We start from the raw sequence: 72,089 nt of genomic DNA on the forward strand, positions 1-72,089 counted from the left end.
TCGTTTTAAGAACACAAGTTACAATAATGCTTATTCAGTTATAACATATTTTTTAATGTTTATTCAAGTATAACATATTTTGTAGTGTTCAACAAAATTTGATAGACTTGAAGCATTTCATCGTGGGCATGTGAATAAAAAAGAGGAATTTCTTGACCCTTTGGTTGAAGACCAATATGTAAGTTATTATTACTTAAAAATGAAGTAGATTGTTTTTATTTTTGTGTCAGTTGCAACGTATATTGACAATCTTTATGAAATACAGAATGCCTTAGTTGCTGAGGTTGCTCTACAGACTTATCACATAGCCGAATGTGGTGCTGATCCCGACATCATTGATTGGATCGCAATATTTGAGAAGGTGTTGGGTACTCAAAGGGGGCATGTGATAGGTATTGGGCCTAAACCTTCTTCGGGAGCGAGTACAAGTGTTCAATCCCAACGGTAGTCACAGTCACAAGCACCACAACCAACACAAGTACTTGTTAAATTGTTAAGGAATTTGGTAGCTTTGCTATATTGTTAAGAACTAGTTGCATTTATAGTAATTTTTGATAGTTTGGTAGTTTGTTAAATTGTTAAAAACTTAATTGATTTGGTGGTTTAATAGTTTTTTTAAATTGTTACTGACTTAATTCATTTGGTGGTTTGATGGTTTTCTAGTTTGTTAAAACGTTAATGACTTAATATGCTTGTGACTTAATTATAGGATGTTGGTGTGAATGTTTTTCTTCAAAACCCGGCATTTGTGACGGTCGTATGAGACATTATCCGCGCGTTTAAAAACAAAGTCAACAATGAGGAAAACAACGATGGTGAAGATGCACACACATAGTATTTCTTGTTTTATGTTATGGATGATGTTATTTTTGATTTATTAGATAGTTTATGGATGATATATTAGATGTTTATTTGGGATTTATTAGATAGTTTATACAATGTGGTATATTTGGTGTTTTATGTGATGTGATATGTATTTTTATTAAAGCTGCATTTTATAATATAGACAAACTAATATCATAAATAAATTATTTTTTCGAAAAAAAAACAATAGCAACGACACCTTTAAGGACAACATTGACCAATTGCGACGAAAACTGATTTTGGGAAGAGTAGCCAGAAAAACTCTGACTGGTGGCTAGAAAGGTAATAGAGACGATGACAATAGCGACGACGAGCATTAGAGACGATGCTATTTACGACGAAAAAGGGGGTATTAGCTATGTGGTAATAGCAAAGACCCTTTAGCTACGACTTTTCGTCGCTAAAGGTATTACCGACGACAGGTGGCATCAATTGCGACGATTTTTTTCGTCGCTAAAGGGTTTTTTTTGTGTTATTTTTAGGGGCCAAATAGAAAAGTTTTCTTTCATTAGCCTTTTAAGTTTATTCTCTGCATCTTGTAAGTCAAATTAGGTTTCTAACTATTTTAGTATAAGGAGTCTTTTATTAGATTAGAATAAATAAGGCATCGTTGGTTTATTGTAGGAATTCATAATGTTTATTAGTAAGGAAGAGTCTTGTATGTAATTAATTTGTGTCTCAAATCTCCAATGTATTGGGTTATTTATTTTGTTGTGTCAAATTTATTATGTACGTATTTAGTCTTTATTAACGGATTAGGCCTGTCCATCCGTCATTATGATGCTAGGGTTAGACTATTTATAGTGCATGCATGTATCATTCTAGGGTTAATCGATTGTATTGCCCTACATTGCTTTTACAGAAGAGTTCGGTTCGAACTCTTCTAAAGCTTTGATAATATTAAACATTCCACACATCTTTGATCATTGTTCTTGTAATTTGATTCACTTTACTGTTAAAGAATCTATCGATCTTAAGTTTATTGTTTTTATAATTTGTATCATAGTAGGAGATTGTGGAACTCATACGCAAATATTATGTCGAGTATTATTAGGGTTTTGAGTTTATGGTGGATCTGTTCTTGTGGTCTTCATCGCTTTCATCGATTGTGGACGTTAGATTTGGGTCCTTGTTTTGTCCTAAACTCAATTATTGCTTTACACATCTGATTCGATACAGGTTTTTCTGAATCAACATCATGCAGCATTAAGATCCCCATACTCTTTCCTTCAATATGTCCAGCAACATCGGATCTACTATCATAATCCCAATCCTTTTTCCGCAGGATTGTGAAGTCTGTGCACTGCACTTCGAAGACTACATCCTTGGCCTTGAAGATCGTGGTACCTTAATATGGGAAGCCATAACCCAGCAGACATTCGCTCACACTTCTACAAGGAGGATCATTAAGACTCAAGTTGGTTACAATACTCTCCTTGTTGATGTTAAAGATGTTCCTCAAGATGAAAAAGACAAGCTGTTAAGCAACGTCAAAGCGATGAGAATAATCAGGTTCGCTCTTCCTCCATAAACTCTTCGTCTGATGAGTGCATGTGATACTGCAAAGGAGATTTGGGAAAGGTTGAAAGAGCTTTACTCAAGTGATGTAGATTTGTAACACTTAGTTCAAACATTACTTCTATCCGAATTTGGTACTTTTTTTCAAAAGTTTGACGAAAAACTTGATCAAACCTTCAACTGTTTTAATCATGTATTAAGCAGGATGCTTAAACATAATCTTAAGCGTGAAAAGATTGAGCAAAAGGTTAAGTTTATGAATGGATTAAGGCTTGAATGGAAAGTAGTTGTATCCACAGTTAAAGCTCATGAATAGTTAAAGAGCTATTTCGAAGGTATCTTCTCCACTCACTACTTCTATGCCATTTTTTTATTCTTTCCAGATGAATACCCCACCTCCATCTCTGACCACCACTTCATCTCCTATCACCACAACTATTCCTATAACCATTGCCCCACTACCAAACATATATGTTGGTGTTTCTCAACCACAGATATCTGTTGCTCTTTCAAATCCATTCCACACCGATTCCACAACCACAACAACTTCTACTGCTAGTAGTCCGATGCCAACTGTCAATGTATCAGATATGGGGGCAGGTGCTACTTTTGATGTTACAGTTGGTCCAAACACCTCTCCAACTTCAATTTTGAGGGAAGATGATCTGGATTGATATTATGCATGGGGATGATCAAGACAATTTTCATAATTTTATCTTTAGTCCATTCACAGTCCATCCAATAAGTGATGATGATGAAGCCCCTATGATGAAAGGGCAGTTCAAAACACTCCACGAAAAATTGGATTCTCTTCTGGACTCTTCAAAAACTCATCAAATTTTGAGTGCTTTCCTCATACTCATAAAGCATTAATCGATACGTTAACAAAGGAGCATGATAAAAATCTAAAAGCAGTTTAGAATTCTAAGAAAACTATTAAGGAAACGATCGAAAAGATGAAAAACTATATGCTAAAGTCACAAAGTTCATGGCTGACTTCCGATGCTCTTCTGATAAGAACACTAAAGAAGCCAACAAAGTTATCACGAGTCTCAGAGCTACTTTACAAACTGAATGAGAATCCTTTTCTCGTGTTCGTGGTGAACTTCAAACAGATTCCTCCAAAATGGTTGATTTTGGTGTCTCCAAGATAGAGCAGCCTCAGAAAGATCTTGCTACTGAAAATACACTCATGGATACACTGGCTCAGAAAACCGAAAAAGTCAAGGTTCTCTCTGTCAAGCTCAGTTACACCAACAAGCATATGGATCACCTGGTATCCGAGACGGCAGTCTTCTGAAGTTGTGTTTCTTACATCAATCAATACTTGCACAATCTTATTGAAACTCGTGACTCAATGCTTACGGTCTCACTGCGCCAACACCTCTCATAAAAACTCAATCCTCTCTTCGTCATGCTCAATGAACTACATGGGGTTTCAGAATGCAATGATATTCCAAACCAATGGAGAAAACATGTTAAGAAGCCCATTGACGAACAAGATGAAGAAAAACCAAAAGTTGACCAGAAGGGTAATGAAGCTTTTGGATCAAAAAGTGATGGAAAGTTTATTGATGATGATGATGATGATGATGAATAGGTGTTATCTGAAGGAGAAATTTTTTTTCAAAAAGTAGAGGTCCAAAGACCTTAATAATATTGAGTGTGTTCGTAAAGAATTAGAAGTTAAAGACGCTGAAGCTGAGGTTGCGAAGGTCACTCTTGCAACTTAGATGACCCTCTTTCCTCCGTGGACCTTGGAGCAAATTCAGAAGGAGGCAATCGATGATCCAAGTACTCTTTTGTTAGATCCGTTAGTAACTTTTGAGTTAAATAATATCGATGACTCTCAGATCGACTTCCCACTAACTCTGAAAGCTTTCTTATTCAGAGGTTCTGAACATATTGAGAAAGTTCCACGTTTGGACTACGAAGTCAATAATAAGCTTTTTGCATTTTATCTCAAGTATGGCCAAGCTCAGTTTAAGACTTGGAGTTTGAAGAAGATGGTGAATTCAGTAATAAGCTTTTTGCACTTTCAGACTACGAAGTCAATAATAAGCTTTCTTTTTCCCTTGTTTGCCCATATCAACTTTGATAGATTGATGTTTTTTGATAGGACTCATCTTTTTTAGGAAGCTCAGCTGAAAAAATATAATTAAATATATTTGTCACGATAGCTTACAATAAATGGATAAAAATAGCTAACAAATATATATCATAATAAGATTTACCATCATGTTCGTGTTATCCACAACGAAAGCCTACCGGAGGTACTGGATCCTCGACTCCATCACCTCCATGTCCTAGGCCCATAACATCCGACATCACGTAAAAGAGTATCGTCCAACTAAAGCCTATATAGAGCCTGCTAGATTACGATATGAATAAAGTTACACATATTGCATATACAAAAATAATACACTTTCTGTTATAGCATCCTACTTTTTTTAACATTATAGCATCGTAGTGTCCAAATTGCATACAAATACATATACAAAAATAATACTTTCCATTATAGCAACCTAGTTTGTTTGTTTTTTCATTTTTTTCATGTATAATATTATAGCATCCAAATTACATACAAACACACAAACTACATACATAATATCTATACATATAATTACACATATAATAATATAAATACACATTCCATTATAGCATCCTACTTTGTTTTTTTTCATACATAAACAGACACATTTTACATACATATACAGTTAAACACACATTATACATACAAATACATATTATAGCATCATACTTTTTTTTCTTTTTTCCATTATTACATCCTACTTTTTTTTCAATTTTTTCCATACACATATACATTATACAAAAAAATTTCCATACACCAAACACACTACATACGTACATAATGCATACAATATGACGAACTAGATTAGAATACTTCATAAAATAGAATAGAACCTATGGTGGAATGAAATCAGAATGGTGGTGTGTTGTGGGGTGTTGTGGTGGAAAAAAATTTGGTGGCTTTGGTGGTGGTGATGACAACCAAAAATTAGAGGTCAAGAAAGCTTAATACACAATATCAAACACCCAAATCATTAGTTAATCACTTAGATAATCAGTGCACAAAAAAGAAATCGGGGAAAAAACACGAATTACCTATAAAATTCGGGAATCACCCGTCGCCGGTGATGAGGCTTTCGTCGTTGGTGATGGCGCTCTTGTCGTCACCGGTAATATAGGTTGCGTCGCCGGTGATTCTATTTCGTTATCAGTGGTCGACAATACCTATGGTGAAAGAAACAGATTACAAAAAGCGGTGGACGAAGATGGGGTTATCTATGATTACCTTTAGCGGCGACACTTATTAGCAGCGACGTGGAGGTATTAGCGGCAACTTTAGGGTTTTACTAGTGACGCCCTTATGAGTGAAAACATAGCGCCTTTTTTGGAGCATTAGCGGTGACGGTGATGCCGCCATTGAGGGTGTTGCTAATACGTTGAGCGAACATTGTTGTCAGCCGTTCGATTTGGTCCAAATCAACGAACACGGTTAACCAGATTATTTTGACGCGGATTGTGGTTTTCTACTATTAACGGCGCCGCCGTTAGCGGCAACGCATACTATTATCGGCGGCACGTAACTCGCAAATTACGTGTCGCCGCTAATAGTATGTGTTGCCGCTAATGGCTTCGCCGTTGTTGCCCTTATTTCTTGTAGTGTCACTTGATCAATATTCATTTTTAAATGGTAATATAATGTTATTTTATTATTTAATTTTATTTCACAAAATTTTACTTTTTACTAAAAATGGTTTAAACTAGGGGTGAGCAAAAACCACACCACAACAAAAATTAACCGCAAAAACCGCATAAACCGCAACCGATTAACCGCAACCGCAATAAAAACCGATGGTGAGGTTTTCTTTTTTCCAAAACCGCAAACTTGTGGTGCGGTGCGGTTATTGGTTTTCAAAAACCGCAAAAAAAAAACCGCAAAAAAAACCGCACCGCACCGTGTATATTATATACAATTTTTTTTATTAATTATTAACACATTAAATATTAAAAATACGACAGATTTCATGGATGAAAGATGGATAAATACTAGAAGACAAAAGTATTTTTGTGTTTAACTTTAAAAAATGGTGAAATTAGACAATTTTAAGATATTTATTGTTACTTACTATTGGTTTGATGTTTTTAAGTTATTATTTGTTTGTGATTTAAATTAATTTTCTTATACCTTAAGGTTTTTTATATTATTACAAATAATATGTTTGAACTCTTAAAACCGTCAAACTGTGGTTAAAAACCACACAAAATAATGATACCAAATTTATGCGGTTAATAACCGCAACACAAAAATAATAAAACCGCACCACAAAAATAACCGCCTAACCGCACCGCAAAAATAACCGCACCGCAAAAATAACCGCACCATGCGGTTTTGAAAATGGATTACCGCATTTGCGGTTAGTGGTGAGGTTTTAGCTAATAACCGTACCGAACCACACCGCGCTCACCTCTAGTTTAAACCTACTAGTCTTTAGATGCCGTTGTTATAGATTGGAACCGAGTTTGGTAGATGAAAATCTCAAAATTATGCGCACGTACAGTTTCCTTTCCTTTTTATCTTGATTCAGATTAGATTGTGTTCATCTATAAATCTGGAATGATTCTAAACCATTTCCATTACTTGAGGTTACATTCCATGTATTAATAAGTAAATAAAGCTTCATTCCATTATTCATAAATTTTATAATCTTAGAACAAACTTTTCACCAAATCTGGTAGTATAATTTTTGAAAAGATATCACATCCTTTTTCAGTTGGGTGGAGACTATCCCAAAAAAAGTATGTTGAGTCATTCTGGCATGTTGTGCTAAGTTCGTTGCACAAATAACTCATCTCTAACTTCCCTGTCCCACAACAGCCTTGATTTGCAACCTCAAACCCTAGACATGTAGAAGAAAAAAGACTAAAAGCTTACTGTGTGGATTAAAAAAAAATACAAAGTACAAGTTGAAAACTTAAATAATTTAACTTTGTACCATGACGGATATATGATACATAAAAAACTATCCTTCAAAAAGTTATCATCACAAAAATGACAAAAATAATACGATGTATTTAACCAAATAACAATTTATTACCAATTACACAGACCGACTATCAATTTTGTATGGGAATTTCAAAATTACTTTTCTAAATGGCCCCTTACAGAAAAATCATTCAAAAAATAATTCTGAAGAAAAGTTGTACATTTCGCAATAACAATTTCTAATTCATAATATATAAATCTTTTTTAGTACAATAACCTTTTTTTCAAATTAGTAAAAGGTTCTTTATGATGTGACCATTAACAAGTAATATTTAGCTATTCCGTCCATTACAAAATTGATTATCATTTTATCGGTTAAAGAGGTGGTAATTTTGTTAAATACATCATATAATATTTTTGGTCATTTTTGAGAATAACCCAAAAAACCATTATGTTAAATCTAGTGAATACCGTATTGGCGAGGATTTTCAATGATGCTTATGAGTGGATTGTAGAAATCTGAGAAGGCAATCTTTGATTGAGGAAGAGTGCTTTCAAGAAACCGGATATTTTCTTTTAGCTTGTTATTGAAAAACCTTGCTGCTTTATTGTACTTGTCTACACACTTTCTTTGTGATCCCCCAGCTAGTGTTCTCTCAATTGGTATACATCCAAGTGGGGGTGCGCTAAAGACCACTATTCTTCTTGCCCCCAGTTTGTGTAAATCCTTCAACAAATTCAAAAAATATCTTTTAATCCCTAAGATGACATTCTTGTATACTTGAAATTAAGGATAATTAAAAAAAATAACCTTGCATACACAAAATCACCACAATATTCCAGGTAGTTAATTATAATTGCGAAATTGGTTTTTCAACGGCTATATATGAGCACAAAAACCTTAAAAAAAAGATATCATAATCTCCGTATATCTAATAAATGTATAGTTTATTCTTCTATTGACAAATGTCATATTATTATATTTCATCATTAATATTATATGTCACCTATCATATCATTTGTTAACCTATTAATTATCAATTTCGAATTTCAAATTTTAAATTATTCACTCTAATTATATTAAATTAATAATTGATTCTCCATTTTAAGTTTCAAATTCAAAATTTTTCACTTTAATTTTATTAAATTAATAACATTCGATTAAAAAAGAAAATAAAATTAATACAAATTATAAAATAATATAACTTTACGTATTTATTTAAATCAACGATTATAATTTTATATAACTAAAAAAATATCTTTTAAATAATAATTTATTTAAAATAATTGATTAATAATTTTGATTTTTTAATACGAAAGTTTAATTAATTTTGTAACCGTAGTTCTCACGGGTTATAAATTAGTTCGAAATTAGTGAGATTGTTATATTTTGCGAAATGTTAGTTCACAAAAACCAAATTTTGAGCTTTTGCAAAAAATTGTAATAAAAATGTAATTTGGCAATTTTTTAAAATTCCAGAACCCGTTTGTTGTCAAAAGGCGAATGTATATGTTAAATCCTCACATAGCTTATTAAATTTCAGAATTGGTTTGTTATCTATTCTCATACCATTTATATATTTATTTTCATTGAAGTACATATTGCGATGGAAAGTCTCATTATGTTCTAATAGACTAATACCCTTTTTGACTCTTTTTGAAACTTTTGGATCCAGTGAATAATCTTAAAAAAAAAACTAACAGAAATTAGTTACCTGTACAAAACTTATGGCCCACTTCACAAGCTTATTACTATACGCAGGGATATCATATTGTAATCTTCTGATGGGGACAGAATAGTAATTTACAAGGAAATCGTTGCTGCTTGAGGAAACAAAAAATACACTGTTGGTGATTATATTCTTCATAGCTTCTTCCCCAACCTTCCTCTTTAGCCTCCAAATGTATTGTTTGAACATGTCTAATTGAATCTTTACGGGTATAACAGACTAATTCATATATACCAAAACAACTTAAACAAATAAGAACAAAATCAAAATACATACACTCACAATAGTTGGTTTCCTCTTGCAATGAAAATGGTAGGAATGAATGCTAGAAAGCGAAAGATATGAACACATACCGATAATGTAGCTGTTAGTGGATCATACCCGGTGCCACCAGAGGCAAAACTTACACCAGTTAAAAGATCTTTATCGGTTATGAAAGGGTTAAGATATGCTGGAACATACTCCTTCACTCCTAATGCCTTGGCTTATAAATTGATAAAAATAGTTTCAGTTGTCAGTTATAAATAAAATAAAGGGAAGTGATTCGTACACAACAGTTTTTTATCGTACACAACAATTCATGCATTATATAGCTGTAAAGTAGAACATTGTAAAGCACCAATTGTTATGTACGGAGAAAAATTGTTGTGTACGAATCAGCTCCCTAAAATAAATAGTTGTAAATGCATGCATTATTGGACTGCGTTATTGACTTAACTATTCACATCATATTTCTTTTCCAGATTGATGAATATACTGGGTAAAGATTTTTGCATTCATTACGGTATGTTCATGCTTCGATAACAAATACTAGGATTTGGTTCTTATGTCATAATATACAGGGTGTAGATTCTTTAGATCATTAATGGGGGCATTTAAGGTGTGTTTGGTTGGGGAAATTTACAAAAAATGAAAATTTTCTGTGTTCCAAATTATATGTAATTTAGAAAAATGATTTTTAATGTTTTATAAAGTTTTTTATAATTTAAAATTGAAAATGAAAATTTCACCATTTCAACGGAGTTTTCTAAACTTTTCATCAAAAACTCATGAAATTGAAAACTCAAGTGAAAATGTTTTCCAGAATAAAGAAATTTTCCATAACCGAATGGACCGTTAGTTTCTCTCAAATATTTTTACCAAAAGGAATATTTTTAAAATTTATAATTTGAGATAATTACTTTGTTACAGTCGGGTTTGGGTTCGATAACGATTACGGATTGTCTTTAGGATTGAATATTCTTAAGTTACTCTTACAATTTAAGTGGTTCGTTTTCATTTCGATGTTCTTGTACATACTTAGTTCTCGATGAAAAACATAAGGAAACCGATTGAAAGCAAAGAATATGCAATTAAATGTTGTGTGGTATCCTACTACATGTTTTTCATTTTAGAGTCGCAACTCATCTCATAGAGATAAGAGTCCCTTTGTACCAAATGGGTTTTTGGTGGATTATTTAGAATTAGCTTTATGTATGGTTTATTTAATTTTGTCCCAAATATGACTATAAAGCACGTACTTTCCAATTTTAGAAAGAAAAAAAAAACAGATAATGAAAATTAAGACGAACGAGTACTTGATTCCAAATTACAAAAGTGGATAATCTAAACAAGTCGATACAAAATAGTTTTTGGGACGATTTTGATGATTTAATTTAGTTGCTGATAATATATTCCGGGTATCAAATCTAGTTGTGATAAGATTGTCAAAAACAATAGACAAAGTAATAAAAAAAGTACCAAAAAAGTCCGCTAATGTTTTCCCATTGGAGAACCTTCCGGTTGGCTTTCCACCCACAAAGTCCTTCCCATAAGGAAGAAAATTGGACTTCGTCATAGTGTTGATATAATTGTTATTCCCCACATCCAATAAGGAGTCTCCGAATGCTATGATTGCAGCTACAGAGACATTTTTTGGAAGATATACTGTTCCTTTGTTACAGTGAAAGTAAAGAGAAGTGTATAGACAAAACAGAATGAAATTCATAAGTAGAAAATGGATTGAGAAAAAAATATGAAGAAAATACAAGAAAAGAAATAATAACACACAGGCTTTTGAAAAGCAATATAGTGATAGACTAACTATGAGCTACATATTCCATTTGACTATAATCAATTTGTTATAAAGAGAAGACATATGAACTTGTCTCTATCATGTATACTACTGTTGGTTACTAGTCATTTTCTCATTTTTATTTTACATATGGTTTGACTATCTTTGTAGTTTTTGAGCGTTCCTATGGTTCAGTTACACAATTTATAATGGGATATACTACCAAAATGACTATATGTCGAAAACGTTTTTAACAATTTGACCAACTATTTCATCAAATACGAAATTAACCACCATCCTCGCAACTACATTAGTTGTGAATTTCGAACATCCAAAATGACTAGTCCCAATACTTAAAGTCTAATATTGAAACTTTTTACAAAATTTATGAAACAAAGTTACGTAGACTATCAATGTCTTACGTCTCGTTGACTACCACTTTAAAACTACAAATCCAATAGAACAACTGGTTAATTTCCACCTTTTGAGGTTGTTGAGCCTTCTGTTAATGCCTCTCATGCAGTTGTTGGCGAGGTTGCGATCTCAACATCTATGGGGAGGGTCAACACGTTTTTAGTATTGAAGCATCACATGTTTGTCACATGCATTTTAAGCACGAAGGCTTGGTCTTTTATGCTTGAGTCAATAAAGGAGCCAGAGCCCCTGTTAGTAGTCTCACTTCCTCTTTAATAGTTGTCTTCTTTTATGGAGATTAGCCATGTCTGCTAACAAGACTTTATCCTTCGGTGCTTTTATATCTCTCACCATGCCTTCCAAAAATGAAAACAAAGTTGATGACCCACCATCCACAAATGAGCCACTCCAAGCCCTTCTCCAACTTACCACTGCCACCAACCACCGGCTTGAAAAACTCACAACAAACATGAACACCCTCCTCACCGATCAACAAAACAACCAACCCCTGCCGCCACCACCGCATCAACAACAACCAAGACCGCCAAAAAAAAAATCTTCCTAACTTTCATGGTACCGACTCACTTAACTGGTTGTTCCAAGCAACTAATTACTTTGAGTACTATGCGATTCCGCCAACACAATGACTCTCACTTTCAGTTTTTTTTTTTTTACTGGCGAACCTTTGAGTTGGTACAAACATTTGGCTAACAACCAAAAGTTTGGTACATGGCTAGAATTTTCTCGAGTATTAGAATTACGCTTTATCCCATCTACATATGTGAATCATCAAGTGATACTCTTTAAGCTTACACTAGCTTCCATTGTTTCTACATACAAAGCCGATTCGAAAAGACTAATAATTATGTAACAATTGATAAAAATTGGTCTGAGTTCGGCGGTCAAATCATCGGGAACTACTATGTGTTATGGACCAATTGTGTGTAAAATTGATGTTATAATGTATATTAAAAATATTATATACATAATTACCTTTAAAATATCTCAAACTACTCAAAACATCTATCGTTGAATATTGAATCGAAAGTCACATAAAAAATAAATTTATTTGTGACGTTAAAAATAAATTATTGCATTAAGTTTATTTGAGAGTTATGGATAAAAAATTTGAATAGATTACATTCTCCTGATTTTGTGGATATACAAAAAGTCCAAAACGGAGATTGTATGAAAAAGTTACGTCTATTTAAAGTTATAAAAATCAGTATTTATTTGATTTTTTCTGAAACGAAATGTGCACTGCTTCATTTGTGATAGCTTCAGATTTCGTAAACTGTTGTTGAACACCGTTCTGAACTCAAACTATGTTATATTATTTTATTTCATTTTTATGATATTTTTAATCTCAACCAAAATTAGATTTGTAAAATTTGTCGAATCCAAACCAATTAATTACGAAACTTTAAACACCGATTCTAGGAGTTTGATATATCGAAATTTAATTCTATCCGCATTTCTGGAATCACCACGACCGAGACAACAAACAGACACTTTGTAAAAATTATACGAAACGTTATGACGGTATGAAAATCGAGAAACAAGCGATTTATTTTGTAACACATGGAATCCACATGGTACGCTTGGCGTTCAAGCTACGAAGCGAATAGGCAGGGCGTCCTACATGGTATGGTTAGTGTACTCATGCGAGGCTTTTACGGGGTTACGGACACGTATGCAGGGCGTACATCCATGTACATGGGGTGTACGTGTGCTTTAATGAAAACCCTAATTTCGGGGTTGGACATTATATAATCATCTTTGTGGCTTATGAAACCCTTATTTCTCAGCCTCCTCTGACCCTTTAGCTTCATATTTGAAACCTTAAGCTTCTCCTTTGTGTTTTGAGCTCATTGTGTCCATTTTAGTGTGTTTTGGTTCATATTCAAGAAGTAAAAGCTTGGTGCAAGGTTGTGGATCAAGGAAGAGCTTGTTGATCTTGATTATTTGCCACATTTCCAGCTTGTTTGAGGTAAAAAGCTATGAACGTGTTCATTTATGCCTTAGATCTATTATATATGATTTTTGGTCCCTTTTTGGCCCCAAGAATGAGATCTAGTGGTTGATACCACTCTTGGATCTATAAGTTGCCCCACTTGGTGTTTCTGAGGTTCAAGGTCCATAATGTTGGGACCTTTAAGGTTCAAAATCCCCTATGCATGAGATTACGTCCATTTGGTGAAAGTATAATGTTATACCTTTAACTTGGGTTCTTTTGGGGCATGAAAAGTCAACAAGTCAGTGACTTTATGGTTCTAGACACTTATTAGTACTTAGATATGTGGTTTGGACTTCTAGAATTAAGCATTAAGAGCTTAATGTAGAGATTGGCTTAATGGGTGAGTACGTTAGGCGCACAAGTCTATACGCACAACGTACAAAGCAAATTGTAACACCCGGAATTCCAGGTATTATATTTTATCATTTTAGTTTTTAGAAAAAGAGAGGGACTCGACGAGATGAGTCGTAGACTCGTCGAGTAGGACCGCGATTGCTGACAGGATTAATGAACGGACTTGACGAGTCGAAAAGGGTAGACTCAGCGAGTCCGCGTTGTGGATTAAAACCCTAATTCTCGAGGTCTGTGTCCTATTTAAAGGCCTTTATGGCCTCCATTGCGGCTACCAGTCCTGAGAGAGAGATCCTAGAAAGCTTGAGCGAGTGGTGAGAGAGATTGAGCTATTTTGATCATTTTTGGTGTGATTTTGCAAAGGAGAAAGTGTTTCCAACAAAGGGAGGTCAAGAGGATTGCATTTCAGTGGGTTTTCAGCTTGGATCTTCAAGTTTGAGGTAGCTATTCGATCCTATCCTTCTGTTTTGCTTGAGAGCATTGAATTTAGGGTTTTTATACCCCTTTTATGGCTTGTTTAGTTGAGTATAATGTCCCATTGAGTGCTAAACTCTAGATCTGGACCTTTTAAGGTCTAGAGAGCCTGAACCATTATGCTTTTTGTGGTTCTATGGAGGAAATGGACATAGGTTTCCATGTTAGAAGGGATTTCACCAAAATAAGTCTTGGGAGCAATGCATGTGTAGCAAGATTCGACCTTTACGTGGTTATTGGTCATGGGGGGGGAGCCAGATTTATACATTAGTGAAACAGATCTGACCTCAGGAGGTCAGATGAGTGGTGTCATGGGAGCAACTCGCCGAGTTCACAAGTGGACTCGACGAGTCGAGTCGGGGTTGCCCCGCTATTCGTTGCTGAGTAACCCGACGAGTAGAGAGGGAACTCGTTGTGCCAAGTGGGGCTAGGAAGGATTCAGAGGACCGGTGTGGACTTGCCGAGTCGCTGGAGTGCACTCGACGAGTCTGCTCAAAGTTTGACCGTTGACTTCGTTGTATTATAAGGGTAGAATAGTCTTTTACGCTTGTTAGAGAACCTAGACGGGTTAGCCTAGCCTTTAGAAGTTGTATTAATTAGAGTAATTATTATGTGATTAAGCGGAGACTAGTGCAGTATTTCAGAGTTCGAGGTTTACTGAGTTATCCGAGGTGAGTCTTCTCACTATACTTTACCTAGAGTGGTAATTAGAGTTAGGTGACAGAGTATGTTGTATGCTATTACATGATGTGATATCTATGTGATTCTGTGCTATATGGGATTCAGAGTTTACAGAGTTAGGACCGAATGGTCCACAGAGTTAGGACCAGAGGGTCCACAGAGTTATGGGACTGGAGGGCCCCACTAAGACACTTTGACCAGAGTGTCATACTGAGTTATAGCCTCGAGCGGCTAATATGTGTTGCATGTGGTATTTTGGGGAGGTCACTAAGCATTTTTGCTTACAATGTTTGGTGTTATGTATTTCAGATACCAGTGAGGATCGCGAGAAGGCCTCGGCATGATCACTACACACATGAGGAGTTTTTATACATTATGATCTTGGGTTGTTTTATATGGATTGATATGTGAAACGATGAGATTTTATAATTTTTATGAATGAAAATATGTTTTTTTTTTACTGTGAAAAATTGTTTGAAAAATTACGGTGTTACACAAATAGCATGTACGCTTTGCGTACAGCGGAGTACGCCCCACCTACTCAATCCGATGGGTTGTCCACTTTAGGCTTCAAGTTTGGGGTTTCTTTTGGGCTTAACTGTGTGAGTTCTTTTTGGGCATTCACAATGCAAGTGTTTTGGACTAGGAAAAGTTGTTGGGCTTTAGGGTAAGGCACATGCTAGGATTTGGGCCCAATTTGGAAAATTGAGCCATATATGGGCCTTGGTTGATTATTTGGTTTTGGGTCTTTTAGATTGTGAATTTGGGCCTTAATCTTGGAGCAAACTAGGTGAAGGGTAAAATGGTTTTTTTACCCAAGTATAGATTTATGGTTATGGATTGGAACCCAAATGTTAATTAGGTGTTATTTTGATGTTAATTAGCTCGGGAATTCATTGGACCAGCAGCTAGGGATATTTTCAGTGAGATTCAACAGTTGAGGTGAGCTTCCTCACTGGGTTCGGCGGGTTTAAGTCACCAATGTCGGCCCTCATTGTTTATGTTATGATGCTAGGACTCTAGTGGCTCTTGCATATGTATATGTTGCTATGTATACCAGGCGAGGCTCGATGTTGGGCGAGGCCCGATAACTGAAACATATGTTGTTGTGTTATGATCATTGTATGTGTGTAGCATGACTTTTTGATATATATATATATATATATATATATATATATATGTGTGTGTGTGTGTGTGTGTGTATGTATGTATGTTGTATGTGTATAGTGGGCAAGGCCTGATGTCAGGCAGGGCCTAAGAATAACAGATTTGTATACCGAGCGGAGCTTGATTCCGGGCAGGGCCCGATGGCAGACAGGGTTGGGTGAAGGGCGGGGGCCCAGTATGTGATTTATTATGTATAGTATGGGGTATTTTGGGGAACTAACTAAGCATTGTGCTTACAGTTTTCAGTTGTGTTTCAGGTACTTCTGTTCCAAGGGGAAGATCTCGGGATGACTGTATCATACGCACCACATGTATTCCTCTTTTGAGATGTTACTCTGATTGATATGATGTTTGATACACTTATTTTCATTTGGTTTGTATGGATAATGCTTTTTGGAATACTATTTTATTTAAATTAAAAATTATAATTTTGGATCATATTTTTGGGATGTTACATATTCACTAATGTTTGAAAGTATTATATACATGTTTTATTTCCACAAGTATCAACCAAAAGTCAGCTTGATTTTCAATAATGCAACCAAATTGAAAGCTATAATACAAGTAATTGAAATTATACACATTACTTCAATAATTCACCAAATAATTGATATACAATTATTGGATCTAATGGGTGTGAGGAAACAATAATCACAGAAAAATCAACATAAGCATTTCCTTTTTTTCTTCTTCCTTATAGTGAGTGGCTGCCTCCGATCATTGGAATGAGGGCAACGACCCATCCTCCTTGTTTTCCTATTGACATCGAGCAGCCAAACACATACCTTCTCTTTTGTTATTCTTAACTCGTAGTTTTCAATATCAAAAAGGGCAACAACCCTCGTTCACCCATCCTTCCTCTTGATGGTCGGACCTGTCAAGCAAACTCGTGATTACCGAGAAACACCACCAATCATCCCTTTGTTCCTTCTTCGTGTTCGACAGTCGTTGACATGAGATAGGAAGCCAAGGGAAGCCGTCAGAGCAGCCTCCCTGTAACGTCCCAAAAATAAGACCCAATAATTTCATTTTTAAATTAATAAAACTAGTATTCCATAAACATCATCATAAAAAACTAGATTAAACAAATGTATCAAAGATCACATCATATCAGAGTAAAACAAGAAAATGCAGAATGAGGTGGTGTGTGCTCTACACACATCCTGAGCCCTTCCCTTTGGAATTGGAAGTACCTGAAACATAAACTGAAAACAATAACCACAAAGCCTAGTGAGTTCCCCAAATACCACATATTATATATAATAAACATATAATTGCCCCGCTCATCATCGGGCCACACCAGGCATCCGGGCCTGCCCAGCATCGAGCTCCGCTCAGTAGACAGATTGGGCCCTGCCTGGCATACATATGAACATATACCATATACACACATACACATGAAATAATCACATAGATACATAGTAGACAAAATGGTCATCGGGGCCCGCCCGGTAAGCATACAAGTACATAACACATGCAAGAGTCACGCAGACATCTAGCACCCTAACATAGCATAATCATGGGCAGGCATTGGTGCCTTGGACCCGCTAAACTTAGTGATGAGACTCACCTCAAACTGCTGAACAACACTAATAAAATTCTGGTTGTTGGTCCAACAAATCCTCGAGCTATCAATACCAAATAACATCCAATTAATAATTGGATTTCGTTCCATAACCATCAGTCCAGAATTAGGGTAAAAAGACCATGTTACCCCTTACCTATTTTGGTCCAACACAAAGGCCCAAACCTTCAATCCTAAAGGCCCAATTAACAAAATAATCATCTGAGGCCCAATCATGGCCCAATTTTCCAAATTGGGCCCAAATCCCCTTCACGGGCCTTGTCCAAGAGAACCCGAAAAAGACATCAGCCCAAAATTTGATGGTCCAACAAGGGCCTAAGCATCTAAGTCCAATGTAGCCAAAAAAGAAGCCAAAAACGTCCAAAGCCCAACTGACCGAGTACGTAGGGCGTACACAGCATGTACGCACAACGTACTCGCTTTAGGGCTTGTACGTTAAGCATACCTGCTTGTACGCCCAACATACTCCGTCATTCAACTAACTTTGATTTCCATCTCTTAATCCATAACGACTTTACTCCAAAACTTAGATTTGACTTCCTTAGGATGATTTATCACGTAAAGTTGTTACCTTTACGTGCATCCATGGCTTAATGAAGCTCTTACAGCTCAAAAGGACTTAAGAGATGACTTAATGCATGCATGAGACCATAAACCCCATAAAGTTTGCATCTTTAAGCATAATGAACCCTCCAAACATCCAAATGTAAAAGATTAAGCTTTCTAAAATGGACTTGACGCATCAAGACCAACAAAAAGGGTATAAAGAAGCATAAAACCCTAACATGAAGAGATCTAAGTTAGGAGAAGACAAGGTATGAACTTGATACCTCAAACGAATTGCAAAAAGAGTGATGATTCTAGATCTCTAAGCTTCAAACTAAGAAATGCACCTTCAATCTTCTTCAATGCCTTCAAAATGAGCAAAATAAGCACCAACTTCTTCTCAAGGCCTCGAGGACATAACAATGGAAGCTAAGGGATGAAATTTAACATTTTTGGCAAATGGAGGTTGGTAAAGAAGCCATCCCTAGGGACTTAAGGACCTTATATTGGGTGAAGTACCTTAAAATTAGGGTTTTCTTATCCTCTACCTACGCCATGCGTAACCCTCATACGCCCAGCGTATGAGGCCTCGCACCCGCGATCAAATCCTCCTTAGTACTCTAAGCGTACCATGTGGTACGCCCCGCGTACTAGCTTCTCAGCTAGTATGCTAAATGTACCATGTGGTATGCCCCCACACACTTATTTCTCAGCTAGTATGCTAAGCGTACCATGTGGTACGCCCCGTGTATTAACTCGTAGGGCCAATAATACAAAACTTTAAAATATAAAGGGAAAAAAAAGATACTCATAACAGGCGCTACAGTTCTCCCCTACTTGAATCAGACTTTGTCTGTGGAGTCTGCAACCCCAAATAACTCTAGATAGTGCTCCCACATGTCATCTTCCAGCTCTTAAGTCCACTCCAAATCCTTGCGGTGTTGCCATTGCACCTTCACTAACTCGACAACCTTGATCCTCAAGGTTTTCGTCTTCCGATCTAGAATCGCTACCGGTCTCTCAATATAATTCAGGCGATCATCCACCTGAATATCCTCCAATGACACTACTGTAGAATCATCCACTAAGCACTTCTGCAACTGAGAGACATGGAACGTGATATGAATATGACTGAGCTCATGAAGAAGATCCAGGCGATAAGCAACCCAGCCCAACCGAGCCAAAATCGTCAAAGTACTAATATACTTGGGGCCCAGCTTGCCCTGCTTCCTGAACTGGATGACACCTTTCCAAGGTGACACGTTCAGTAGAGAACCATATCTGCCACTTGGAACTCCAAATCTGACCGACACTTATCTACATAACTCTTCTGTCGACTCTAAGTTGTCTGGAGCCTACTCTGAACCTACAGAATCAGCTCATTGGACTCGAGCGCGTTGACCAACCTCGCCCTAATAAATGGAGATCTTACACTTCCTCCCATAGAGCATTTCGAAAGGAGGTCGATAAATGTTGGCATGATAACTACTGTTATATGAAAATTCCACTAACGGATATATGTACCTAAACTCCCATTAAAATCTAGAACACACGCCCGCAAAATTTCCTCTAGGGTTTGAATAGACCACTCACTCTGACCATCGGTCTGTGGGTGGAATGATGTGCTAAAATGGAGACGAGTACCCAAATAGTCATGGAAAATTTTCCAAAAACTTGAAGTAAATCGAATATCTCTGTCAGAAACCACCGATACCGGCACGCCACGACGTACCACAACCTCCCTAATATAAATCTCAGTGAATTTCTCTATTGAAATACTCTCCTGAATCGAGATGAAATGTGTGCTCTTGGTTAAATGATCCATGATAACCCAAATCGAATCCACTCCACGCACAGTCTGGGGTAGCTTCATGATAAAATCTATGGTGATATCCTCTCATTTCCATACGAGAATCTCCAACGGCTTCATCTTGCCGTGAGGTTGCTGATGCTCGTCCTTAATTTTCCTGCAAGTCAACCACCGCTCCACATACCAAGCTACGTCCTGCTTCATGGAGGGCCACCAATAATCTAGGATAATAACCCGCCAAACCAAGAAAACTCTGAACATCAGATGGAGGCCTCAGAACCTCCCACTGTATCACGGTATCGGCCTTGGCCAGATCGACCAAAATATTGTTCTGGTTGACAAGGTGCCCCAGAAACTACACCTCACGTAACTAGAACTCACACTTAGAGAAATTTTCAAAAAGTCTCTCCCTCCTCAAAGTCTCAAACACCTCCCTCAAGTGCTCCTCATGCTACTCCAGAGTCTTGGAATAAACCAAGATATCACTGATGAACAAAATCACAGACCAATCCAACATCGGTCTACACACGCGGTTCATTAGATCCATGAACGCGGATGGAGCACTGGTGAACCTAAAAGGCATCAGCACGAACTCTTAATGTCCATAACAAGTCCAGAAAGTTGTCTTCTGCACGTCCTCATCCCTAACCCTCATCTGATGATAAGCCGATCACAAAACAATCTTGGAAAACCCAAGTGCACCATGAAGCTGGTCGAAAAGATCATCAATCCTTGGGAATGGATAACAGTTCTTCACTGTTACCTTATTCAGCTCCCGGTAGTCAATACACATGCGATGAGACCCGTCCTTCTTCAAAAAAAATCAGTGCTCCCCAAAGAGAACTTTTCGATCAGGATGAGCCAGCATTGACCGAGGACCGTATCAGGGAGATCATCCATGAGGAGGTGGTTATTATTGTCCATGGTCAGATTCCAAAGATGTTTGGGTCTATCAAGACCGTGATGATGGAGTTCTTTGATGATCGCTATGCAACCATTACTGAGACGGCTGCTGCTGCAGCCTCCGTAGTCGTGGCGGCCGCAAGTGTTGGGTCAAGTCAGGCTTTTCATTATCATGAATTCGATAATAAAAAGCCCCCGACTTTCGATGGAGTTCATGACCCGGTTATGACCATGAGGTGGCTATCTAATGTGGATGGGTGTTTCTTCATGTTTTCATGTCCAGCTGACCAGAAGGTCAGGTTTACTCTGAACCTCCTAAGGTCCGGAGCGAAGGATTGGTGCAGACTTGTTACGGGATCGTATTCTGATGAGCATAGGGTTGTGGTATCATGGGATCAGTTCAGGGAGATGTTTTGCACTCGCTATATTCCTCGTGTCGAGCGAGAGAGGTTAGATCGGGAGTTTTTAGACTTGAGGCAGGGATTGGAGTCGGTGACGGAGATCACCCGGATGTTTACTGAGAGGGCGATGTTTTGTCCTATGTTTTCTTTAGAGAAGGCTCAGATAATTCGTTATCTAAGCAAGTTCAAGATGGACATCATACAGTTTGTTTCTACCTAGTGGTGTGATACTTTGTTAGAGTTGTAGGCGGCCTCCAGGCGGCGTGAGCTGGAGATTGATTTTCAATTGAGGGAGCAAAGGCATGCCCCGTCGTAGTCGTATTCGGTGCCAAAGCGGTTCAAGGCTGCCGATTCTAGTTCTAGAGGTCAGCAGGGCCATACTTGTGGAAAGTGCGGGAAGGTTCATGTGGGAGCATGTCGAGATAGTAGTGGGTGCCACAAATGTGGCAAGGAGGGGCATTACGCGAGGGACTGCCACCAGTCCACCCCAGTTCTGAGTATGAGGATTTTCTATCATTGTGATCAGGTTGGCCATGTGAAGGTCAATTGTCCGTTGCTCACCGCTAAGCCGGTACAGGCCCCCATACTAGCTACATTGAGGATCATTGACAGGAGTCAGGGCAGGGCGGAGCGCCTGAGGGCTCAGGGTCGCGCTTTCCAGCTCACTGCCGAGGAGGCCAGGACAACAACATACGTTGTGATTGGTATGTTTATATCTCTTATCTTTTGATTATGATTGTTTTATGCTGATACGTTTGTACCACTGTTGGTATGTTCTTAGTGAACTCCTTTCCTGCTTTAGTGTTGATTGACTCGGGTTCGAGTCAGTCTCTTGTTTCTTGGTCTTTCAATAAGGATTTTGTTTTGCCTATAGAGGAGTTGGAGTATCTGTTACGAGCTTTTATTGCTAACAAACACGGGGTCTCTGCTTCTTCGATTTATTAGGGTTACATTCTAAAGATCTGTGGGGTGTCTTATCCAATCAATTTGATTCTTATTCCTATGGGAGACGTCTGTGTTATAGTGGGTATGGATTGGCTAATCCATTTTGGTGCTATGATCAACTGTGAGGGTCAGCGTGTGGTAGTTCGAACCCTAAGTAGGGGAGAACTGGTTATTTATGGAGAGGGCACCAGACTAGGTTTTGGGTTTTGTTCGACATCCATGGCTCGACAGTATATTTAGCACGAGTGTGCAGGCTTTTTGGCGTATGTGGTGGATAAGCGGGTCAGGGACTAGGTTTCAGTTTCATATGTTCCAGTCGTTAGAGAGTTCGTTGATGTATTCTCGGAGGAGTTACCTGGAGTGCCTACTGAGAGGCAGGTCAAGTTCCAGATTGACCATGTGCCTAGTGCGGCCCTTATTGCCAAAGAATCGTACCGATTGGCACCGCCTGAGATGATGGGTTATGAGCACTACATCAATCCTATGGTGTACATGCAAACCCTAAAGCTTTGGATCTAGTTTGTCCAATGAACATGCAATAATCATCCAAAGTTCATAAACCGTAGATCTAGCATATAGAAATCGATATTATCATAATAAAAGGGTTTAGATCTTACCTTGATTTTTATGTAGCAATAACAATCTCAACTCCTGTTGATCTTGACCTTTGAAAGCTTAGTGCCTTAAATGTTGCACCTCTAATGGAGTTACAAACACCATGAGCAACAAGATGACCTAGGAGATGGAGGAGGAGCACCAAAAACGTCCAAGAACCCTTAGGGATTAATTCCCAATGTTTTTGGGGCCTTAGGGGTTCCTTATATAGGTAGGCTATTAGGGTTTTCAACTAGGAAACCCTAATTTGACTGCTTAGGCCCTAAGCAGCCCATGGACTCCCTCCTTAGAAGCCTTGGACGAATTCTAATGGGTTTCCCCATAGATTTCATCCAGTCCAACTTCTATGGAGTCCATTAGCCCTATATTCAACTATTACACAACTGACAGTTCTAGTCCCCTTCATTTAATTAATGTCTTTTAGTCACAAAATTAATTCTTATTAATTATTGACTAATATTAATTAAACAATATGATTTCTCCTTTAATATATTATTTATATAATATATTAATAAATCATAATTAATCTTTTTTCTCCTTAATTCATCCTATCAGTTTCTATGGTGAAGGCAACCCAAAAAGACCATGATCACAATTGGGTCAAGTACCCAAATAGTTATGGGCTTAGACACCTAATCCAACATGAGATGCAGGAGCTGTCATCTTAGCTGCAAGAGCTGCTAGGCAAGCAGTTCATCTGTCCGAGCAGTTCTCCGTGTGGAGTGCCGATTCTTTTTTTTTTAAGAAGAAGGATGGTTCGCACCAGATATGCATCGATTATAGGGAGATGAACAAGTTAATGGTGAAGAACCATTATCCCCTTCCTCAAATTGATGATCTTTTTGATCGGTTGCAGGGAGCATCTTGGTTCTCCAAGATTGACTTCAGGTCTAGGTACCATCAAGTCAGGGTGAGGGAGGAGGACGTGGACAAAACCGCGTTCCAAACTCGTTATGGGCTTTACGAGTTCTTGGTGATGCAATTTGGGCTCACCAATGCACCTACGATATTCATGGATTTGATGAATCGAGTATGTAGGCCGATGCTCGATCGCTCAGTTATCGTGTTCATTGATGATATCTTGGTGTATTCCCAGACCAGAGAGTAGCATGAGGAGCGTCTTCGCGAGCTTCTTAGGGCTTTGAGGCGAGAACTACTTTATGCTTAGTTCTCAAAGTGTGAGTTTTGGTTGTGAGAGGTTCAGTTCCTTGGACACCTCGTTAAACAAGATGGGATTTTGGTCGATCCGGCCAAAATCGAGGCGGTGATGCAGTGGGAGGTTCCGAAATCTCCCACTGATATTAGGAGTTTTCTGGATCTGGCAAGGTACTACCGGAGATTTATTTAGGACTTCTCCAAAATTGCAATACCCCTCACTTATCTGACAATGAAGGGGGTGGATTTCTGGTGGGGCCCTGAGCAGCAGTCAACATTTGAGACCCTTTGGTAGAGACTTTGCGAGGCCCCAATCTTGATCCTTCGAAAAGGAGTTGAGAATTTTGTGGTTTTCTGTGATGTGTCCATCACCGGCTTGGGACCAGTCCTCATGCAGAGATTACGAGTGATAGCTTATGCGTCGTGGCAGCTGAAGCCGCATGAGAAAAGATATCCCACTTATGATCTTAAGTTGGGAGCGATGATTTTTCCTCTCAAGATTTGGAGGCATTACCTTTATGGGGTCCGTTCTAACATCTATACTGATCACAAGATCTTGAGGCATAATATGGATCAACCGAACCTGAACATGAGACAACGCAGGTGGCTAGACGTGGTTAAGGATTATGACAGCGATATCATTTACCATCTGAGTAAAGCGAATGTGGTGGCGGATGCCCTAAGCCGCAAGTCGGCTGGATTTTCTGTTCTGACGATGTGTATGAGGATATCTATGGATTCTCCACTTGTGGTTTTGATTAGGGAGGCTCAGGCTGAGGGTGTTCGACTGGAGAATTGGAAGATTGAGAGGATCCAGGGTGAGATTACCAGATTTGTGCCAGACAGTCGTGGTTTTTTTGACCCGTTTTGGTCGGGTATGGGTTCCTGTGTATGGTGGGGTGAGACATATTGTATTAGAGGAGGCTCATAAGTCTCATTTTTCTATTCATATGGGGGCCACTAAGATGTATCAGGATCTAAGATTGAGTTATTGTTGGTCGTGCATGAAAAAAGAGATCACCTGGTATGTTTAGAGGTGTTTGACCTGCAGGATGGTCAAGGTAGAGCATCAAAGGCAGCATGGCAAGCTGTAGCATTTGGAGGTTTCCATGTGGAAATGGGAGCAGATATCGATGGATTTTATCACCAAGTTTCCGAAGATGACAATGGGTTCTGATGTTATTCAGGTCATTAGGTACTAATTGACCAAGAGTGCCCATTTTCTATGAATCTGGGAGAGCTCGTCGGCCGAGAAGTTGGCCGATGTATATATTCGCGAGATCATTGCTCGCCATGGGGTTCCGGTCTCTATTGTTTCATACTGTGATGTTTGGTTCACTTCCTATTTCTGGCAGAAGTTCCATAAGGAACTGGGCACGAGGCTGCATTTCAACACAACTTATCATCCGTAGATTGATGGCCAAAGCGACCGGACTATCCAGACTCTCAAGGATTTGTTACGAGCATGCGTTATCGATATTGGTGGGAGTAGGGACTCATACCTACCTCTTGTTAAGTTCTCCTACAACAACAGTTTCCACTTCAGTATTGGTGCTATGCCTTTTAAGCTGTTGTATGGGCGGAGGTGTCGTACCCCAATCTGTTGGGGAGAGTTGTAACATCCTGATTCCCACGTATGAGATTTATCACTTAAAAGGTAATTTTATTTTTGAACTCGTCGAGTTGAAGGCCTTAACTCGACGTGTTGGAAGCTTCCGAACTCGACGATTTGTTAAGGAAAACTCGATGAGTTGGTGGCTGAATATGAAACCCTAATTTTTAGGGTATTGCACCATATTTAAAGTCCTTATAGCCTTTGCATGGCCTCCTTATCCGCCCCCTCTGTCCAGGAAACCCTAGTTCGTGCATGTTCTCTCATTTGTGTGTGTGTGTGTGTGAGCTTGAGGAGTGTTTCTTGGTGTTCTTTTAGAAGGAGTTTGAAGTTTGAAGAAGCTGGATTGAGAGGAAGGATGTAGATCCGGGATCTTCTTTGTTGTTGCAACCATTTTGAGGTATAAAGTTGAAACCTTGACCATTTATTGCTTAGATCTCCTCCTTGGAAGTTTATTGTCATTTTGGGTCCATTTTGGAGCCATTCTTGGGTTTGATCATTTTTTGAAGTTTCTACTTCAGATATGGGCATTTTGTTGCCTCTTTGGGCTTAAAGTCTCAAGCTTTACATAGATCTAGGCTTCCTTCATGTTCTAAGTCCTTTATTAAGTCTTTTTTGAGTGATTTAGACTCTTGGTGTCATGCATGGACGCAAAGTTAGCAACTGTACGTGGTTTTCCATCTATTGGGTATCGGATCTACATTCTTGGGCGTTAAAAGGGATGAAAAGGGGTTGAATGAGTTAAGATGATAAAACTTGATGAGTTGTTCTGACAACTCGGCGAGTTGGATCGGGGTCTTTCTAGAAAATTGTAGGAACTCGACGAGTCGTCTGGAGGACTCGGCGAATTGGATCGGACTTTCCCGTTCTCTGAGTATTGAGGAAACTCGATGAGTTAGCATGTGCACTCGACAATTTGGCTCAACATGGATTGTTGAACTTGACTCATGACTTGACTTTGGTCATAAGTTTGACTTTGAGGGCATTTTAGCTATTTGGAGATTTTGATAGAATGGTTATGTGGTGGTTGTAGGCTGTTGAGTCCGATGCTGAGTTTAGGAGTTGGATTTTTACTGGCTCATCACTACTTGAGAGGTGAGGCTTCCTCACTATACTTATGGGTTGAAGGCACAAATGTCGGCCATGTTAGATTGGTATCCTGGTTTTTAATATGCTTGTTGTTATAGTAATCTGTTAGATCAATATCTTGGTAGATAGGATGACGTTATACTTATGCTCGAGCACGTACTCGTGTTTTGTTTCACGATCTTGGGATTTCTTTGTTATGAATCTTATTTTGAAAGTAGTTTGTAAACAATAATGACTTTGGAATGTTCTAAAAGTTTAATTTTTTCATGAATTTTTATGAGTATTACAATCGCGTCTCCAAATTGAAAAACCCTAAAAATACATAAAAAAAAAAAAAATAAGAACTTTGAGATCACAAAAAAATAGACTTTATATTAGTAAAAATCACTACTTTTAAGTTAAATTCATTGAATTTTTTTTTTCAAAAATTGCCTCATTAAAGCCGAAACTTTGTGTTATTATTTTCACTTTTACCCTTTTAGTCGGTTAAGATGGTAAAAACCTGGTCACGTGCATAGGAAGCACGCCACATGTGCATATTGTTTTTCCTTAGGATGCTGCTATTAAGACACTCTGTTAAACACCCTTGGACACCTAATTTAAAAGTCAAAAGCTTTTTCTATTGGAAATGGGGTTGGCGAAAGGGACACCCCATTTGGCTATTTAGACAACCATAAAACTAATCATTACATAATAATTACTTTTAAAATATGATTATCTCCTAGTTTTCGACATGTCTTTATTGTTTACCAATTTAATCCCTAAAAATTAATTGTATCAAATTTAGTCCCTAAAAATTAATTGTATCAATTTAGAACCATTTTTTTCCTCATAAATTTGTTCACGCAATACAATTATAAAATATTATAATCGATAAAATTTATATCATTTTTTGGAACTTCTATTCGTATATTCACTAAATCTATTTTGAAGTCTATATAATTTTTTTTTAATTATCTAACAACTAAATCTATTCTTAAATTTTTATATTTTAATGTTTTTCTTGTTTAACAATTGATAAGGGGACACATTTTTATCGTTTGTGGCTACATAAAGTTTTAAAACAAGAAGTGTTTGAAATTCATATGAACCCTTTTTTATCATAAATTTTTTCATGCAATACAATTATAAAATATTATAATCGATAAAATTAATTTCATTTTTTGGAACCTCTATTCGTACATTCACTAAATCTACTTTTAAATTTATATAATTTTTTTTACTTATCTACCCATTAAATCTATTCTTAAATTTTTATATTTTAAAGTTTTCCTTGTTTTACAATTGATAAGGGAGACACATTTTTATCGTTTGTGGCCACATAAAGTTTTAAAACAAGAAGTGTTCGAAATGCATATGATGATTACTCATTACTATTGATTTTTTAAACAAAAAGTTATTATAATGAATATCATAAATACGTAATTAATAAATGAAAATCGATTCAACAACAATCATCTAATTTAATAAAATCATCTTTAAATACAAGACATAAATAATATTCTTTAACAATTCTCTATAGTTATAAAATCACGATTACAAGGTTTCAGTTGTCTATAAATTTGCAGACGTGACGTAAACATCGTTTCCTATCTAGCTGCACACGAGGCTCTGTGACGGATCCATAAAGCCGAAATGGTAGGCATCGAACAATCTTCTTTTATTGTACAATAACATAATGAGGACCACGTATAAGTGAAATTGTAATAATCCGATGGTCCAAAAATTCTTTCGGGCCTTTCCAAAGAGGAAAGAAAGTTAAGGAAGCACGATTGGTTACGAAAGTAAGGACCACACCAAACCTGTTAGCAATCAGAATACCTGTTTCAGGAATAAGCATCCAATGTTCCATTGGTGCACTCGGTCCAAAGAAATACAATGAATTCCATAATTCATGGATTCCATCTGTGAAAACCGTATCATATACATTGAATGCACTATGTAACTCATGTACTAGTTGTTTTCGAACATAGAGCCATTGATCTTCACCGTACCCGAGGCAAAAACGAGTTGATTCTACAAATCAGGCTCCCATAAGACGTAGCTATTCAACCACATCAAAATATGATGGATTGAATTCAACACAAATGAACAACGAACCGACAAGACATAGTTCATATGTAACCACAATTCCAGACATGAATGAAGAAATTCCAGAATTTGATGAAGCAATTCCAGACATGAATGATGCAATTCCAGACTTGAATGAATTTATGGATTTGAACCAAGATCCCGAGTCATGCTACATTCATCCACTAATGGATGACATTCCACTCGTGTTTCATCCATATGTCTCACATATACAAAATGTTGAGGGTAATGGACATGGCGGATTTCGAGCAATATCTGTTTGTCTCGGGTATGGAAAAGATCAATGGCTCTATGTTCGAAAACAACTAGTATACGAGTTAGAGAGTGCATTCAATGTATACGCTACGGTTTTCACAGATGGAATCTATGAATTATGGAATTCATTGTATTTCTTCGGACCGAGTGCACCAACGCAACATTGGATCCTTATTCCTAAAACAGTTATTCTGATTGCTAACAGGTTTGGTGTGGTCCTTACTTCCTTAACCAATCATGGTTCCTTAACTTTCTTTCCTCTTTGGAAAGGCCCGAAAGAATTTTTGGACCATCGGATTATTACAATTTCACTTATGCGTGGTCCTCATTATGTTATGGTACAATTAAAAGAAGATTGTCCGATGCCTACCATTTCGGCTTTATGGATCCGTCACAGAGCCCCGTGTGCAGCTGGATGGAAAACGATGTTTACGTCACGTCTGCAAATTTATAGACAACTGAAACCTTGTAATGGTGATTTTATAACTATAGAGGATTGTTAAAGAATATTATTTATGTCTTGTATTTGAAGATGATTTTATTAAATTGGATGATTGTTGTTGAATCGATTTTCATTTATTAATAATGTATTTATGATATTCATTATAATAATTTTTTGTTTAAAAAATCAAAAGTAATAAGTAATCATCAATAATTTTTTGTTTAAAAAATCAAAAGTAATAAGTAATCATCATATGCATTTCGAACACTTCTTATTTTCAAACTTTATGTTGCCACAAACGATAAAAATGTGTCCCCTTATCAATTGTAAAACAAGGAAAACTTTAAAATATAAAAATTTAAGAATAGATTTAGAGGGTAGATAAGTAAAAAAAATTATATAAATTTAAAAGTAGATTTAGTGAATTTACGAATAGAATTTCTAAAAAACGAAATAAATTTTATCGATTATAATATTTTATAATTGTATTGGATGAACAAATTTATGAGAAAAAAAAAGGGTTCATATGAATTTCAAACACTTAATATATTAAAACTTTATGTAGCCACAAACGATAAAAATATGTCCCCATTATAAATTGTAAATCAAGGAAAACTTTAAAATATAAAAATTTAAGAATAGATTTAATTGTTAAAGAAGTAAAAAATATATATATAAATTTAAAAATTGATTTAATGAATGTACGAATAAAAGTTCCAAAAAATAATATAAATTTTGTCGATTATTATATTTTATAATTGTATTCCATGAACAAATTTATGAATAAAAATGATTTTAAATTGATAAAATTAATTTTTAGGGATTAAATTTGATATAATTAATTTTTATGGATTAAATTTGTAAGCAATAAAGACACATTGAAAACTAAAGGATAATACAAGTAATTATTAGTTATAGGGTTGTACAAATAGTATCCCTTTAGTAAATACAAGTAATTATTAGTTATAGGGTTGTCCAAACAGTGTCCCTTTAGCCAAACCTTTTCCTTAATATAAAAACAATGGGGATTAATAGCGTTGCTAGGATTGGAGCCCACCACTTCCTATATACAAAGCATCGATTATACCACCAAGCTAGGTACTATTTTTTGCCGCTACTGGAAACTAGTGTATTATCTAACATTACGGAAACAAAATAAATTCATGTATAACAATTCTTAAATATGTTATTATTAAAACTATTAATAAATACATGTATACGAAATTTTTGAAGTTCATTATTATTAAATGTATTATTACTATTTAAATGCATACGTTTTTTCAGAATAACGAGTTAGTAATAAAATAACAAATAATAATAGTATTAATTAGGTTTGTACTTTATTTTCAAATGTTTAGGGATGTATAGACAAAATTAGTTTTGGTTAAGTGGTAAGGTGTTAGACCACTTCATAGATGCAAAGGAGGATCTGTCATGCTCGAATCCTGTATCGCACATTATTCAAATATGTATTTTAAATGTGCAATCACCTTTAAAAAAAAATTCTCTAAATATATATTGATATGTTTAACAATTAGTTGTAAGTTCCATATATTACATGAGTTAACATATATGAAAATAACAAAAACAATGAATTATTAAAATTGAATTTTTTTTTTTAAAATTTAAATAAATAAACAAAATAAACTAATGAGCTTCAATTTGAGAATTTTGAAATAAGGAGGTAACTCCATTAGTGAAATTAATATTAATTTATTACTATATTTATTGTAATTATTACATTAAAGTATTATGTGAAATTTATTAAAATAGAAAAATCCATAAAATGACATATGAAAAATAAATTAATTCAAAATAACCAAAAAATGATATTTGGCAAATTGAATGAGTGTGACATGTTCTAATAAAAACATTCATTTATAGAGTAGATATACGTATTCATTCAGAAAATTATACAATAAGAATAAATACAAAAATAATTATTATTATAATAATTGTAATAGTAATAATAATAATAAAATAACTAATAATAATAGTGTTAATTAGGTTTGTACTTTATATTCAAATGTTTATAGATGTATACATAAAATTTGGAACATCCCAAAAATACGGTTCAAAATTTTCATTTTTAATTATTAATAAAACCATAGCTATCAAACATCACATGAAATCATAAGTTATTGTTTCTCAAAACATCATAAACATCTGTTAAAATATATCAGAGTAAAAACATTCCATAGTAGAATCATGATGTGTGCACTGTAGTTATTCAGAGCTCCTCCCCTTGCTACTAGAAGTACCACATACGCAAACTACCACATACTATACACATAATCACATAAATTGGTCCCCCGGCCCTTCATCAGTTCCCACCCGACATCAGACAATGTTCGGTATAAGGCCCCGCTTGGCATCGAGCCCCGCTCGGTATACATATATGTCTATCCTAGGCCCCTCCTATCATTGAGCCTCGCCTGCTATACATATACAATCAAATCACATAAACATGCTAGCTCATAAAGATTCATACACAATACTACATGTTCTAGTCCTAAGGCCTCGCCTATCATGGTCCCCGCCTCTACTCTGCCAATGATGAGATATGGAACCCCATCCATACTCGGTTAGTGGTGAGATACGGGCCCCCGCCCACTCTCACTTTCCAAACTAGGCACATACAAGTATCATACAGACACCAACTATAACTAAGAATGCATACATTCCTCGGGTACCACCCGACATCGGACCTTGTTCCGGAACATACTAACGTACATATGCAGGCCGTCATTGGTGCCTTCGAACCGTTCCTAGAGAAGGAAACTCACCTCGCAAAGCTGAATGCAGAATCTCACGATGAAGAATCTCTAGCGGTTGCTCCGACAACTCCCCAAGTTTTTCAAGAGGGACTCGACGAGTCTGTTGCCCGAATCGTCGAGTAGAGACGAGATTTCGAGCACGTGCAAGTGGGCGACTCGACGAGTCCATATCCTGGACTCGGCGAGTCCGCCAGTTTGGAAGAAACCCTAGATCCACGGGTTTTGCACCCTATATAATCCCCATTATGCGCCCAATCTGGCCTCCCTCACCTTTAGAACGTTTCATAACCACACCTTAACCTATGTTGAGTGTTTTTGGGCATTTTTGTGTAAAGAGTGAAGATTGGAAGAAAAGAGGAAGGCTAGATCCAAAGGAGAAGAAGGGAAACAAGATCCTGCATCCATTTCAGAGTCATTTGAGGTATTAACCAGACTCTTTCTGTTCCTTGGTTGCTTCTCTTTAGAAATCTCATTTAGGATACCTTTTTGCCCATTTACGAGCTTAATCTAGTAAAGGAGCTTGTGTAGTGGTATAACTTTCAAATCTAATCATATTTCTGTCCCAAAACCCAGATCTAATATCTTTATTGAACCTTGTTGCATATAAACCCTAGATCTAACCTTATTCATGCATTTTAAGCCTATAAACCTCTTTAGGAGTCTATGTGCACGTAAAGATGGAACCTTTACATACAAACCAAGCCTTAGGAACCTAGATCTATCAGTTGGATGTGTTGGTTTTGAGCAGAATCGTCTGAATAGTGAGTACATGCATGCGACTTGGCGAGTCATTCTTCGGACTCGGCGAGTCTAGTCGCGAGTCCCCGAGGTTTCCCCTGTTGAGTGATGTGAGTGGAACCAGTGAGTGTGAGGAGGACTCAGTGAGTTGATTGGCAGACTCGTTCATGGAGGGACTCGGCGAGTCAATGCCCTGACTCGGCGAGTCCAAGACAATCTTCATACCTCTAGATCAGACTCGACGAGTTGTTCATACAACTCGACGAGTCATAACCAGAGTGTTCATACGTTGAAGGAGGACTCGACGAGTCGTTCATACAACTCAGCGAGTCGGATGCAGATTGCCTGAGTGATAGCATCGAAGAGGAACTCGTCGAGTCTATGGCAAACTCGACGAGTAGTAGCGAGCAGAAGCAAGGAAGTAAGGGTGAGGACTCGACGAGTTGGTGACCCAACTCGACGAGTCAGGTCAACTGTATGTTGACTTTGACAAATATGATTGACTTTGACCAGGGGTAAAATAGTCATTTTACTCTCAGTATAATTATCAGTATTTGATTCAGTGTGTTATGGAAATTGTAGTCGGGGAGATACCGGAGCAGTAGCAGACAGTTTCCAGAGCAGTTCATTTACCAGCCAGTTTACGAGGTTAGTTTCCTTCCAGTAGGAACGGGTCTAAGACCATAATGTCGGCCCGTTTAACTAGCAATAGTTTCCGGACTTCGGTCCGATGCAGTAGTTAGGATGTTTAATGTCTTCGTGGCTCAGACAGGGTTTATGTATTATGTGTTCCAGGCTACGGCCCGATGCAGTATGCAGTTTATGTGTTCATGGTAGTTGATATGTTTATGCTATGCTATGTTATGCTCAGTCAGTTTCCGGACTTCGGTCCGATGCAGTTAGTTCCGGACTTCGGTCTGATGCAGGGGACAAGGTCCCAGTCAGTTCCGGACTTCGGTCCGATGCAGTTTCCGGACTTCTGTCCGATGCAGAGGGCAAGGCCCTGGTTAGTTCCGGACTTCGGTCCGATGCAGTTTCCGGACTTCGGTTCGATGCAATGGGCAAGGCCCAATATGTGTTTATATGTTATTGTATGGTTTGTGGTAGTTTGGGGGAGCTCACTAAGTTTTGTGCTTACAGTTTCAGTTTTGGTTTTAGGTACTTCCACAAGTAAAGGGAAGAGCTCGGGATGATGGCATCGCACACACCACAGCTTCAGCTTTATTCCTGGGAGTTTTGTTCAGATACTTAGATATGATTTGATACAGTTTTTTGATACGACACTTTTATTATGGATTTTGAGATACCCGGCATATGATTTTTAGTATATGACATTGAGTGTTATGATTTTATTATTATTTAATAACAAAATTTTTGGGTCGTATTTTTGGGATGTTTCAAGTTGGTATCATAGCCTTGGTTTGTGGGATTTGGGCACACTCCCGGGTGTGTCTGAACTCAAACTAAGGAAGTGGTAAAATGTTTTTCGAAAGAAAAGAGTTTTAGAAAAGTAAAAGGAATTTTAGAAAGAAAAGAACTTTGAAAAGAGAAAAGGGTGTGGTGCATGCGATCAGCCGAGCTGAAGTAAGTACTCCCAAGTTACCCGTACAACAGTATGTATCAGTTAATGTTGAGTTTTAGTTTTAGTTTCAGTAGAACAACATGCTAGTATAGGACTAAAGATCTAGGAGGATGCCTTATATCCCTGCTTTATGTGTTTCATCTTTATAAGAATTGCATGCTAGCATTGAGTAGTCAACAGAACGATAGCCTATTTAGGTTATGCCTGATAGTATGAGCTTAGCATTGTATGCTAGTATAGTTTCTGGTTAAGAGGATAGAATTGCTTGAGTAGTCTCCTGTGTCTGAATGTTGCTTGCTTTGTGCTTTGTGGGAATCTAAGTGATGGGAGTTAGCCATTAGGAGAATGCGTCACGTCACATGTGAACATGGTTGAATAATCTCAGAGTGCTAGACTTGGCTCTATTGCGCAGCTCTTGTTTGAGTCTCACCGTTGTATGGGCGAGTCTTTTACTTGAAGGATTATCTGAGCCTCGCTGCATGTGATGGTATTCAGTTGATGGCTAATTGGCATCGCAATGAGGCTTTTAGCAGATGAGGACTGGATCGAGTATAGTTAGAAATTTCCCTAGGGCAAGCCTAGGATGGTAGTAGCAGAGATTATTAGCAGTAATAGTGACTTGGTGGAGTCAAGGCAGTACTTGAGGAAAGTACGGATAGATGTGGAAGGTAGTATGGGCCCGTACTACTGAAAGTAGAGGATCCGTACTCGAATCAAGGAAAGCTGAGATGAGACCAGGAAACTAGTGGTAGTAGTGATTCCTCAAGATATATTAGTGTTCCTGACGTTTGTTATGTTGTGTTTCAGAATGGTGGTATTACGCCCTACACCAGCAGTCGGCAGTTCAGGTGCCAGAGGGGGATCAGGATCAGGCCCGGAGGCCGGGCAGTTGGATGAGCAGACTAGGGAGTTTCTCTCTTCAGAGATTACTCGCACCATACTTGAGCAGACTCCTATGATCTTCGGTTCGATCAAGGAGGGTATCTTAGAGATGATGGACGAGAGGTTGAGCATCTTCCGTGCTGAGGTGGCGGCCATGATAGGGTCGCGCACGCTTACTTTTAGGGAGTTCCCGGCATGCGGAGCTCTGGATTATCACGGGGCGTGGGACCCCATAGCGAGCACCAGATGGTTGGCAGATGTGGCCAATGCTTTCATCACTAGCAGATGTCCCGAGGGGGACAAGGTCAGATTGGCGTCCTCTCTTTTGAAGGACAGGGCACGGGATTGGTTGGAGGAGTTTGGTCATGCCATTGGAGACGACGCAACTTTGGATGCTATGAACTGGACTGATTTTACTACCAGGTTCAGAGATGAGTTTGCTTCAGTTATTGAGGTGCAACAGTTAGCCAGAGAGTTTCAGGATCTTACCCAGACTACAGAGACAGTGGCGGCGATTACCGCCAAGTTCAGGGAGAGGGCTCTTCTTGTTCCTCAATACGCGGCTGATGAGGAAATGAAAAACGCTCGTTATCATGAGATGCTGCGGAGTGATATCCGCCAGTTTATGAGCCGATCCAGCTGTAAAACGCTGGATGACATGATTGCTAGGGCTCGAGAGAGAGAGAGATTGACCTTGAGATGGAGAGAAAGAGGAAGCCGGAGGCGGCTCCAGGTACAGGGGGTGCGGGCAAAAATCCCAAGGGTTTAGATCACAGAGCTAGGAGTCAGCAGAGCCACGCTTGGTGTGGCAAGTGTTGGAGATTGCACGATGGGGCGTGCAAGGCAGGGAGTGCCGGCTGCTATAAGTGCGGTCGGACTGGGCATATGAGCAGAGATTGTACAGCCACTAATACCGCCGTTGCGGCATCAGATCTGATTTGCTTCCGTTGCAATCAGAGGGGACATAAAAAGTCCCAGTGTCCGAGTTTAGCTGCTACAGGAAAGGTGTCAGCACCTGCTCCTGCTACTTTGAGGATTACAGATGGCCGTCAGGGCCGAGCTGAGATGCCAGTGGCAAAGAGTAGGGCCTTTCAGCTGACAGCAGAGGAGGCGCGAGCGACTCCTGACGTGGTGACGGGTATGTATTTTCCCCTTATCTCTGCGTTTATTATTGATTGTTTCTTATGGTTATATGTTTTATATAGGGTCGTTCTCAGTGAACGGCATTTCAGCTACAATATTGTTTGATTCGGGGGCTACCCGATCATTCGTGTCTCTTGCGCTTAGCAAGAGGTTTAGCAGAGCTTCAGGGGAGCTAGATTGTCCACTTGAGGTTGAGATAGCAGATGATAGGACCGTTAGGGTTGGAAGGGTACACAGAGGATGTTCTCTACAGTTATTCGATGAGCAGTTTCCGGTGGACTTGGTCCCTATTCCCCTGCGAGGGAATAATGTTATAGTAGGCATGGATTGGCTGAGCCCTAATGAGTCAGTGATAAATTGTGAGCTGCAGTTAGTGAGGTTTCGCACTCCCAATGGGGGAGAGTTATTGATTCAGAGCGAGAGGCCACAACGCGGACCACTTCTGTGTTCAGCGGCGAGAGCGAGGCGTTATTTTCAACAGGGTTGCGTCAGTTATGTTTCCTACGTTTTAGATGCCCGGGAGAAGGGCAAGACGACAGTTGATGATGTTCCGGTGGTGCGAGACTACCCGGATGTATTTCCTGAGGATTTGCCGGGAATACCTCCTAAGAGGCAGGTCGAGTTAGGGATTGACCTAATCTCTGGTGCGGCTCCGATAGCCAAGGCACCATATTGGTTGGCTCCCCTAGAGATGCAGGTGTTATCTACCTAGCTGTAAGAGCTGCTAGACAAGGGTTTTATCAGGCCGAGCAGTTTGCCCTGGGGTGCACTGATTTTGTTTGTGAGGAAAAAGGACGGGTCGCACCGTATGTGTATAGATTATCGGGTGCTGAATAAGGTAACAGTGAAGAACCGTTACCCACTTCCGAGGATAGATGATTTGTTTGATCAACTCCAGGGAGCGTCTTGGTTTTCCAAGATCAATTTATGCTCCGGGTATCATTAAACGCAAGTCAGAAGAGAGGATGTGCAGAAGACTACTTTCAGGACCCAGTATGGTCATTATGAGTTCGTGGTGATGCCGTTTGGGCTCACCAACGCTCCACCTGCATTCATGGATCTCATGAACCGCGTGTGCAGGCCGATGCTGGATCGGTCTGTAATAGTATTCATAGATGATATCTTGGTGTATTCCAAGACTCAGGAGCAGCACGAGGAGCACCTGAGAGAGGTGCTAGAGATTTTGAGGAGGGAGAGACTTTTCGCAAAGTTCTCCAAGTGCGAGTTCTGGTTGCGCGAGGTGCAGTTCCTTGGACATCTCGTCAACCAGAAGGGTATTTTGGTAGATCCGACCAAGATAGAGGCCGCGATGCAGTGGGAAGTCCCGAGATCTCCATCTGAGATTTGGAGCTTCCTAGGTTTGGCAGGATATTACAGGAGATTCATCCAGGATTTCTCCAAGATAGCAGTACTGCTTACCCGACTGACCAAGAAGTCGATGGCGTTTCGTTGGGGGCCTGAGCAGCAGGTAGCATTTGAGACCCTCAGGCAGAGATTGTGCGAGGCACCGATTCTTACCCTGCCACAGGGAGTAGAGGATTTCGTTGTATACTGTGATGCCTCGATCACAGGTATGGAAGTAGTGTTGATGCAGCAAGGCCGTGTGATAGCTTACGTCTCGAGACAGTTGAAGCCTCACGAGGCTAACTATCCTACGCATGATTTAGAACTGGGAGCAGTGGTGTTTGCCCTCAAGATTTGGAGACATTACCTTTGTGGGGTCTGGTGTACCATTTACACGGATCACAAGAGCTTTAGGTACCTCATGGACCAGCCGAATCTAAACATGAGGCAGAGGCGATGGCTAGATGTGCTGAAGGATTACGACTATGATATGCTTTATCACCCAGGGAAGGCCAATGTGGTGACCGACGCCCTGAGCCGCAAGGCAGCAGCGGCCCCGATCAGAGATATTTGTTTGAGGATGATAATGATTACTCCATTGTTGGAGCAAATCAAAGAGGCGCACGCCGAGGGCCTCAAGGAGGAGAGGCAGAAGTGTGAGAGGATTGTGGGCCGAGTAGCTTCTTTTGACTATGATAGCCGAGGATTGTTGACCCTTCATGGGAGAGTATGGGTACCGTACTGGGGCGGAGTACAACAAGTGTTGAAGGACAAGGCCCATAAGTCTCGATTTTCCATCCATCCAGGGGCAACGAAGATGTATAGGGATCTTCGACCCAATTATTGGTGGCCCTGCATGAAGCGGGATGTCGCCTGGTATGTGGAAAGATGCCTGACCTGCAGGAAGGTTAAGGCGGAGCACTAGAGGCCTCACGACAAGATGCAGCCGTTGGACATACCAGTGTGGAAATGGGAGGATATCACTATGGATTTTATCACTAAGCTTCCCAGGACCACACATGGAGTGGATTCGATTTGGGTTATAGTGGATCGGTTGACGAAGAGTGCTCATTTTATACCGATCCAAGAGAGCATATCGGCTGAGAAGCTAGCCGATATATATGTGCGAGAGGTGGTGGCACGGCATGGAGTGCCTGTTTCAATGGTGTCACACCGAGATGTCCGTTTTACTTCCAGATTCTGGAAGCGGTTTCACAGCGAGATGGGTACTCGTCTCCATTTTAGCACCGCTTTCCATCCTCAGACGGACGGGCAGAGCGAGAGAATGATTCAAACTCTCGAGGACATGCTGCGGGCATGTGTTCTAGACTTCGGTGGAAGTTGAGATACCTATCTTCCGTTAGCGGAATTTTCGTATAACAACAGTCGCCATGCGAGTATTGACCACCCTCCCTTTGAGATGCTTTATGAGAGGAAGTGTAGGACCCTGATTTGTTGGGGCGAGGTCGGTCAGCGAGTCATTGGGAGCACCGAAGTGGTGCTCAAGACGACAGAGTTGATCCAGTAGGTTCGTAGCAGACTGCAGACTGCGTAGAGTCGGCAGAAGACTTACGCCGATAGGAGGCATTCAGACTTGGAGTTCCAGGTGGGCGATATGGTCCTCCTGAAGGTATCACCCTGGAAGGGTGTTATCAGGTTTCAGAAGAGGGGTAAGTTGGGCCCCAGGTTCATCGGTCCTTTTAGGGTTTTGGCCCGGGTGGGACGGGTTACTTATTGGTTGAATCTTCCGGCAGAGCTCAGTCAGATCCACAACACTTTCCATGTTTCTCAGTTGAGGAAGTGCTTGGTGGATGAGACAGCAGTAGTACCCTTGGAGGACATTCAGGTTGATAGCAACCTGAATTATATTGAGAGACCCATAGCGATCATGGATCGGAAGACGAAAACCTTGAGGAACAAGGTGGTTCAGCTGGTAAAGGTGCAGTGGCAGCACCGGAAGGGATCTGAGTGGACGTGGGAGGCAAAGGAGGAAATGAGGGAGCACTACCCAGAGTTGTTCATAGATGCAGCAGTAGCAGACTTCGAGGACGAAGTCTGAGACAAGTGGGGGAGAGTTGTAACATCCCCATTTCTGGTATGTTATTTAAATGTTTAATTTTCCAAGTTTTTCAAGAGGGACTCGACGAGTCTGTTGCCCGACTCGTTAAGTAGAGACGGGATTTTGAGCACGTGTAAGTGGGCGACTCGACGAGTCCATATCCTAGACTCGATGAGTCCGCCAGTCTGGAAGAAACCCTAGATCCACGGGTTTTGCACCCTATATAATCCCCCTTATGCCCCCAATCTGGCCTCCCTCACCCTCAGAACGTTTCATAGCAACACCTTAACCTATCTTGAGTGTTTTTGGGCATTTTTGTGTAAAGAGTGAAGATTGGAAGAGAAGAGGAAGGCTAGATCCAAAGGAGAAGAAGGGAAACAAGATCCTACATCCAGTTCAGAGTCATTTGAGGTATTAATCGAACTCTTTATGTTCCTTCGTTGCTTCTCTTAATAAATCTCATTTAGGTTACCTTTTTGCCCATTTATGAGCTTAATCTAGTAAAGGAGCTTGTGTAGTGGTATAACTTTCAGATCTAATAATATTTCTGTCCCAAAACCCTGATCTAATATCTTTATTGAACCTTGTTGCATATAAGCCCTAGATCTAACCTTATTCATGCATTTTAAGCCTATAAACCTCTTTAAGAGTCTATGTGCACGTAAAGATGGAACCTTTACATGCAAACAAAGCCTTAGAAACCCAGATCTATCAGTTGGATGCGTTGGTTTTGAGCAGAGTCGTCTGAATAGTGAGTACATGCATGCGACTCGGCGAGTCGAGTCGCGAGTCCCCGAGGTTTCCCCTGTTGAGTGATGTGAGTGGAACTAGTGAGTGTGAGGAGGACTCAGTGAGTTGATTGGCAGACTCGTTCATGGAGGGACTCGATGAGTTAATGCCCTGACTCGGCGAGTCTAAGACAATCTTCATACCTCTAGATCAGACTCGATGGGTTCTTCATACAACTCGGCGAGTCACAGCCAGAGTGTTCATACGTTGAAGGAGGAATCGACGAGTTGTTCATATAACTCGGCGAGTCGGATGCAAATTGACTGAGTGATAACATCGAAGAGGAACTCGTCGAGTCTATGCCAAACTCGACAAGTAGTAGCGAGCAGAAGCAAGGAAGTAAGGGTGAGGACTCGACGAGTTGGTGACCCAACTCGACGAGTCAGATCAACTGTATGTTGACTTTGACCAATAGGATTGAGTTTAACCAGGGGTAAAATAGTCATCTTAGCCTCAATATAGTTATCAGTAGTTGATTTAGTGTCTTATGGAAATTGTAGCCGGGGAGATACCAGAGCAGCGGCAGACAGTTTCCAGAGCAGTTCATTTACCTGCCAGTTTACGAGGTGAGTTTCCTTCTAGTAGGAACGGGTCTAAGGCCACAATGCCGGCCCGTTTAACTAGCAGTAGTTTCCAAACTTCGGTCCGATGCAGTAGTTAGGATGTTTGATGCCTTCGTGGCTCAGACAGGGTTTATGCGTTATGTGTTCTGGGCTACGGCTCGATGCAGTATGCAGTTTTTGTGTTCATGGTAGTTGATATGTTAATGCTATGCTATGTTATGCTCAGTCAGTTTCCGGACTTCGGTCCGATGCAGTTAGTTCTGGACTTTGGTCCGATGCTGGGGACAAGGTCCCAGTCAGTTCTGGACTTCGGTCCGATGTAGTTTCCGGACTTCTGTCCGATGCAGAGGGAAATGCCCTGGCTAGTTCCGAACTTCGGTCCGATGCAGTTTCAGGACTTCGGTCCGATACAGTGGGCATGGCCCAATATGTGTTTATATGTTATTGTATGGTATGTGATAGTTTGGGGGAGCTCACTAAGCTTTGTGCTTACAGTTTCAGTTTTGGTTTTAGGTACTTCCGCAAGTAAAGGGAAGAGCTCGGGATGATGGCATCGCACACACCACAACTTCAGCTTTATTCCTGGGAGTTTTGTTCAGATACTTAGATATGATTTGAGACAGTTTTTGATACGACACTTTTATTATGGCTTTTGAGATACCCGACGTATGATTTTTATTATATGACATTCAGTGTTATGACTTTTATTATTATTTAAAAACAAAATTTTTGGGTCGTATTTTTGGGATGTTTCACCCATTCATGGCCCAGTTTATAAGTTGGGCCCTACCCCTCTATTGGGCCTTAACCCTTTTTAATCCATTCCATACTTCATAACCCTCCCAAGGTCAAGTTAAGGTCAAAGTCAACATCCAGTTCAAAGTCAAAGTCAACACTCCGAGATGACTCAACTCGTCGAGTTTACTCCTCAACTCGCCTAGTTCCTATGAATCACAGAATCGTGATTTCTCAATCCAACTCGTCGAGTTCATCCTTGAACTCGCCGAGTTCTTCCTTTCAACGGAATCGGGACATTCCACTTCAACTCGTTGAGTCCTTCCTTGAACTCGTCGAGTTCCTCTGTCTGTTAGCCCCTTCTTGACTCATTAAGCCATTATCCTTCAGATCCAAACCCTAAACTTCAAATCTCAACTCAAAATGCCTCTAGAAGGGTAAAGTTTCCAACTTTACCCATTAATACCTTTTTCCTAAATGAATTAATTCGAAATCCTAACCTAAAAGGCCAAAGTCTTAATTCCAACATCACCAAAACTACAAGATAGACTGTGAGATCAATGATCTGCACTCTAGGGACTAAATGATCATGTAAAGTCCCAGCTTTTTCCACATGCATGGCTATAAAAAGCACCAAGGGCCAAAATGGTGGCTTATAAGTTGTACGGGACTTCCATGGCCATAACGTTGGCACCTTTATGCCATGAAAGTCCTTCAAGACTCTAGATCTGAAGTGATTTTCATATGGGACGTCCAACTCTCAAGAAGCATATCATTTAGGCCAAAAAACAAGCAAAAGATGCTAAGAAGGAGATCTAATCAACTATTATTCAAGTTTGAGACTTGATTGCCTGAAAATGACAAAAATGGAGTGAGGTTTCTGGATCTAGCAACCCTTCCTTGTTCGTTCAAACTTTTCTTCCTTCCAAGAGCTTCAACCAACCATAAGAACACTAAAAAAAAAGCTCACAATCACTCACAGTAGCATTAGGGTTTCAAGAACTAAGGTTAGAACAGTGGAGGCTGGAAAAGAGGCCAAACTTTAAAGCATAAGGTGTTTAAATATGGTGAAAAATCCTAGATTTAGGGTTTCCTAAACCCTATCCAAATCGTCGAGTCGATCCTTCCCAACTCGTCGAGTCGATCCTCCGCAAATCGTCGAGTTGGTCTTCTAAAACGCGCGTCTCAACTTTCCAACATGTCGAGTGTATTGCATAAACTCGACGAGTTGGTATTTATAAATAAGGTTTTATTTCCATATTTAACCTTTTAATTTTACAGGTGTTAAAACTTGTGACAACCCGATATTTCAACTCTATGTAATGACCTAAAAAGTCAAGTATTGTAACCACTTTTGATATAATGAAATTAACTTCGAAAATAAAATGTCCAAAAGTCTCTAATTAATTACCTACTATGTTAGATGTCATTAAACCGTGATCGTACGTAAAAAGAACGCCAAAATCTGACTTCGTATAAGGAAGTTATCATTTTTCCAAGTTCGGCTTATCGACAAACAACTAAAAACTCGAAACGGAAATAGAGCGACTTTTGGCCGGAATGACCGAAATGAGAATCGAAGGGCTCGACAATGGTTTTTCAACGGTAAAAAGTCTGGCAAAAACAGACGTCGGATAATGAAGTTATGAAATTCAAACGAAATTTTCTTACCGCGACCTTTTAAAAATAAATAATAAAAATAATTTCAAAATTTGCCGACGGAGTCTAAACAAAAGTTGTAGAGCATAGTCTCACCTACGCGTGGATATAAAGAACGTCGAAAACGGAGTTCGTATGAAGAAGATATGAATTTTTGAAGTTTATTAAATAAATAAAATATAAATTTTAAATTAAATTTCTGTATTATCCGAAGGAGGAGTCACCAGGCCGATCCGAGTTACACCCAGCGTACACTCATATGCCCAGCGTACTTGAGGTCTAGGCCTCAGATGGTCCACGTCGCCCCTATGCGAGGCTATGCCCCGTCCCATCCGAAGTTCCGAAGCAGTCGAGGATGCGGTCACGCATGACGCACGCGTACGCCCAACGTAACCGCGTACGCCCAGCGTATCGAGGCAGTTCCCAGCCCCTATAAAAGGGATGCGAGGGTTCCGAAGAAAAGACCCAATTCCTCTCATCTTTCTTGCATTTTTGCCTCGTTTTCCGTGCACGTGATATCCCGAAGCCTCGGTTTCCTTGCTCAAGTCTCGAAGGTCGTTTGTGCTCCCGAGATTCTCGAGAATCCCGAGAAAATCCGCTTTCTCGAGTCGAAGTTCTGCTCGGTTTTCATCTCGCCTTCTTCGATCTTTCAAGTGAGTTCATATCCCTATAATCCACACTTTTAAATGTTTTATAAATGCTTTTATATGCTTTTAAGGGGGGGGGGGGGGGGGGGAATACAAGTAAAACACACGATTATTATCGTGTGTTATATAAAGTTTCATTATACACTTTTTATAAGTGGAATCATATGTGATTTATAAATATTATAGGGAAACTTTCGTATGCAAAATATATCACTATAACATCTTTATGATAAACCTTCAAGGACCGACTCCCATCTTCGTGAGAAACTTTCATGGACCGACTCCCGTTTAGGGAAGTCACCTCCACCATTGGAGCCAACAACAAAGTCTACGCCCTTCGTACGACATGTGTCGAGACTTCTATGATGTCCGCGGCGGAGGTTCAACTGATCGAGCACACCCAGTCATGGTGGGCAAGCTAGCCAACCAGTCCTATCAATTCGGAGTTCAAGCTAGCTGGATTCGTGAAGTCAATGTGGAAGTTCAGGTTCACACTTCCGACATCCGTAGGCTGGATAGAGCTCAGGATAATGCCCAACTCCAAACCGAAGCATTCCATGCGCAAATGATTGCAACTCTCTCCGAATTGAGGGAACAACAAGCCGCCTTCGATAGGCGTCTCATGGAATCAAAGCAATCGGATGTGGAGTCAAGCTCTAAGCGCAACCCACATCGCAAGTAGTGCTTGCCAAATCCCAATTTTTGTTATAAGTTAGGACCTCGGCTAAAAGTTTTATTTTTCTTAAACTTTGTAACCGGAGAGCCTTAGAAGGGTCAAATTTTCGTGATCGTTGTATCAACTATTATATTAATATATTTGACACGCTATTATTACTACATTGAGTATTTCGTTCAATCCTTAAAATATTATGGAGAAATGATACGCTTGATTCATACATTCGGATTTGCGAATAACTTCCATTCTTCTATCTTTGAGACTCATACTATCATCTGTTGTTGAACTATAACGATTTAGTTCATGAGACGCATTCATTTTCTATGCTATGGAATTCTTACCTTTGTCTTTTCAATCTATAGTTGAAGGATGCCTCCACGTAGAATCCCGAGACGAAACAATGGTGGGGAAGCACCGATACCACCACCACCTCCACATCCTCAATTTGATGCTGCCATGTTCCAAGCAGCAGTTACTGCAGCTGTGGCGGCTTCCATGTCACAGATCAATACCCCTGTTACTACTGGTTCGGGAATTGGCACACTTCCTTCCAACCATGGCGAGAGTCATGGGCAACCCCGAGAGTGCACCTATAAAGACTTTACGAATGCCAAACCCCGGATGTTTAATGGAACTGGTGGTGTGATGATTTTGAGGCAGTGGATTGAAAGGACAGAATCAGTCTTTGAAATCTGCTCTTGTCCCGAGCACAACAAAGTCAAGTTTGCCACTTTCACGCTTACTGATAGAGCTTTAACTTGGTGGAATGGCCACGTTAAGGCACTTACTCTGATAGTGGCGAATGCAATAAGCTAGGAGAGCTTAAAAATCATGCTGATGAGAGAATACTGTCCATGAGGAGAAATTCAAAAACTTGAGCATGAACTCTGGACTCTTGGAATGATTGGTACCGATATAGCAACTTATACAACCAGATTCTGCGATCTGGAAATCCTTTGTCCAGATATGATTGCTCATGAGAGCAAGAAAATAGAGAGATACATTTGGGGACTGTCGCCCCAAATTCAGTCAAGCTTGTTAGCTTCAAAACCAGACACTTTTGAAAGTGCCAAGGAACTGGCACAATCTCTTATTGATCACGGAAGTCATCAAAACTCAACAATTTTTGCACCAGAACCACAAAAGGGAAACAACAACAACAATAACAGGAAGAGAGGATGGAATAAGGGGAAGGGTGGGTCTTCCCAAGAATCCTCAAAGAAACAACAACTAGTTACAGTGAATGCTGCTACTATACCTACTACCGTTGCTACATATCTCTACTCAACAGAGCCTTATGTGGGTAACCTTCCAAAGTGCACCAAATGCACTTACCACCACCATGGACCTTGTTGGGAAATGCAGTGCTCCAACTGCAACAGAAAGGGACACACTGTCCGTTTCAGCAAGGCCCCCGTAAAGCCGATCACTCAAGTTCCCAACGCTGGTGTAGGCCAAGCTTGGTATGGTTGTGGCGAGGTGGGCCACTACAAAAGAAACTGCCTGAATGCAGCAAATACCGCGCGGGGTGGGACAAGTTTTGCTATAGGCAACGAAGAAGCCGTAGCTGATCCTACAGTAGTTGCTGGTACGTTTCTTCTCGATAATTCATATGCATGCATACTATTCGATAGTGGAGCAGAGAGAAGCTTCGTGAGCCAAAACTTTATTCACTTACTTAAACATAAACCTAGCATGTTAGAAAAATCATTCACTGTATAAATGGCAAATGGAAAAACGGAAAACACTAACTGCATATACATGGGTTGTACATTAACTTTAGACGGTCATTCTTTCCTAATCAACCTCATGCCGGTCCAAATTAAAAGTTTCGACGTCATAGTCGGCATGGATTGGTTAAGTCTTCTTCGCGCCGACATCATGTGCTTTGAAAAAGCAGTTCGTCTTAATCTCCCTAACGATGAAACATTAGTGATTTACGGCGACAAATCAAGTACAAACCTTCACATCATTTCGTGCATCCAAGCTCGAAAGTATTTGAGGAAGGATTATCATGCATTTCTTGCACATATCATCGATACGAGTCAGGAAGTAAAGGACATTAAGAGCATTCAAGAAGTACGCGACTTTCCCAATATCTTTCCAAAAGAACTACCGGGATTACCACCACAACGCCAAGTCGGGTTCAGATCGACTTAGTTCCAGGGGCTACCCCAATAGCAAAATCGCCTTATCATCTGGCACCAGCAGAGATGCAAGAACTTTCCAGTCAGCTTAACAAAATCCACCAAAAAGGATTCATTAGACCAAGCTTCTCACCTTGGGGAGCACCGGTCTTGTTTGTAACGAAGAAAGACGGATCGTTCTGTATGTGCATTGATTACAGAGAACTGAACAAACTTACTGTAAAAAATCATTACCCTCTGCCCCGCATTGACGACCTATTTGATCAACTTCAAGGAGCAAACTACTTCTCGAAGATAGATCTACGATCCGGATATCACCAATTACGAGTACTAGAGGAGGATATTCCCAAGACAGCCTTCCGAACCCATTATGGACACTACGAATTTGTAGTGATGCCGTTGGGATTAACCAACGCACCGACTGTATTCATGGACCTAACGAATAGGGTGTGCCGTCCTTTCTTGGATCAGTTCGTCATCGTCTTCATCGATGATATACTTATCTACTCCCAAAGTAAGGAAGAACATAGTCAGTAGCTACGGAGAGTCTTAGAAACACTACGATCGGAGAAGCTCTATGCGAAGTTCTGTAAATGCGAATTTTGGATTCGAAGAGTCGAAATTTTGGGCCACGTTGTTAGCGAAAAGGAGATACACGTGGACCCTTCCAAAATTAAGGCCATTGAGAACTGGTCGGCACCAAAGACACCTACAGAGATTCGTCAATTTGTAGGTCTCGCTCGCTACTATCGCAGATTCATAAAGAACTTCTCTAGCATTGCGAAACCTCCTACTACATTGACCCAGAATGGTGTGGCCTTTAACTGGGAAGCAAAACATAAGAAGGCGTTCCAAACACTGAAACAGGCTTTGTGCACCGCACCGATACTATCCCTCCCTGAAGGGATAGAAGATTTCGTAGTGTATTGTGATGCATCAAATCAAGGACTTGGTTGTGTTCTTATGCAAAGAGGGAAGGTTATTGCCTATGCCTCCTGTTAGCTTAAGATACACGAAGTAAACTATATGACACATGATCTTGAGTTAGGAGAAGTGGTATTTGCTCTGAAGATATGGAGACACTACCTGTACGGAACAAAGAGTACTATCTTCACCGAGCATAAGAGCCTTCAACACATTTTTGATCAGAAGGAGCTCAACATGCGACAACGGCGATGGGTCGAGTTACTCAACGACTACGAATGTAAAATTCGTTATCATCCTGGCAAGGCCAATGTAGTAGCTGACGCCCTCAGTCGAAAAGAATACACTGGTCGGAGAGTCAAATCTCTGACTATGACTATCAATTCCCACTTATCCACACAAATTAAGGAGGCTCAACTGGAAGTTTTGCAACCTGAAAATGTGACGGGTGAATCCCTGAGAGGAATGGAAAAGAATCTAGAAATCAAGGGTGGCGGAGCATATTATTTCATGGACCGTATCTGGACACCGAAACATGGTGGCTTCAGAGACGTGGTCATGACCGAAGCACACAACATGAGATATTCCGTTCACCCAAGTTCAGATAAAATGTATCTGGATCTTAAGAGACTGTACTGGTGGCCTAACATGAAAGTAGAAATTGCTACCTTCGTAAGTAAATGCCTCACTTGTGCTAAGGTTAAGGTCGAGTATCAAAAACCTTCTGGATTACTACAACAACCAGAGATACCGAAATGGAAATGGGAATGGGAATGGATTACTATGGACTTCATAACCAAGTTGCCCAAGACAACGGGTGGACTTGATACCATATGGGTCATTGTCGACAGATTGACCAAATCCGTGCATTTTCTACCGATCAAGGAGACTGACAAGATGGAAAGGCTTACAAGAACTTACATAAGGGAAATAGCGTGACTGCATGGTGTTTCGATATCCATTATCTTCGATAGAGATAGTATATTCACTTCAAGGTTCTGGCAGTCACTACAAAGTTCCCTGGGGACTAGGCTAGACATGAGTACAGTCTACCATCCACAAACAAACGGGCAAAGTGAGAGAACGATACAAACTTTGGAAGATATGCTGAGAGCCTGTGTGATTGACTTTGGAAAGGCATGGGATATCCATTTACCCCTTGTCGAATTTTCATACAACAATAGTTATCATACGACATAAAGGCTGCTCCATTTGAAGCCCTCTATGGTCGTAAGTGTAGGTCCCCCCTGTGCTCGACTGAAGTTGGAGACACACAGTTAGCTAAAGGACGAGTTCATGAAATCACTCTCATCGGTCCGAAAATCATACGGGAAATGACAGAGAAGATCGTTCAGATTTGTGAACGGTTGAAAGCCTCTAGAGACCGACAGAAAAGCTATGCTGACCAAAGGAGGAAACCTTTGGAATTCCAGGTAGGAGACCGCGCTCTATTGAAGGTCTCACCGTGGAAAGGCTTAATACGCTTTGGAAAGCATAGAAAGCTAAATCCAAGATACGTAGGGCCTTTCGAGATTCTAGCCAGAATCGGCCCTATAGCTTACAAACTTAATCTACCACGTGAACTTAGTAACATACATCCAACCTTCCACGTCTCAAACTTGAAAAAGTGTCTGTCTGATGAGACTTTTGTTATCCACTCAACGAGATCGAGATCAACGAGAACCTCAACTTCATGGAAGAACCGGTAGAAATCATGGACCAAGAGGTCAAACAAACGAAACAAAGTCGCATACCCATCGTGAAGGTCCGCTGGAACGCCAAGCGAGGACCTGAATTCACATGGGAACGCGAACATCAGATGAAACAAAAGTACCCACATCTTTTTCTCTGATTCACAAGTATCTTTCTTACTTTAAATTTCGGGACGAAATTCCCTCTAACGGGGGGATGATGTGACAACCTGATATTTCAACTCTATGTAATGACCTATAAAGTCAAGTATTGTAACCAGTTTTGATATAATGAAATTAACTTCGAAAATAAAATGTGCAAAACTCTCTAATTAATTACCTACTATGTTAGATGTCATTAAACCGTGATCGTACATAAAAAGAACGCCCAAATCTGACTTCGTATAAGGAAGTTATGATTTTTCCAAGTGCGGCTTAGCGACAGACAGCTAAAAACTCGAAACGGAGGTTGAGCGACTTTTGCCCGGAATGACCTAAATGAGAATCGAAGGGCTCGACAATGGCTTTTCAACGGTAAAAAGTCTGGCAAAAACAGACGTCGGATAATGAAGTTATGAATTTCTAACAAAATTTTCTTACCGCGACCTTTTAAAAATAAATAATAAAAATAATTTCAAGATTTGCCAACGGAATCTAAACGAAAGTTATAGAGCGTAGTCTCACCTACGTGTGGATATAAAGAACATCGAAAACGGAGTTCGTATGAAGAAGATATGAATTTTTGAAGTTTATTAAATAAATAAAATATAAATTTTATATTAAATTTCTGTATTATCCGAAGGAGGAGTCACCAGGCCGATCCGAGTTACGCCCAACATACTCGAGGTCTAGGCCTCGAATTGTCCACGTCTCCCCTATGCGAGGCTATGCCCCGTCCCATCCGAAGTTCAGAAGCAGTCGAGGATGCGGTCACGCATGACGCACGCGTACGCCCAGCGTACTGAGGCGGTTCCCTGCCCCTATAAAAGGGATGCGAGGGTTCCGAAGAAAAGGCCCAATTCCTCTCATCTTTCTTGCGTTTTTGCCTCGTTTTCCATGCACGTGATATCCCGAAGCCCCGGTTTCCTTGCTCAAGTCTCGAAGGTCATTTGTGCTCCCGAGATTCCCGAGAATCCCGAGAAAATCCGCTTTCTCGAGTCGAAGTTTTGCTCGGTTTTCATCTCGCCTTCTTCGATCTTTCAAGTGAGTTCATATCCCTATAATCCACACTTTTAAATGTTTTATAAATGCTTTTATATGCTTTTAGGGGGGGGGGGGGGGGGCATACAAGTAAAACACACAATTATTATCGTGTGTTATATAAAGTTTCATTATACACTTTTTATCAACGGAATCATCTGTGATTTATAACTATTATAGGGAAACTTTCGTATGCAAAATATATCATGATAACATCTTGTCTTTTGAAATGAAAAATGTTGTTATATATATATATATATATGTATATATATATATATATATATATATATATATATATATAAAACACTCTATATATATATATATATATATATATATATATATATATATATATATATATATATAAAACACTCTGCTTATACTGTATGTATATGTGTCCATCTTTGGCACTACAAAAATTATACTTTTCATAACAAGTGAGCATTTCACTAGGGATTGCTATATAAACGAGACACACTTTTAGAAAACTATAATAGGTATAGTTTTATGAGAACATCACGAACTTTTACATACTAGAAACACTATTTCAAGAAATTACTTTCGTATACAAGAACAAACGAACATTTTCACACGTAAATCTGTTTTATACTATGTTTTGTGAGACATTAAACTTCACGTATGTTCGAGTACACATTTCAAGTCCTGTATTATATACCAGAATCCCTTGGAAGGGGAGCATGATGTTTGTGTATAGATCTGTTGGGTTGAAGATTCGTTCAAGGATTGCATCATTGGGCTCGGCTGTTAGTCCATATGTTTTGTGCTCCGGTTTTGGGCCTGTCCAACCGTGAGCTTGTTAGGTTTACTATATAAGGATATGCTTTCATGCATATTAGGTTAACGCTTTAGAGAATAACGATAGCTTTGCAGATTTCTTTATCGTTCTTGTAAACCTCCAACCCTCTACAATTGATGTTCTTGATCGAGCTCTTCTGAGGGTTTAAGTTTAATCATTCGACTCGTTTGATTCATTCTTGACTTGTTCTTTATTTTCGTGTTCTTGCTGTTTAATCATTATTTTACCTGTTTAAGATCTAATCGATCTTCAAGATTAAGTTTTAATCTCATCAATTGGTATCAGAGCAGGAGGCTATGTAATCGATACACATCTTTTCTGTGAAAAGGTTTCAATTAGGGTTTTTCCGCAATTACTGATATTTATTGAGCCGTCATCTCATTATTGACGTATCTTGATATTTATTGTTTTTCCCTAATCTGATTTATTACAAGTCTGATCTTTGAACAGGTTTTTTCAATCATAATGGACGAGTCACAATCGAATCCCATCAATATTTCCAACAGCATCGGTTCAACCACGAAGATTCCAATCCTATATACCCATGATTATGAAGTCTGGGCGCATCACTTCGAAGACTACGTTATAGGATCTGAGGATAATGGATACCTCATATGGGAAGCAATCATTAATGGACCTTTTTCTCATTCTGCAACGTCAAGGATTATTAAAACTCAAAAGGAGTATAATGATCTGCTGAAGGATGTCAAAGATATTGCGCAAGATGAAAAGGATAAATTCTAGTGTAATATCAAGGCGTTAAGATTGATAAGATTTGCCCTTCAGTCCGACACCTTCAGGTTGGTCAGCTCATGCACGACGGCAAAGGAAGTTTGGGATAGACTTCACGAACTGTACTCTACAGACGAGGATCTTGAACATTCTATCCAAACCTTGCTCTTATCTGAGTTTGGAGAATTCAGGCAAGGAGCCGAAGAAACTGTGACCCAGACGTTCGATCGCTTTAATCATCTTCTCAGCAGGATGATCAAACATGACATCGAAAGGAAGCTTATCGAGCAGAAAGTTACGTTCTTAAATGGTCTAAGGTCAGAATGGAGAGCAGTGGTGTCAACAGTCAAAGCCCATGAGCAGTTTAAATCATACTCTTTGGCGAAACTGGTGGGTATTCTCAAGTCTCAGGAGAAGATTGTGCTGCAAGAAAAGAATGTTGTTTCAAGCCTAGGTTCGCTGGCCCTCCTGTCAAAAAGTAAAGCTGTGATGGAGGATGAAAACTTCAACTTGGAGGAATATGACCTCACGTCTGAGGATTATGCTATGATGGTGTCTAACCCCAAGAGGTTCATTAAGAAGAGATTCCCCAGCAACAAAAACCGAAACTGGCAGGGGAGTTATAGTTCAGAAAAGGTTAATAATGAACCGAAGGTTAAAGAGCCCAAGAAGGAACTGAAAGCAGATGGTGATTCTGGAGTAAGCTGTTACTACTGTGGAGGGAAAAATTACTATGCTAAGGATTGTGTCCTCAAAAAGATGGCTGAAAAGGATGAGGAAGCTTTGCTACAGAAAAAGCTTGATGAGATGAGGAAGAAGAAATCTACCGCTAACCCTTCCATGAATGCTCTTATTGTGCAGGGTTCGGTTGCTGATGACGAGTTCGGTGGAGTGGAAGTTTGGTCAACCGACTCTGAAGACGATGAAGTGAGGAAGCCTTCTCATGGAAAGGCTTGCGTGGCAAAGGAGGAGAGCAGTGGAGGAAGGTGCTTCATGGTGTCCGATGTATCTCAGATGAGGGGATACAACACTGATGGTGGAAGCAATGAACCGAAGGAGCAGCAGGATATGTGCTTTACGGCCAAACCACTCAGCGTGCAGCTCAACGAGCTCGTTGAACTGATCAAGAAGGTACAATCGGTTTTCGTTTCATTTAAAGTTCCACAATCCTCATATGAGAAAGAACTAAAAAATGTTAATACAAGAATTTCTCATCTAGATAGTAGTTTAACTCAAACTCGAGTCACCAATTCTAACCTAACTGATCAAATAAGCAGGGTGTCATCGAAGAGTGAGGAGCGGCGCATGTGGATCGAGTTGAAGGATTCTGAATTAGTTAAAATAAAAGACAAAAACATTTATTTACAAAGAGACAATTTGAAGTTGTTAAAACAGCGGAATGTTTTTTGTTTAATTGCAAAACGTCTTTATTCTAATATTACTCAGCTTCACTTGGACTGTGAAATAGGCCAAAAGATCCATCGCATGATTTTGCCCTTCCTTGAGTTTAAGGAGGATGAAATCGATGCTGAAGCTTATAATTGTGAGAGTGTGATATCATCTGATGACATTAATCCGACCTACATGTATGGACTGGACAAAATAGAATCTTTCATTAAATCCAAGGACCACAAGGACATGCTTAAAAACCTTTTGGATGAAAATGATAGACTTAAACTGAGAACCGAAACTATACAAAAATTTGACTCTTTAAACGCCAACTTGAGCTCAGAAAACAAAATTGATGTTGAAAATGCATCTGAGCTTAATGAGGACGACAACATGAGTGAAATTTCTGTAGAGGACACGGTTGACTGCTCAGAATTTGTAAAAAACGAGCCTGAAAACCACAAGAATCTAATCTCTGAAATTCTGTGGAGTTCGCTCGATTGTCCCAACAAAAGTCCCCGATCTTAGCAGAGAAAACGATTGTATATCAAAAGGTCAGGACCACTCCAAATCAAGTGTACAAGGTCACTGGAGTAACCGAACATCAGACCGCTGAACTCTCAGCTATTGTAAACGAAGACAATGCTGATGGTTGCGATGAGTACTTCTGGTCAGCTCCAATAGATAATGCAAACGAAACGGTAGGCTTATCAGAAAGAACCTCATGGATGAGTAAAGTTAGATACATACCAGAACCCTTGAATAAGGCAGACAATTTCGATGAGCCAAGTACTAGTGGTACGAAAGACATTCCTCAAGAGAATGGAAGTTCGGCAAAAGAAGACATTCCCTCTAGTTCCTCAGTTCGAAGTGAAACTCCTACAGTTCAAAGTGAACCAGCCAAGGAGAAACCGAAAATGAAAGCCAATATTCATCATCAACCGAAGCAGATGAGGTATAAGAAACGTGAAAGGAACCAGAGATACAGGAAGAATCTCTCTGAAAGGAAACAATTCTGGCAATCCCAAAATGCATATTTCTCACATCAAGACAAGAATCTGAAGTTTGAGAACAATCCTGTCAAAAAGCATGAGAGCCACAATAACTGAAAGCCAAGGTTCGGTTCAGAAGAGAATACCAACCGAAAGCAAAGGCTCGGTTCTGAGAATGACTCCAACCGAAAGCATAGGTTCGGTTCAGAGAACTGCTCCAACCGAAAGCAAAGGTTCGTTTCTGAAGTCAAAAGAGATCAAAACTCTAAGGTCAGTCCCACCAATGATCAAAAACAAAAGGTTCACCTAGAGTCTCCAGCCAAGAAGTCATCTCAATCTAAGCCCACTCCTTCTCATTCATCTAATTCTTCTAATTCTTCCAATTCATCTCCATCTTGCTCTAAAGCTCATTCTGTTCGTTCTCAAAAATCTCAATCGTCAGCTGAACAAAAAGGTAAACAGAAGGTTAATGCATCCAAACCAGAGTCTAAACCGAACGCACCTAATCCTAATAAAATAAAAGTCTTTACCATCAAAAAGAAAGATGAAACAACACTTATAAAACGAACATATCTTGTTGACATCTCTCTTACTATTCCTGTTCCTATGAAAAGCTCACGTGGACCCAAGAAACTTTGGGTTCCTAAATCTGCTTAATTTTTGCAGGTTATAAGTGACGAGCAGTTCGACGAAGAATGGTACATCGATAGTGGCTGCTCACGTCACATGACAGGAAGGAAAGAAGAGCTCAGGGAATACAGGTCTCTTTCAAACGGTGGCAACGTCAAGTTTGGAAACAATTCTTTCGGCACCATAAAGGGATACAGAATGATAACTAATGGTGATTTTACTATAAGGAAGGTGGATTATGTGGAAGGACTACAACACAACCTCATCAGTGTATCTCAGCTTGTTGGAGGTACAGGTCTCAAAGTCTCATTCGACGATGAAGGTTCTGAAATTATTAAGAAGAAGACGAAGAAAGTAATTCTCAAATCGGAGCGTAAGGGTGAAATGTTTCCTCTAAACCTTAAACCTATCAAAGGAAACCCAACTATATGCTTGTTATCAAGAGCTCAATCTGACGAAAGCTGGTTGTGGCACCGAAGACTCTCTCATCTCAACTTTAAAGATATCAACAAACTTGTCACTGGAGGTCATGTTCGAGGCCTTCCATTGCTCAAGTTCGACAGAGATCATTTGTGTGCTGCATGCGAAATGGGGAAGCAGAGTCGTCAAAGTCATCCATCTATAATTAACACAAAAGTTGTTGAACCACTCGAATTACTTCATATTGATTTGTGTGGTCCATCATCTATCGAAAGCATCGGTGGTAGCAAGTATATTCTTGTTATTGTTGATGACTTTTCACGATTTACATGGGTGTTCTTTCTAAAGCTCAAATCTGAAGCGACTCGTAAGCTGAAAGTGTTCATCAAGCAGATTGAAGTACAGCTCAAGAAGGTCGTTCGCAACATCAGAAGCGACAATGGTCTGAAATTCAAGAACAGGGAATTTGAAGAATTTCTAGCAGAAAAGGGAATAAGTCACAACTTCTCAGCTCCCTACAAACCTCAACAGAACGGAATTGTCGAAATACGGAACCGATCTTTGTGTGAAGCTGCACGAACTATGCTAAGTTTCGCTTCCTTACCTCTTTACTTTTGGGCTGATGCAATTTCTGCTGCTTGTTTTACACAGAACAGGTCTTATCTCAACAAACGATTCACGCTCACACCATACGAGATTCTCAACAACAGAAAGCCCAATGTGAAATTTTTCCATGTGTTCGGCTCACGGTGTTTCATCTTTAACTCTAAAGAACACCGCAACAAGTTCGATGTCAAAGCCAACGAGGGAATCTTTCTGGGTTACTCTCTCACTTCCAAAGCATATAGAGTCTTAAACAAGCGTTCGAGAAAAATCGAAGAGACCTATTACGTGACTTTTGACGATAGCTATGTCAAAAAGCTACAGGCCAAAGAAGACACAGCTGGTGACATCTTTCCTCAAACTGGCCAAGTCACAGTCTCGATCGCTAATCTATACGAGAAGTTTCTGGAGCTATTTGATGAACCAGAGAAAGCCACTCTCTCAGAAGCAGGCGCAGCAGACAACAAGGTAGACCACATGAAGCAAATTGTCGAAGAAGCTGCCAGGAGAATGAATGAAGGAGGATCGAATTCTGATGAACCTCCATCCAACGATGCTTCAGTCGAGGGGGAGCCAAGCTCACATGTTGAGGGGGAGCCAAGCTCTACAACTGCTACCGAAAGTCCAACTGCAACCGAAAGTGCTTCTCCAACCGAAGGTGCATCAACGCCTGAAAGTCCAGCACCACAAGAAACCTCTGAACCTCAAGTTTCTCATAGCTCATCAATCGAGGGGGAGCATGGTGATATGTCACTTGACTACGAAACCCAATCCGAGCCAGAAGAAATGATCAATGCTGAACTAGACCCAACCTTTGATTCAAACTATCCTCCTCTTACCAAATGGACCAGAGATCATCCTATCTCTCAGGTGGTTGGTGATGTCTCCGAAAAGGTTCTGACCCAATCACAACTGAAGGCAAAACAGACATCCTTATTTTCAAAGGTTGAGTTTTGTATGTTTAACTCATTCGTATCAAAAATTGAACCGAAGACAGTTAATACTGCTCTCGATCACTTCGATTGGGTTCAAGCAATGCAAGACGAACTGAACGAATTTGAAAGGAACAAAGTCTGGCGCCTCATTCCAACTCCTCCAGATGCCTCGGTTGTTGGTCTCAAATGGGTCTTTAGGAATAAAATGGACAAGGAAGGGAATGTAATAAGGAACAAAGCTCGTCTGGTAGTAAAGGGATATTGTCAGGAGGAAGGGATTGATTATGAAGAGACATTCGCTCCCGTAGCTAGGCTGGAATCTGTTAGAATATTTCTTGCTTACGTTGCCCACAAAAACTTTGAAGTTTTCCAAATGGACGTCAAGTGTGCATTTCTTAATGGAGAACTTGAAGAAACCGTGTATGTGGAGCAACCTCCTGGGTTTGTGAACGAAAAATATCCAAATCATTGCTACATTCTGGATAAAGCTGTGTATGGCCTCAAACAAGCTCCGAAAGCCTGGTATGAAACGCTAACTAAATTCTTAAAGATGTCTATATTCAAACAAGGTTCGGTTGACCCAACCTTCTTTCGCAAAAAGGAAGGTAACCACCTTATGATAGTTCAAATTTATGTCGATGACATCATCTTTGGCTCTACGAATCCCAGCCTAACAGCTAAATTCAGAAAGCTGATGGAGACTAAATTTGAAATGAGCTCAATGGGTCCTATTAACTTTTTCCTTGGTTTAAATATTAGACAGGGATCCGAAGGCATCTTTATCAATCAGGAAGCTTACACGAAGACTCTCCTAGCAAAGTTTGGTATGATGGGAGACTCCAAAGTCAAAGTCCCAATGGCATTCGGCACCAAGCTAACTCCATCTCTAGACAAACCGGCTGTTGATATCACGCTCTATCGTCAAATGATAGGCTCACTAATGTATCTTACTGCTAGCAGGCCTGACATCATGTTTTCTGTGTGTTATTGTGCTCGATTTCAGGCAAACCCACGCGAACCTCACATGCTTGCAGTGAAGAACATTTTATGCTATCTCAAGCGAACCACCTCCTTAGGTCTATGGTATCCTTCCAACTCAGGCTTCTTCGTTCAAGCCTATTCAGATGCTGACCTTGGAGGATGTGGACTCGACAGAAAAAGCACTACTGGTGGCTGTCAATTCCTTGATGGGAAGTTGGTTAGCTGGCAATCCAAGAAACAAACGTGCGTGTCGTTGTCTACTGCCGAAGCAGAATACATAGCCGCTGCATCCTGTACCTCTCAAGTGATTTGGATCCAGAGTCAACTTCGAGACTATGGACTCAATATGAAGAAGATCCCATTATATTGTGACTCTGAAAGTGCAATTAGGATCTGTCATAACCCAGTGCAACACTCTAAAACCAAACACATAGCACTGAGGTATCACTTCATCAAAGATCACGTGGAAGAAACGTCGAAGTACACTTTTTCAGAACCACTGATCAACTGGCTGACGTCTTTACCAAAGCTCTTCCTGAAGCATCATTCAACAAAATTTTACAAGGGCTAGGTATGATGGAATCAGAGTCAGTACCTCAAACTACCTCTCAACCTCAAACGTAAGAAGCGAACTTGACCGAACGTTCAGGTTCGGTTAAATCATCTGACTCGCTCATCACCACAAATGTAGTTTTCTTAGTTGTATATTTTTTGTACATAGTTGTTTATCTTTTTGTTAAAAATATTTTCTGATTGCAAGCTTAAATTCCTTGGTTTTCTAAAATTTTCCAAAACCGAAACCTACCGAAGGTTCGGGTTCGGTTTCTCAAAATTTTCCAAAACCGAAACCTACCGAAGGTTCGGGTTCGGTTTCTCAAAATTATCCAAAACCGAAACCAACCGAACGCTCCGGTTCGGTTTTTCAAAATTTTCTTGAACCGAAACCAACCGAACACTCGGGTTCGGTTTTTCAAAATTTTCTTGAACCGAAACCAACCGAACGCTCGGGTTCGGTTTTTCAAAATTTTCTTGAACCGAAACCAACCGAACGCTCGGGTTCGGTTTTTCAACATTTTCTTGAACCGAAACCAACCGAACGCTCGGGTTCGGTTTTTCAAATCTTTCCCAACCAAAACCAACCGAACGTTCGGGTTCGGTTACCAAATTTTTTCCAAAGTTTTTTTTACTCTTTCTAAGTCTTATTTTTTTCTTGCTTAATTTTGTTTATTATTATTTTCTTTTATTTCTTTTATTTTTATTATATATCAAAAACTCCAAAAATATTGTCTTATTTTATTTATGTGTTCGTTTGTTTATGGGGATATAATTGTTGGATCACTTAAGTGTCCCTAGAAGCATGCTGCTGTATGTGTCCCAAGCCTCATAAGATTTTCAATAATAGCCTTCATGACCTGGTATAAACAAACCTTGTCTTCCCAATAAGGCTACCACATTTATTCTAATCGTGAGCTACCTCACTCTCTTCTCACATAAGTTAAGAGTTTTCTGCTTGGTCCTTCTTTTTGCAGCTGAGGTACTTTATTTTCTTACACCATCTCCATTACATTCGTTTCATCAACGTAACCCTTGAGACTCTCAGAAATTACCACTGAGGTTTATGGTTACACAACAACTGTGTTTATGATCTTAGTTTCGTGCCACTACGAGCTGAGTGAAACCCAAAATTCAACACCAAATCAGAATTGACGGTGAACAATTAAATTGCTCAAGTTTTCACCAAAGAATTGACGGATGTACCTTGATGAAATCTCAAATTTTATTTTATGTGATTCCTATGAAATTGTTAAACACAATAACATTTCTTCCCTTGAGATCCAATTTTTATTTTTTGTTGAGATTTTATATGTTCCAAGCTATTTAAAATTAATTCCTACCTACTTGTTCAACAGACTACACCGGTCTCACAAGTACTTTGATCAGTTTCTTTCTTATTTCAAGATTAGAATTGTTGCATCAAAGCAAAAGCCACCCTTACTTAGCCTAGTTAAAAGAAGCCTTTCAACATTTATTAATAAGTGTTTGATCGTAATTCAACGGGAATCCACATTAACACTTTAAGGTCTCTCTTGACCTTGAAGGAAGAGATTCGTGCCCGGGGTCATTTGTTTCGTGTCATTATTGACATCACATTTATTCCTACAAAGAGTTGCTTTATTTCTTTTCTTTTTTACCCACTCAAACAATCCCTACTTCCATTCCCACCATAACCCCCACTACCACTATCCCTCCAACATCTTTCCCTATACCACCACCCATTTTCACAACTGTAACCGAAACACCACCTGTAACCGAAACACCACCCGTAACCGAACCACCACAAACCGAAACCCAACATACAACCGAACCTACCCACACTCAACCACCACCCGAAACTACCCCAACCAACACTCAACCTGAACCAACAAAAACCACCACACCCCCAGCTTCACCACCCCCACCATCTCCAGATCATGCCTCTGATGGAGATAACCCGTTTCTTGGCGGTGAAAACATGACTTTCGATTCGGTCTACTTTAGTCCGTTTCAGGTTCAAAGTGACGAAGAGGACGATGCTCCAGTGACAAAGAAGAATCTTAAGGAGCTAAACGAGAAGGTTAACTTACTTCTTGCTTCTTCTTCCAACACACAATCCTTTCTCTCTGAAGCCGCTCTTCAGAAGATTGTTGATGCCTTCTCCAGGGCTCAGCATGATTCGGTAGCTTCAGCCATAGCCTCCATAGACGCCTCCACAAAAGCCTGTGAGGTTGCGACCGCAAAAGTCGATAAACTATTCTCAGACGCCTCTTCCCTGTTGAAGTCCTTACAGGAGAGCGCTGATGCCACCAAGACAACTTTGGAACCAATCGTTCAGCAATTGGCAAAGTTCGTCTCAACGGAGTTACAATCATTCGCTAACCTTCGCCAATCCATTAGCGATGACAACTCGGCCCTTCGTGCCTCCATTGATGAGCGCCTCGCTAAGCTTCAGGAGGATCTCACAGCTGAAAACTCATTAATGGACGTTTTGGCAAGCAAAACTACCGCCCTCAAGGTCAAGAGCACTCAGCTTTCAAACTCACAACAACAGCTTGAAGCTCTTGGATCTGAAAGGGAGGTCATAAAAACATGTGTTTCGGATGTACACGCTGCCCTATCTAACATCCTAGAAGCACACGATCCGATTCTCAATCATTCGGTGAGGCAAACCCTTGCTGAAAAACTTGCTCCCGCCATGGACCTTCTTAGCAAAATCGAAGGCTTACCTAGTTTCGTGTCCATTCCGAAACAAGGGGGAGAAGTGAAGTCCGGATCGAAACCACCTCCTTCCTCCAAAGCTACTCACACAACCGAACCACCTCCGACTGGTCAAACTTCGGGTTCGGGTGTGAAGGATAAAGGGAAGAACATAGCTGAGGAAGAAGATGAAGATGAAGATAAAGAAACCATTGCGGACATGTTGAAACGTAAAAACAGTCGCAATGTTGATGATGATATCAATCGTGTGGCGCGAGAGGCTGAAGAAGCCGAACGCAAGAAGAAAGAAGCCCACGATCTCCTTGAGAGCAGGAAGACTCTCTTCCCTGCCTGGACTCGGGAGCGAATGATTAAGGAGGCCATAGATACTCCTAGCATCCTATGGCTCGAGCCGGTGATCTCCTTCGACTGCTATAATTCTGTCGATTCGCAGTTCGACATGCCGTTGACTCGAAAGGCGTTTATCTTCCACGCCTTCTCCAATATTTTTGAAGTTCCTCATCCGAACCCTGAGGTTGATAGGGAGCTGATCGAATTCTATCTGAAGGCTGCTCGTCCTCAGTATCTAACATGGAGCGCCCAGAAGATAGTGAATGTTCGGGTATTGAAGCCTTATATCGAAGGAAGATTCATCAATGTTCGGTTCAAGGTGATTCGAGGGTCTGCAAGAACTGAACATCTTATATCCCTGGCAGATCTACCGAACCTAAATCCTCATGATTGGATCGTCTTGCATAACATCCTCTTGACGAATGAAGCTGAATATGGTCCGATTATAGACCATCTCAAAAGGATGTTAGTCTGTTACATCATGGAGGTAGCCCTAATGGATCAGGAGGTAGCCACTGTCTTCAAGAAGAAACCGAAGATAGCTCCTGTGGGATCGGCTAGTGATCTCAATCAAATGATAATGGGCAAGATCGACCCGAGACGCAATACGGTCATGTTCACTAGAGCAGAAGGACAGAAATGTCTCTTTGCTTTAGCTGACAAACATCTTTACACCACTGCTTGTCTAGAGCACGTGTTGTCGATCATCCAAAGGTGTAAAGAGAATGCAGCGGATGATGTTAAATACTTCAACGATATGATCCAATGGTACATCAGGTTTAGACAGACGATACTGGCTCTTATCTCGCGTCTGTTTAATACCGTGAAGAAGAAAGTACCTGCCACCGCTGCAACCCAATTAACAAGTGAAGATCTCGCTCTAATTGACGAAAAGGGGGAGATTGTTGGGTTGAAGATTCGTTCAAGGATTGCGTCATTGGGCTCGACTGTTAGTCCATATGTTTTGTGCTCCGGTTTTGGGCCTGTCCAACCGTGAGCTTGTTAGGTTTACTATATAAGGATATGCTTGCATGCATATTAGGTTAACGCTTTAGAGTATAACGATAGCTTTGCAGATTTCTTTATCGTTCTTGTAAACCTCCAACCCTCTACAGTTGATGTTCTTGATCGAGCTCTTCTGAGGGTTTAAGTTTAATCATTCGACTCGTTTGATTCATTCTTGACTTGTTCTTTATTTTCGTGTTCTTGCTGTTTAATCATTATTTTACCTGTTTAAGATCTAATCGATCTTCAAGATTAAGTTTTAATCTCATCAAGATCTATACAGGATTGACAACCTCGCGTCCTGACTGTTAGCTACAGTACACCATTTGGGGTGAAAAACGTTAGAACATTCCAACGCCTGAAGAACGTTGTGTATAGGCATTTCTAGTCAATAGCATGGTTATAAAACTCACATGGAGTATTAAGAACACATTGATTTACGGGGGTTTTCAGACGTATTGGCAATTTTATACGTACATAAATTAACTACTTTAGGCATGAAAAACCTTATCGTGATACAATTTTGGAACTTCTAAACCACTACCCACATACGGAAAAACATCAATTTTCTAGAAACAAACATTGGTCTTGATAGAAGGCTACATTTATAGCAGTAGAAAATATGGGATTTTCTAGTAACCAACAAACAAAAACAAACCATTTAATTTTAGTTCATACAAACATTTTCATTTAATACTTATGAGACTCACCAGCTTAAATGCTGATCTACTCTTTCAAAACTATTTGTATGTCCCACGGATTCAGTAATTACAGGTAACAAACATGCTTTCAAGAAGGGAAGCTGTGGCGCCAGTTTAAATTCATATTTTTGGCATCATATTGTAATTGGTTTTGAACGTGTACCTTTTAACAATGTAAACTTTCAATTATATATATGATGGTTATATTGTTTTCTTTACTATGTATTCAATTGTTACGTTACCACATGAAGTCATCCGCCCCCGAACGTTTCCGCCGTTCCGGTTTGGGGGTGTGACACAACTCTTCCATACTTAAACAAGAATTCATCCTCGAAGTCTGCTACGGTCACCTGCCCCGAAAACTGCTCATGCCCTACGCTCGCTGCTCTCCTTATCTATTATCAACTAACTGATGTTTCCTACGAGTACTGGCACCCACGCAAATCAATGACCTTCCCAAGGTACTGAACCAACTCACAAGACTCTTTCTTAAGCCTCAGGAAAGATGAACCCTCCATTTCGAGCATAAAACCTCCTTTTGCCTTTCCAAAATCTGAAAACTATAGTGGTTTGTCTCCCCGACAAACTGCCCATGCATAACTAGCAGTAGAATACTTATACTTGACAGTAGGCTGAGATAATCTTTCGAATAGAAGATTCATCCCTGAATAGGTTAGATTCAGACGAGAGCTATGCAACAATGTCAAATTAATTACTCTAAAATTATTTAATCCAACTATAAGTGTCTAAGCACATTCAATCCACAAGCTACTCCATACACAAGAATCCTCTCATCACTTCTTCTGCCCGAACTTCGTGCTACCTCTCATAGAATTTCTGAATCAACCGAGACCTCCCATGTCCTAACTTATCTGCCAATTACCCGGAATACCAGGTTCCCACTCGGTTGTTGAGCCAATGAATACTCTCTTAGTCGCTCCCCACGACTTCCGAAGAAACTTCTGCTATCGAAACTGCCCTATCCACCTTGACCGAATGGTCTCTGCCAGGTCCCTTTGGCAATGCTATAAGCACACGGGCTTCACCCACGAGTCCTACCCCAACCATATCATGGAGCGGCCCTGGCACCCTGCCCATAGGTCCTAGCTATCTAGGGCTACACGGGCCCAACTCCACCTCGAATCCCAACAACCTATCCTTTCCTGATTCCGATCTTACGCTGGCCCTTCCACGATCTTAGAAACTGACCCACCCCGACCTAACTTATCTGAATGAATCTGTGAATGCTACAACTCATTCCGGAGTCTAATGACACTTTCCCACACTATCTGACCACATGATGAATGCTATAGCTGCCTTGTAGTCATACTATTGTTGGATTTGGTGTCTAAGCCCATAACTATAACTGGTATGTACTTGACCCGATTGTAGCATGTTCCTTTTGGGTTGCTTTCACCAATGCAATTTGATAGGATGAATTTTGAGAATAAGGTTATATACTGTTTATTAATATATTACAAGTATAATATATTAATATGGAATTATTTAATTAGTATTGATCAAGAATTAATCTATTAATTTTGCGATCAAAAGATACTAATTAAATATATGGGGATTGATTATGTAAATCAATCATTCTTGTAGTGTGGGATAATGATCCATGATTATGGGTTAAACTAATCCATGGATAGTCCATGAAGGTTAAACCCATGGAGTGTGAGATTGCGGGAAGTCATGGATTATTAGGGTTTACCATGTGTAACCCTAGCATGTCCAACAAGATAAATAGAACCCTCCATAGACCAAAATCGGTTGCCTCTTCTCTTTGAGATAAGTAGATTATTCTCTTTAATCATACTCTTGCATATTGGTGTTTGTGAACCATTAGAGGCATCACACTTGAGGTGCTGAACCTTTCAAGGGTCAAGAACTACAAGTCCTTCAAAAGGTATATCATCTAACTAGATGTTTTATTCAATTGGAAAATTGTATGCTAGTTAGGAAAATGATTTGGAAAAATTGAAAATATGCATGTATATTAGAGAAAACATAGATCCAAAGAATTTAGGGTTGCATGTGCACCATAGGAGTGTTATAATGCTGAAAACATAACAGTGGTATTAAAGACTAGGATTGTTGTCAATTATATTTGATTGTTACAAGTTTTCAAAAGCTGAAAAAGTCGAAATTTTTGTCTCTGACTGGTGAACTCGATGAGTACATGAACAAACTCGACGATCACTCAGTAACAGAGCAACTTGTTGAGTCCAGTTGATTTACTCGACGAGTTCGAGGCTCTGTATGCAAAATTTCGAATTTCTTGGCCTGGTTTGGATTTAGAACACTACCACAAACTGTTTTGGATGATTGGAAATGTTCTTCATTATATGGTAGTGCTTGTTCTCATCCAACCACAAGATAATTTTCAAACTTTTAAAATAATTTTTGTTTTTATATGATAAACAAAATTGCTTTCAAATTGTTGACTAGAAATTATCTTGATTATGAGTTTAGTTAGATCATAGATTATGTGATAATTTTAGTTGTTACAATAGTGATCTAAATGCATTTTAATGATCTCCATAACTTGTCCTCAAGTTATGGAAAATGAAAGATCTCTTCATTAAAATCAAATAAACTCATAGGTTATGAATCTGAAGAGTTTTGACAATTTTTAAAACTTGCCCTTAAGTTATGGAATTTGCAAAGTCTCATTAAATGAACTTTAATTCCAAACCCTAGAGTTTTAAAAGTTAAAATTCTACCCTTATACTTTATAATATTACAAGTTTAATATATATATATATATATATATATATATATATATATATATATATATATATATATATATATATATATAAGACAAAGTCGTTCTTACCGTTAGTAGGCCTCATAAAATGGTATTTTATGGGGGGTATAAAGTTACTGCCTATAAAATGGTAGTTTAATGGGTGTCCACTATCACCCACCGCTTCCTTGACTGGTGGAGGTTCGTTAGCCAAACGGGTAGGATAGGACATTAATTCTCCCTAATTAAAAGTATAATGATATAAAATATAAAGTAACTAAACTTTTATTAAATTCCCAATCTTCATTAGTTTAGGAAAATGTGAAATGGTGCTAATCAATGAAATTACACTTTGCACCTTGTTAAATTGTTAGTGGAGCATGTGTGGTTAACCGGCACACTAATCTGGGACTGATAATGTGTGGAAAAAGGTAACTTGGTGTTAATCATTGATCAATGGAGCGTGTGTGGTTAACCGGCACATTGATTAGGTTATTTGTAACATTGGGTGTACCAATCTAATTTGCATGGTTATTCACTCCTTGTTTGTGATCCTCGGCATCCGAGTCACAAACTTGAAGGGCACAATCGAGATTTAAACATGCCATTGAAAAGTTCAATGAATATCAAAGATCTATGAATTTAAAATCCAATTAAAACGTAATAATCTATTTCGTTTTTCATGGTGGAAATTGGTAAATCGTTATTTACCTACCTTCAAATATTGTACAATTAGATTACGGCATCCCTCTTCACAATTGTAGAATTTTGTGTTGGGTCCTAGCCTTAATATTTCATATTGGGTGTAATATTAAGGATTATCATCTGAACTAAACTTTGTTTCTCTTATTTTACAGATGTCTATCCCAAACAATGCTTCCAACCCAATCCCTTCAGGCTCTTTCTCCCTCATGAACCTATGTGGGAGGTTCATTTTCGATGGATCGAACTTCAATGACTGGATTTGAAACATCAGGATGGCTATTCGTTATGAGGACAAAGAATATGTACTGGATAAAGAGCTAAAGGAGATTGATGTAACCACTGCTACTCCTAAACAAATCACTAAACACACTACTCATGAGAGGGATGCGAAAAAGGTGTCTTGTCTAATGATTGCAACCATGACTGCTAAGCTGCAAAAGTCCTATGAGTACTACTACCCCTATGAAATGTATCATGACTTGATGGAAAGATACCATCAAAGTGCGTGGCAGGAGAGGTATGAGATCATTGCCTCCATGATCACAACCAAAATGAAGGATGGTGAATCCATCACGGCCCACTTGCAAAAGATGCAGAGATTCGTGAACCGCTTGCTAAATTTGAACGTCAATTTTGATGAAGAGTTGGGCATAAATATGATTCTACACTCTTTACTTCCTTGTTATGATCAGTTTCGTATGACTTATCATATGAACAAGGAGGAGGTCACTCTTAGCAAGCTTGAAGGCCTTCTTAGGACTACAAAAAGAAATCTGAAAGGCAAGTTGGTTGTGTCTACTCCTACTACTTCTTTCCCTATTCTGACAATCGGACAAGGGAAGGGAAAAAAGAGGAAGGCTCCCTACAAGAGCCGCAAGGGAGAGTCTCTTGATGGATCCTCTTCTAGTGGGACCAAAGATGGTTCTGCTAATCCTTCTTCCAATCCAAAGGAAGTAGAGTGCTTCCACTGTCACGAAAAAGGGCAATTGAAACGAATCTGCCCCACGTACTTTCAAGACATAAAGGATGGAAAGATCAAGACCTCCTTTGTAGGTATTTACAATATTCAATCTAATAACTCATCACATGCTAATTCTTGGGTCCTTGATAGAGGTTGTGGTATTCACATTTTTTCTTATTTGCGAGGAATAAAAAGAAGTAAGGATGTGGAGCACGGGAAGATAAACTTAATCATGGAAATAGGAAAGTGTCGCCTGTGACAAAAATTGGAGTTTATTCTTTATTTCTTAGTAATGGTTTAAATTTAGATTTGAATAATTGTTGTTACTCGGCCGATACGACGAGAAATGTTATTTCCATTCACAGTTTGTATAAACAAGGTTTTACCTTTTCCTTTAATAATGAAAATGGTGGTATTTAAGCTTATTGTAATGGTGTATTTTATTTTGAAGCATTACCTTACAATGGTATATATGCAACTGTGATGATTGTAGATAACATAGGAAATAATGTGTTGAATATTGATTCTTCCAATGCATTGGATAAAGCATGCTTGTGTCATTTTCGACTTGGACATGTCAACAAGAAGCATATAGCCCAACTCCAAAAGGATGGAGTTTTGGAGACATTCGACTTAAAATCAGATGGCACTTGCGAATCTTGTTTACTTTGAAAGATGACCAAGTCAGCCTTCACTGGTACTTGTGAAATGGGTGAAGGTCTGTTGGATCTCATACACATTGATGTGTGTGGACCATTTAGAACCGCTACAAGGGATGCTAACCGCTTCTATGTGACTTTTACTGATGATTATAGTAGATATGGGTATATTTACTTAATCAGGCATAAGTTAGAAACCTTTGAAAAGTTCAAAGAGTTTAAGCAAGAAGTGGAGAATCAATTGGGCAGGAAGATAAAGATGTTGCAATCCGATCGTGGAGGAGAGTATCTTAGCATCGAGTTCCTTGAATATCCTAAGAAATGTGGAATTATTTCACAATTGATGCCACCTAGGACACCACATCTTAATGGTGTGTGTGACACCTGGTTCCATGTATGCATTTAATCAAGTCAAGTTTATAATTTACCCTTGGACTCAACGAGTTGAAGTCCCAACTCATCGAGTAAGAGCGGATCCGGGGTGGGAACTAAGTAAGTCTACTCGATGAGTCGGAAGAACGACTCGACGAGTAGGCGTTGTCTGATGAAAACCCTGATTTCAAGGGTTTTTCCCCCTTTTTAAAGAACATAACGCCCCTATGACCTTCCTTATCACTCCCTCAACGTCCAGAAAACCCTAACTCGCCACCTTGAGCCTTGTGAGTGTTTGAGTGCCATTTTTTAGTAAACTTGTGTGGTTTGAAGCTAGTGTGAAGAAGAGGAAGAAGGAGGACTCCAAGAGAAGTTTGTAGATCCAAGAACAATAGTTTCTCCTCACTTTCTAGTAATCAAGCTTTATACTTGACTTGTGGTTTTATAGATTTTCTCCTTTTCCCCTTTATGGAGTTTTGGGGGTCAATAAGCTTGATCCTTAAGACTTGGACGTCCCAATTCGATTCATCTTCAGATCTAGACTCTAGAACCAAGTTCATGGCATAAAGATGCAAGCTTTATGGCCATATTAGCCCATGCACCCCCTCTAGACCTCATTTTGGGTTCTTAAAGCTTATACTTCCATGCATGCACATAAAGTTCATAACTTTACGTGCTAGATCAATCCTTGAAGCCTAGATCTACATTCTGATTGAGAGTTGTACGTCAGAAATCAAGTTATAGACTTGGATAATAGCAAACTCGACGAGTTGTTCTTGGAACTCGACGAGTCCGGGGTTTCTGTCCCCAATCTGTTGTGGTTCAAAGGAACCCAGCTGAGTGATAGCAAGGATTTATACAAGTCCGGAGGAGTGATTCGATGTTTTGAGACGTAGCCATGATCTGGAAACCATGGGACTCGACGAGTGTTACAACACACTCAACGAGTCCCAGGCAATCTCTTTACCACAAGAACAGACTCGACGAGTTGTTCATACAACTCGGCGATTTATAGTCTAGATGTGTCCATATGATGAAGGAGGACTCGACGAGTTGTTCATACAACTCGGAAAGTTAGATGAAGGTTGGCTAGATATAATTATAGAAGAGGAACTCGTCGAGTCTTTGCAAAACTCGACGTGTAGAGTCAAATAGAAGGATAAAAGAAAGGATAGGGACTAGACGAGTTCTCGGCCCAACTCAACGAGTCAAGTCAACTGAAAGTTGACTTTGACCAGGGGTAAAATGGTCATTTTACCCTAAGATTGGTTATCAATGTTTTGTTAAGGGTCTTTATGGGAATTATAGCTAGGGAGTTACCGGAGCAGCAGTCAGACAGTTCTCGATCAGCTTTTCAGCCATTAGCCTTACGAGGTGAGTTTCCTTCCAATAGGAATGGGTTTATGGCCACAGTGCCGGCCCGTTAGATGATAGTAGCTCCGGACTTCGATCTTATGTCGGGCAGTGCCCGATGCAGTAGTATGTATGTTTGATGTCTTTGTGATTCGTGCATGTTTGTGATATGTGTTATATGATCCGGACATCGGTCCGATGCCGGGCAAGCCTGATGTAGTATGTGATTATGCTATATGTTCATGTTATTTTATGTTCAGTTTATTCCGGAATTCGGTCTGATGTCGGGCGGGGCCCAAGTTATTCCGAACATCGGTGCGATGCCGGGCGGGGCCCGATGCAGTGGGAGGGGCCCATATTATGCCGGACTTCGGTCCGATGCCAGGCGGGGCCTGATGCAGTGGTCTAGGCCCAATATGTGTTATTTATGTTGTTGTATGGTATGTGGTAGTTTGGGGGAGCTCACTAATCTTTGTGCTTACAGTTCTCAGTTTTGGTTTCAGGTACTTCTGCTAGCAACGGGTAGGGCTCGGGATGATCGCATGACACACACCACAACTTTCAGCCTGGGATTTATTGAGACTCTGATATATTTGCTCATTTGTTTTTGATACAATATTTGATATGAGACTTTGAGATACATGACACTTGGTTTTCTTATTGATTATGGATGATTATAGTTTTTATAATGTTTTCAAAACGAAATTTTTGGGTCATATTTTTGGGATGTTTCAGAGTGGCTGAGAGTCGCAATAGAACCTTGCTAAACATTGTTTGTTCCATGATGAGTCAAGCTTTGTTACCTATCTCATTTTGGGGGTATGCGTTAAAGCCTGCCACCCATATCCTTAATCTTGTCCTTACAAAAAAGGTTTCCAAAACACCTTACGAGATGTGGACTATGAAAGTTCCCACATTAGATGACATCAAAGTTTGGGGTTGTGAGGCTTTTGTGAGAAAAAAACTCACGACAAGCTCGAACCTCAGAGTGAGCGATGTACTTTCATTGGCTACCCACATAAATCCTTTGGATATCTCTTCTATAGACCGAGTGACAATGTTGTCTTCGTTCCGAGGAGAGGAGTCTTTCGCGAGAGAGAATTCATAGACCAAGGAAACATTGGGAGGCAAATTGACCTTGAAGAGCTTCAAGAGTCAAGCGGTGAAGGAACCTCAAACGGTAGCAATCAATCTGAGAAGGAAACTCCAGTTGAAGGT

General features: G+C 39.7%; 2 protein-coding genes across 2 annotated transcripts; one reads left to right on the forward strand and one right to left on the reverse strand.

The window, feature by feature from the left end:
- Positions 1-6,964: 6,964 nt before the first annotated feature.
- On the reverse strand, positions 6,965-11,117 carry LOC111894684 (GDSL esterase/lipase EXL3). The gene is made up of 5 exons (XM_023890772.3): positions 10,864-11,117; positions 9,477-9,607; positions 9,109-9,342; positions 7,865-8,120; positions 6,965-7,307 (listed from the first exon to the last, which is right to left on the reverse strand). The coding sequence occupies exons 1-5, from the start codon at positions 11,108-11,110 to the stop codon at positions 7,117-7,119; spliced, it is 1,059 nt and encodes a 352-aa protein (XP_023746540.1). The 5' UTR covers positions 11,111-11,117; the 3' UTR covers positions 6,965-7,116.
- Positions 11,118-29,079: 17,962 nt separating this feature from the next.
- On the forward strand, positions 29,080-29,790 carry LOC111894685 (uncharacterized). The gene has a single exon (XM_023890773.1). It carries the CDS (start codon positions 29,080-29,082, stop codon positions 29,788-29,790), a length of 711 nt encoding a protein of 236 aa, XP_023746541.1.
- The last annotated feature ends 42,299 nt before the right edge of the window (positions 29,791-72,089 follow it).

The sequence above is a fragment of the Lactuca sativa genome, chromosome 2, assembly GCF_002870075.4.
Source record: "Lactuca sativa cultivar Salinas chromosome 2, Lsat_Salinas_v11, whole genome shotgun sequence".
Lineage (NCBI taxonomy): Eukaryota > Viridiplantae > Streptophyta > Magnoliopsida > Asterales > Asteraceae > Lactuca > Lactuca sativa.

What these genes read in the sequence shown, in the direction of transcription:
- LOC111894684 (XM_023890772.3), bottom strand. Translation starts at nt 11,110, where the DNA reads ATGAATTTCATTCTGTTTTGTCTATACACTTCTCTTTACTTTCACTGT. An exon ending in CACTAACAGCTACATTATCG is followed by an intron (nt 9,343 to 9,476) that starts GTATGTGTTCAT and finishes TATATGAATTAG; the next exon opens with TCTGTTATACCCGTAAAGAT. An exon ending in TGAAAATCCTCGCCAATACG is followed by an intron (nt 7,308 to 7,864) that starts GTATTCACTAGA and finishes CTACATGTCTAG; the next exon opens with GGTTTGAGGTTGCAAATCAA.
- LOC111894685 (XM_023890773.1), top strand. Translation starts at nt 29,080, where the DNA reads ATGAATGAAGAAATTCCAGAATTTGATGAAGCAATTCCAGACATGAAT.